We start from the raw sequence: 60,948 nt of genomic DNA, 5'->3' as shown, positions 1-60,948 counted from the left end.
ATCCTAAATTTAGCCCAGTTAGTTACTGTAGCAGTCTCATGAGGTGCTATGATTCAGTGACAACTCCAGATATTATTCCACTGCGAACTTTAATCCATCCAAGCACATGTACACATAATGGCCAATGCCAAAAACGTAACCCCCCACGTACTGGATTAGCCAACACAGGTACGGTAGCTCATATGAGACAAATGGTGCAGAGTGATCATTTAACCAAATAATCTACAGTTACCAAGTGCACTGAGCTACAGGGAAGATGCTGCAAAACTACCTACATTTCAGTTTGCATCAGAGAGGGCAGCCCCAGAGAGCTTTTGAGGCAGGGAAGGGTTACAACTGGGCAAGTCCTCTCATACGTCGGCTTAATCTAAGCTCTGCACTGTTTGCCGGCTAAAACCAATCAGAGATTTGGACTCTTTAAACAGACAGCCAATCCATGTTATACTGGGGTACTCAACACCACTTTCCTGTCTGTCTTGACTTCACTATCCAGTAAAGGCAAAAAAGAGAAATATAGCAGTAGTTGGATCCAAAACTTTGCAGATATTTTGTGTGAGTGCAGAGATGATGCATTTGTGGAGACTTTCATGTCAACTATCAACTATGTCAAGATGACTTTTTTTGTAAGGTTTTGTTTATTAAAATAACCTTGTTGAATGTGAGTAGAAATGTCCTTTAATTTCTCTGGAATCATGCAGCATTTTGTGATGAAGGTTGACACGCATGCAGAAAAGGTAACGAAGAGGAGTTGTTTTGAAGGGAGGAAGGTTCAGGGCTGAAGCAATCAGCTTCATGGGCTCATCTGGTTAGAATGAGAAAAGCAGCCATCTAATGCAGAATTATTTTCAGGGTACTCCTTTTATTCTCAAATAAATAAGGCAAAAAAGGAAGGAAACAAAGACACACATGGACTGCCAATGCTGAAAGAAAACAGAGATTCAAGTTACTCATTACCTTAACATTACATAAAATAAAAACCCAAACAGAACCTCACCTCAGCTGCCGCCCCGTGTGGAAGTGAGGAAAGAGTGAGCCAAAAGTGAATGCAGTCCTTATGTACTGTGTGACATATAATGTGTGACAGGTGAGTGCAATCAAGGACAAGCACCACACCCAATCAAAGGTGAGAGAACTAAACAAGGTGCATCTGGTGAAGTGAGTGGGTGTGCTGGGATGTGCTAAAAGGTGGGTCTCTACAACAGCCGCCCCCATATGTCTAGTGAGAAATATGTTGATATGATCAGGATCAGTCTTCTTCAGGAAGCGAGGGCAGGGGGATCAGACAGGAGACAGGGCGGATATAGGTTTTATCCTGTACTAAGACCTCCACAGTTCTGATGTGGTCATCTGGGCTTTTCAGCAAGCGCGTCACTCTTCCTACAGGCCAAAGGGCTCGTGGAAGGTGTGAATCCATAATCATGACGACAGAGTTCAATGTGAGATCTGGTTTTTCCTTCTGCCATTTGGGTCTTCTTTGGAGGGATGGTAGATAGTCTCTTATGAAGTGTCGCCAGAAGTGATCTGCCAATATTTGTGCATGTCGCCATCGTCGTCGGCCTAGGAGGTCAGAATCAGAATAGGATACCAGGGGGAGTGATGAATCATGTCGGCCCATAAGGAGAAGGTTTGGGGTTACGGGGTCAATGTCCGCAATGTCTGAGGATACATAGCCTAGGGGTTTTGAGTTAAGAATGCCTTCAATCTCAATTAGGACTGTTCTTAAGACCTCTTCAGTGACCATCTGTGCACCAATGGTTCTCTTCAGAGCATTCTTCACAGAACGTATCTCCCTCTCCCAGGCTCCACCGAAATGGGGTGCATGCGGGGGATTGAATTTGAAATGGATTCTTTTAGTCATCAGGACCGGCTGTAGAGTCGGAGCAAGGTTGTTAAAAGCTGCCCGTAGTTCCTTATCTCCTCCTTTGAAGTTAGTTCCTTGATCACATATAATTTCCAGGGGTGTTCCTCGTCGAGAAATGAATCGTTGGAGGGCCATGAGGAAGGAGTCTGTATCCATACTGTTTAGGAGGTCAAGATGTATACACCAAGTGGTGAGACATTTGAATATTATTCCCCACCTTTTCTCCGATCTGCGGCCTGTCTTGACCTTGTATGGTCCAAAGCAGTCTATTCCTGTGGAGTAGAAAGGTGGTTTGAATAACCTAAGACGAGCAGCAGGCAAGTCTGACATTTTTGGAATGATGGGCTGTGCTCTCCATTTCTGACATGCGACGCAGCTATACCGATGCCTGCGTACGGCTTCCCTTCCTCTGAGAATCCAGAATTTCCGACGTAGTTCAGCAAAAAGTCTTTCTGAACCAGCATGATGCAGTTTGTCATCATAATTTTGTATGATCAGTTTGGTCACTGGATGAGCAGGATCAAGTACTATTGGGTGAATGACATTCAATTCCAAGTCTGGGCTTTGCCGTAGTCGGCCTCCTACATGGATAAGTCCAGAATTCCTGCACAACACTGGTGACAAACACAATAGACGGCTGTCAGATGAGAGGGGTTTGTCTGACTGTAAACGGGCTAAATCTTCACCGAAACTGTCCAGTTGTGCCTGACGAAGGATTTCTTGTTCTGCTGTTTGATAATCAGCTGCAGAAGGAATGTTACCCTTTTGGTTGGAGAGTGAATGAGCCGTGAAATCCAATAGCTCTTGATACGTTCTGAAGCTGGGTGTGTATGTATGGGAGGGTATACTGACAACACCAAAAAAGTAGGATTTCTTTAACTCAGTCTGATCATCATCAGGATGGAGATCTGTAACTGTGGGCCAGTTATTTGGAGGTTCATGCAGAAACGAGGGACCCTCAGTCCACCTGTTTGGGCTAAGGAACTCTTTCAGGGATTTACCTCTCGTAACATCATCAGCAGGATTTGTGGCTGAATTGATGTATCTCCAGTCTTGACTGTTTGTGAGGTTTTGAATTTCTGAGACTCTGGCTCCTACGAATACCTTGAAACGGCAGGAATCTGACTGAAGCCAGTGAAGTACAGTTGTCGAGTCAGACCAAAGGGTGGTAGTCCTGACTGGTAAGGTGAGTTCTGTTTGTATGAGCTCACAGAGGCGTGCGCCTAGTAGGGCTGCGCATAGCTCCAGTCTGGGTATTGTTAAATGCCGTTTAGGAGCAACACGTGAGCGAGCTAACAAGAAACTCAGTTCTACATGGCCTTCAAGATCATCTGATCTCAAATATGCGACAGCACCATATGCTCGCTCTGAAGCGTCACAGAAGATATGAATGTCTCGAACTGTGGTAGAAACATCCATTTCCTTAGAAGTATAGCAACGTGGGATGGCAATTTGTGGGAGATAACAAAGTTCTTCTTCCCAGGACTTCCATGCCTCTAAGAGGTCGTGTGGAAGAGAAGGGTCGTCCCAATCTCTCTCTTTTCTCCATAGATCTTGCACCAAGGTTTTGGCGCGTGTTGTGAATGGGAGTAAGTAGCCTAATGGGTCATACAGACGAGCAAGTACTGCATAGATACGACGCATTGTGGTGGGGTGTGAGGCTAGAGTTCTGTATTTATAGGCAAACAAATCAGTCTCACAATTCCACAATAATCCTAATGTGCGTTCATGTGGGCCAGATGGCTTGTCTTCAGTCAGGCAAAGTTCATTACTTGCCGTTCTTACCTCAGATGGTAGATGGCTAATCACAACAGGATTATTGCTGGCCCACTGGCGAAGGTCGAAGCCTCCTTCTGATAGATGGTTTCTTAATTTGTCTAGGAGTGTTCGAGCTAACTCTGCTGATGGAAAACTCTGCAAGCAGTTATCAACATAGAAACACTGCATTACTGAAGACTGCACATCTTTGTCAGATTGATATTCCTTCACATGTTTCTGCAGTGCATAGATTGCACAACAAGGGCTGCAGGTCGTACCAAAGGGGAGTACCTGCCACTCATACACTGAAGGGGGAGCTGCTTTGTTCATGTCACGCCACAGGAATCGGAGGAGTGGTTTATCAGGAGGCAGAAGACGGACTTGGTGAAACATGCCTTTGATGTCGCCACTTATTGCTACTGAATGTTGCCTAAAACGCAACAAAACACCGAGAAGTGTTGGGCCTAGGATTGGTCCTGGCAATAGGTACTTATTGAGACACTGACCTTGAAATGTGAAAGAGCAGTCAAAGACTATGCGATCTTTATTGTTGTGACTTGTCATATGATGAGGGATATACCAGGTTTCTTTGCTATTGTGCATCTCCTCTGGGCTAAGTTTGACTATATAGCCTGCTTGCTCCAATTTCAAAATCTGATCCTTGTAAGACATGGCTTTGCCAGGATCTTTAGCTAACCGAGCCTCAGTGTTGCGGAGTCTAGACATGACTACATTTGGAGGGACATTCAAAGGAGGAAAGTTTGCCATCCGAAGAAGAGGAGTGGCGTAGCGATTAACACCATTGATCTCAACCCTTTTTGTGGCCTGTTCAAGGAGTTCCAGTGCCAGTTGATCTTGCTTTGATCGGATCACAGATTTCTCACTGTATTCAGGTAAAGTGTCTAGTTGCCATAGCTTCTCAACATGATAACGCAGTACATCTGCAGATGAACTGAGAGATGTGAACAAACACTGCACGTGCTCTGTACTGCTCTGGGGATGAAAATCTGTGATCGGGCCTTGAAGTGTCCATCCTAATTGGGTTTTAACTCCTGCAGGAGACCCATATGGTCCCTGTCTCAATGGAGCAGTAGGCGTGATGAGGTGAGTATGATCTGAGCCTATGAGCAGGAGTGGCGCTGCTTTATTAATAATGGGTAATGGGATACCTTGAAGATGCTTGTATCTCCGTTGGAGAGATGATACAGGGTAGGTGTGGTCTGAAAGTGCTAGGTGATTTGCAGTGAAGGCATTAGTAATTGTGTAGGTTTTCTCTGGGTGTGCGATGGGTGAGATTTTGAAACTTACGGAAGAACCATGAATAGTTTCAACTTCTTGACGGACCGTTCTAAGTGATAATCTCTCTGCTTCCCCAGTTAGGTTGAGATGCTGTGCAGCTGATGTCAGAAGAATGGTACGCTGGGAGCCATCGTCAAGTACTGCATATGTTTCAAGGGTTCTTTTGCCATTTCGCAGGAGCACTTTCACGACCTTTAAAAGGACACTAGGACAATCACTAGGTCTATCAAAGTATAGCGTCCTCACTACAGGATGAGTGTCAGTTTTAGATCTCTTATTTACATCGCATAGGATCTGGAGATGTAGTCCCATACAGGTGGCACATGCTTTCTTCAGGTCACACTTTGCGGCCTGATGATTCCTAGCACAACGCCAACACCGTTTGTTTACTTTTATCCAGTTTGTTTTCTCATCCTTTGTCTTCTGAATAAACCCAGGACACTTACTAATGTGATGTTCTGGTGAGCAGCAATATGCACATGTAGCCTTAGTTGTCATGATCGGCTGTGTTGCATGTACAGAATCAGATGTATTTGCTTCATGTAATATTGTTGTAAGTGGAGAAGCGTACTTACGGGCAGGTCGTGTCTGGTTGAAGGATGGAACAGGACTGGCCTTTGGTTGACACCTGCATTCCATTCGCAACCAGGATGAGAACAAAGGCAAGGTATACGTCATTTCTCCCTGTTCCCTGTAAACATGCCGTTTGAAGTGACTGAAATGCTCTGCAGGCAACTTCACTAACAAGCGATCGACATGGGAGCCACAGTCTAGTTCTGCACGTCCTTGTTCTCCCATAGTGCTAAGCAACCCAACTAAAGCCTGTACTCGAAGAGCAAAATTATCAAGGCTCTGACCATCACCTGCTCTGATAGGAGGCAGTTCCAGTATATTCTTTAGCTCTTTCAATGCCAGCTGTCTTGGTTGCCCATAACGCTCATCAAGGGCTTTGATGGCTTGAGTGTATGGGTCAGGAGCGTAGGAAAAGGCAAGAGCTAATCGTTTAGCTTGGTCTACTTTGAGGTGATCAAGAAGGACATGATATTTGAAGTGCTCTGTCTCATGAGGATCAAGAAGGTTTGTAAGGGCCATCCGTAACATCCTGTATTGCATTTCGTCTTCTCTACTAAGGTCTGGAAATGAAGGACCTTCAAGCTTATATACATGTGTTCTCGTGCTAGAGGAGTGACCCGAGCTAGCAGTACCAGATATCAAAGGTTTCTGTTCATATGAGGTATTGGATGTAGCTGGTTGCTGCTCTAGAGGAGGGCAATGCTTGTGGTCAGATATGCGAATGAGAGGTTGAACAGGGTCTTCAGCTAAAGGAACAGCAGGTTGAACACATGAGATCTGGTCGGGATCCTGCCGTGATAAGGCCAGGAAATCAAAGGGAGTCTCATCTTCTGTAGCAAGGACTGGTCTAGGCAAACCAGTTGAAGGGATAGCAGCATCTAGTATTGTTGAATTAGGTAAAGGAGGGCTGGCAGCTGTAACTAAGCCAGACTGACGGCTAATCTGCGGGGGCTGGAAGGGTGATTGACAGGTTACTGTATCAATCACTGGGAGCTGCTCATGTTGTTGATGTGTTTGAGGACTGGCTCGTAAACTGCATACAGAAGCTTTGATTCCATCAGATGAGACTGTGCGAATTGAAGATCTGGAGCTACGAGAATGGGAAGGAGATGATTGAACCATAAATTGCTTAATCTCCCTCATGGTCGTTAGGAGTTCCCTCATGACCTCATCTTGGGTGGTGGGTAAAGGAACAAGGGATGTCTCTGGTGGTCTTTCTGACTCTCCGACAGGATCCTGCAGCCCATGTGTGTCTTTATCACTGTGCTGGCATTCAGTTTGGCTCTCTGTCTCACATGTAGCTCTTCTAGCTCCAGGGTACTGAACTTCATACTGTTGCAGGTAGGCAGGAGGTCTACTATCACGACTGGATCTTCTAAATGGCTGCTGTGTATCCATGATGCTAATACCTCTCCGGCTCGGAGGACCATGTTTTGAAGGGAGGAAGGTTCAGGGCTGAAGCAATCAGCTTCATGGGCTCATCCGGTTAGAATAAGAAAAGCAGCCATCTAATGCAGAATTATTTTCAGGGTACTCCTTTTATTCTCAAATAAATAAGGCAAAAAGGAAGGAAACAAAGACACACATGGACTGCCAATGCTGAAAGAAAACAGAGATTCAAGTTACTCATTACCTTAACATTACATAAAATAAAAACCCAAACAGAACCTCACCTCAGCTGCCGCCCCGTGTGGAAGTGAGGAAAGAGTGAGCCAAAAGTGAATGCAGTCCTTATGTACTGTGTGACATATAATGTGTGACAGGTGAGTGCAATCAAGGACAAGCACCACACCCAATCAAAGGTGAGAGAACTAAACAAGGTGCATCTGGTGAAGTGAGTGGGTGTGCTGGGATGTGCTAAAAGGTGGGTCTCTACAACAGGAGTCAAATGACATTTTCATGTCAACAATCACAGAGGATTTTTTTGTTATTATTCTTTATGTGATATAATCGATTGAGCATGTTGAATTTGACCATAAAAGACCTTTAATTTCCCCAGAATTATGCAGTGGATTGAGATGAAACTGTGCGTGAAAAACTGATGAAACTAGTGTGGGTGTCCAAGAAAAGGAATCTGTGAGGAATTCAGCTATCACAGATGATTTTTAATAGATTTCTCACAGGACATCATCACATTCCTCTGAAGCTTTTGAATTTGAGGAGACTTGTCCTTTGATTTCTTGGGAGCATGAAAGCAGTTTGGGACGAAGCTTGGCCCAGATAAGAGAAAAAATCTGTTAAAAGTTTAATGTCAACTATCAAGGGTGATTTGTAATGAATTTGTGAATATGATGCAACCAGGCTGTCCCAGTGCAACGCGTGCGCTGGAGTGTGAGCGTGCATTTGTGCGCGCGCGCGATCAGGAACGAACGAGAGCATGCGCTGACATAAAGGCTGGTGTTGAAGCGCAAGATAATTTATAGGGTGGATCAGAAGCGGCTGGCTTCATCGCGGCGCACAAATGACGGCTCACTTGACCGCGGTAGTAAAAAAACAAAACGCCATCACTAACATCACTTCAAGCGGGCCTTGGGGCAAGTGTCCTGCTTTGACAATGATGGTTCGTACGGAGTATCTGAACTGTGGAAGAACACAAAGTAAAACAGATAAATACTCCTCTGTGGGCAGGTTTCTGGGCGAGTATCTCCATCTGTGGGATTTCTGTGAGGCGTGTCTACGGACTGCTGGTCCCGTCGCTACGATACTTCCGTATCACTTCCGTGTGCTTCTGTTGAAAGGCGGGTTTCCACAGACTAGGTAACCGTGACTTTCTTGGTTGTACGAGGTCAAGTTAGCGTTGAACATTCAAATATCTCAAATCTCGTCCATCTCCGCGCGGACACGAGGTTTGGCTCCATGGCTGACGGCCGAGGGGGGCAGAATCCGGAGCAGGAGCCGAGGGGCGCCGCGGGTGGAGACGGTAGGTGGAGACATTTTTGGTTCAGCCGCTGAAGTTAAAAGCTAAACGGAGGCAAAAGTATAACGAGTCCGAACCGGAATAAAAAGTTAGGATGAAAGAATTGCTTCGAACTACTTTTAGTAGTTAGAGGGGCTGGTGTGTTGGAGATCACCTTGGTTGCTGTCACTAAACCCGAGTCTGGTTCAGCTCAGCCCGGAGAACAGCGGCTGTACCGACTCCATGCGGGACTTGCCCCGACACAGTGTGTGCTTTACAGCCTCAACAGGCCGCTGTCGGCCTGCTAGTTTTCACCAGGAAGCCTGTGTGGACTATGCTACACCTCTGATAATTATGGCCACTCATGACGTCGTCGTGACGTCACACGAAGACAAAGTTTAACAGCCCAACTTTAATGTAGTTAACTGATAATGCGACTATTAGAGACTGTGGGCTGGTGGAGTGAACGTGAATAATGTTTTCTTTATATCTGCTTTAACCAGAATTCTGCGATTCTTCACTGCTTTGTCGCAAACAGCTGTTCCACAGGACACATTACAGCTGGAAACAGGGATCTTGGCGAAAGTGAAAGCAAGCTCAAAGTACCTCTTAAGAAACAAACCACCATGTTCTTTGATTCAGTCTTTGTCAAGTAATGATGACATAAGTTGGTTGGCAGTTTTTAAAAACTTCATTGTGTTTTGTACTGTTGGCATTGCTTTGCTACTGATTGTAAAGGTTTTGTTTTATGCCCCTCCCCCACCTTGAATAAAAATATGAGTAAATAGTCTATTAATTATCTGCTTGCTCTTCCAGATGTCGTTGATGATTCCATCCTCGAAGAAGGTGCGGTTGTCTTTAGAGGGTGAGTCTCAGCATTGCTGTTGGGTACGGTCATACCCATGTGTTTGACCATAAAAATCTTACATTTTAAACTGAGGATGGATACAGAAAGTTGATTCTGTTCATCTGGATGTAGTGTTTTCAGTGCGAGAAGCATTTCATCACTCTTCCAAGTGAAATGTTCACTCTCAGCTGACTGCAGGTTTGCCCAACGTGATAAACAGTGCATTTGAACAATGGCTGAAACTAGCACGACTGACTAACAGTGGGCCATGAGCTCAGTTTCAGGATAGCTATTAAGCAAACTGACATCTCCATTGATCAGTATCCATGAGTACTATTCACAGGCAGAAGGGGAATGGCTGCAATCACAGAGCTGTAGATGGTGAAAGATGTAGTCTTAAGTCTCCATCCATTAACTCTCTTGCAATTCAATTTAATTCAATTCAATGTCTTTATACAGCGCCAAATCACAACAACAGTTGCCTCAAGGTGCTTTATATTGTAAGGTAAAGACTCTACAATAACACAGAGATAACCACCTGTGAACTAGTGGTTTGGTGACAGTGGGAAGGTAAAACGGCCTTTTTAACCACGAAGAAACCTCTGGCAGATTAAGGCTCAGGGAGGGGCAGCCTTCTCCGGCAAACAGTTGGGGGTGATGGGAGAGGAAGACAGGTCAGGCACTGTGGAAGAGTGCCAGAGATTGCCTATTGTTGTCAGGGTTGCAGGGGGCTGGAGCCTAGAGCAGGGCGATATGACCAAAAATATTTATCACGATATACATTTGAAAAGTTGTGATAACGATATAACTGACGATATAATTGACACTAGACAAAATACTTTACAACTCCACAACTTTATTAGTGCAAAAAAAAATCAATGTATTTTCACTTAAACAAGCAGCTGTTTTTTATGTGCATTAAAGTTTATATAAACATGTAACAGTGCAAATGCAAATTCCTTGCTGACAGTTTAACCAAAAGGTATTTCCAGTGGAAACTGGCCGACATATCCTCAGCATAACCAAGTATAACATCCACAAAACTTAAAAAGAGGTTATACACACAATACGGTAATATCATGTTGAAGCACAGTACGTATCACTCCGCAAGGCTCCGCCTACGATAGCCGTAATGCTCCAACAATCCATCAAGCGGTGCGGCTTCGTAGCTTAGCAGAGTCGTAGTAAAACATTTGACGGATTTTCGAGCGCCGTGCACATAAAATCGTTTCGAGGTCAGTAAACACAACCAGAGTTCATACATAAGGCACACGGGGTTATAAGGGGCTCTGTCGACTTTAAGAAAAATCAAAGGATTGATTTTAAGTGCGCCGTATTTTCCAAACAACACGGTAATAACAACGGCCCGCTAGCATGCGCTACCAAAAATTGTGCTTTGTTGTGTATCTGACGGACGAAAGCTAAACCAGTTCCACACCAGTGAAGTTGCAGCATTTTTACAAACCAGTTCTGGTTCATCTGTTTCATTCAACGATCCGCTTTCGCTCTTCTCATTCTGCGTCGCCGCCGTGCTTTTTCCGCCATGTGCATATGAAAACAAAGGCACTGCACATGCGCGTTTTACCCATATTCTATCGCAATATTTGATTTTCTTATCGTTGCCCAACATTATACCGGTATTGCCGTGAACGATGTGATATGGCCGAGCCCTACTGGAGCCTATCCCAGCTACCATAAGATGAGAGGCAGGGTACACACTGGACAGGTTGCCAGTCTGTCTAACACCAATGCATAGAGAGAGACAACCATTTACACTCACATTTACATCTATGGGCAATTTAGAATTACCAATTAACCCAGGGGTACACCTGAATAAAATGATTAGTTCATTACCAGACCTCTGGAGAACTTTAAGATAGTTTGAGGAGGTCATTTATCCATTTAAATCAGCTGTGTTGGATCAAGGACCCACCTAAAACCTGCAGGACACCGGCTTTCGAGGCCTGGAGTTCCCTACCCCTGAATTAACCCAATCCCATTAACTGCATGTCTTTGGACTGTGGGAGGAAGCCGGAGTACCTGGAGAGAACCCATGTAAAACAAATTTTGCATGAATAGAAGAAAGCAGTTCTTCGTACTTCTTAAAATATGTGCATTGAAGGACATGTGCTGGTCAAAAACAACTCCAAGATTCCTTACAGTGTTATTGGAGCCCAGAATAAGCATTTGGTTAGATACCATATTTCTATGATTTTTAGGGTCGAGTACAATAGCTTCAGTTTTATCTGAATTTAGAATCAGGAAATTACAGGTCATCCAGGTCTTTATGTCTTTAAGACATTCCTGCAGTTTAACTCATTGGTGTGTGTTATCTGGCTTCATGCACAGATAGAGCTGGGTGTCATCTGCATAGCAGTGTAAATGTATGCTATGTCTTCTAATGATGCTGCCTAAGGGAAGCATGTATAATGTAAACAGAATTGGTCCTAGCACTGAACCCTGTGGAACTCCATAATTAACCTCAGTGTGTGAAGAGGACTCTCCATTTACATGCACAAACTGGAGTCTATTAGGTTGCAAGACAGCTAGGGACCCAGTGGGCGAGCAGTCATTCCTGTTATACTCCTTTGAAGTCCGTGCGTCTTTGCCTGCTCAAATCAGCATTACCTTTTCAGGATGTGCACTGTACGTGTAAATAGACTGCAGAGTACTGGGTACTGGGCTGACAATGTAGCAGAGTTGTTTGGTCTGAACTAAAATCACAACACTGATCATAGGTAGGTTTTACATCGAGCTTGTAGTTTATTTTGCAGACAAAACTTTAAAAAAAAAATGATCATGGTACTTTCTCTATATAAATCTGCATGTCCAGCTGGTCACAGCAGATGCTAGATGACAAACGAATTGGCTTTTCTTTTCCACCTGAGCACTCAGTGATTCATACAAGCACTTTTTATAATGCTGACGTGCTTTCTAACAACAACTTGGGGTTAGGTGTCTTGCCCAAGGATATTTGTACGCAGAGTGGAACAGCCAAGGATTGAACCACCAACCATCTGATTAGTAAATGACTGAGGTCACATGATTTGGACTCGAGTCATTAATTTTATGACTTTAGACTTGACTTGAAAAAATGTTCTAAGACTTGTGACTTGACTTGGACTTTTACACCAATGACCTGGGACTTGAATTGGACTTGAACCGGTTTACTTGAAAAGACTTGATATCCATCCATCCATCCATTCGTGTCCGCTTATCCTTTTCAGGGTCGTGGGGGCGCTGGAGCCTATCCCAGCTGTCATAGGGCGAGAGGCGGGGTACACCCTGGACAGGTCGCCAGTCTGTCGCAGGGCCAACACACAGACAACCATTCGCACTCACATTCACTCACACATTCACACCTATGGGCAATTTGGATTAACCAATTAACCTATCCCCACTAACTGCATGTCTTTGGACAGTGGGAGGAAGCCGGAGTACCCGGAGAGAACCCACGCAAACACGGGGAGAACATGCAAACTCCCAAAAGACTTGATATTTCACCACAAATAGGGCTGCTCAATTAATCGAATTTTAATCACGATTACGATCTGGGCTTTCAACGATCATTAAAAATGACTGAGCTGATTATTAGCCCCTCCCTCGTGCTTTACTCTCGCGCTGCTCCGTGTGGCAAATCGAGCGCACCTCTCTGCATTTCGAACATACGTCACAACAATTAAGAGCAGCGATCTCCAACCTTTTTTGCGCCACGGACGGTTTATGCCCGACAATATTTTCACGGACCGGCCTTTAAGGTGTCGCGGATAAATACAACAAAATAAAACCAGTACCGGTACCGAAAAAAAGAAAATTTATTCATGACACACGTGAAAAGACCCAGGAAAACCGAGTAAACGATAACAAAATAACGCTGAAAACCGATAAAAACCCTGAAAACCATACATTTCACACCTGAGCCTCAACGCTCGCGGCCCGGTACCAAACGACTCACGGACCGATACCGGTCCGAGGCCCGGGGGTTGGGGACCGCTGATTAGAGGACCCGAGGGAAGCTCGGAAAGCTCAGCAGAAGTTATATGGAGAGGAGAGTGACTGCTGTTGGTTGAAAAGAGAGGTAAAAAACCTTCAGTGGTGTGGAAACATTATGGGTTCAGTCAGACGTGGATCAAGTAGACACAGTGGGTAAACTTTGCTACAGTGTAGCTGCACCACAGAGCAACACTGCAAAGTTCACTAAACACAGATGTTTACATTTTTCATTTATTTTTTATATTGCAAACATTTGCACTGTTATCAGTATTTGCACACTATTTTATATTATTTTTTGACAACCTTTAAAGTCATTATTCAACACATTGTTATTGTTAAATAAATATCGTCAAATAATCGAGATCTCAACTTCAGTGAAAATAATCGTGATTATCATTTTTGCCATAATCGAGCAGCCCTAACCCCAAATATAAAATTTAACACTCATATTATATAGAAAGTGTGCACCGTTAATTCAATTCATTTATTCAAACCACACTCCGTACGTATGTGTGCGTGAGCTGTAGCACAGCCAATCAAATTAACCAGATTTTTTTTTTAAAAAGAAAAGAAAAAAAAATGCTGTAAGGAGTTATTTTTTTTCAGGTACATAAACTATGAAGTAGTCAACAAAAAAACGAAATGCAATATGCAAAACATGCAAGAAGAGAATCCCAGACAGAGATGGAACAACTTCCAACTTTGTCCGACAGTTGAAGTTGCATAAAGAACGGTAGGTTCTCTCTTGCTACGATGAGATCATGACTTCATCTAACTTTGTGATGTCAACTAACTTTAATGTGTATGATATTTTTGTCATGTGATTTTAAAGCCGGCCCTACAAGGGCATCCAAGAATAACATGCAGCTTATCTCAGAACTGTCGGTGAAAATTATTCTTGGAGCTAGGTTTAATTGAGCTGCATTTTAAAGAGGTGCAATTTCACAATTTGTGTATATTTTCTAAGTTCACTATTTCGACATGTGTTGAGAAAAACACAGAATTAAAAATCACATGGTCTAATATTTACATTTAGCATAACTGCAACATGCTTTTTTCTTTTTTTTTTTGTTTAAAGACTCGAAAGGACTTGAAATTCAAAGTTTCAGACTTGTGACTTGACTCGGACTTTTACACCAGTGACTTGAGACTTGACTTGTGACTTGAGGATAAAGACTTGAGACTTACTTGAGACTTGCAAAACAATGACTTGGTCACACCTCTGGTAAATGACCTGCTCTACTTCCTGTGATGCAGTCCCCCTAATAGATAGCTGCCCCTCCCTGAGCCTGGTTCTGCTGGAGGGTTCTCCATGTTAAAAGGGATTTTTTTTTTTTTTTTGCTTGCTCATAGTGGATCTTCTGATTGTTGGGGTTTTCTGTTTTTTCTGTATTATTGCAGGGTCCTACAATATAAAGCGCCTTGAGGTGACCGCTGCTGTGATTTGGTGTTGTTTGAAGTTTACTGAGGAGAATCTTTGTATAATAAAATTGTGGGTGTTGTTTTTTGTCTGCTACAGGTATGTGATTGCACATATAAACACAGAGGAGCCCAGTCGACACGTGACTTCTGAGGATTTGGGAGGAAGGCCAGATGAACAACAGGATCCACAAGTCAAAGAAGTGGTAGAACAGCTGCGCAAGATAGCCGACAGTTTAAACCGCAATGCTGAGCTTCAGAGGTGACTGCATCAGCTGTTTCAGCAGATTCTTTGAATACCAATTACCAATATGCTCTTTCCACATCATGCTGACACTACTATTGGCAGATTTACAATGCAAAACCTCACTTTCTTTTCATCTTTTCAAAGTTCAATGTGTTTAAAGCAATTGTTTACATATTATGTAAATATAAGGCAAACTTTTGAATGTGACTGGTGACATTAAAATGCAGGATTTCATCACCCATCTCCTAATATCCCGGTGCGATGTCCTAACTCATGTCAGTTAAAGTTCACTCTATACTTCCAGTGTAACGATGAAAATCTGGGAAAAACACAAACTGGAACGTGTCATTTCTTGAGCTTGACCATGGCTCTTTCCATGATGCTATCTCGTAGCACAGTGGTACTGACTGGAGAATTGGCTCCACCTACTGCTGCTCTCTAGCAGTGAATTAAAATATTGAGTCACTTTCTTTAACCCAGGGGTGGGGAACTCCAGGCCTCGAGGGCTGGTGTCCTGCAGGTTTTAGATGTGTCCTTGATCCATCACAGCTGATTTAAATATCTTGAAGTTCTCCAGAGGCCTGGTAATGAACTAATCATGTGATTCAGGTGTGCTGACCCAGGGTGACATCTAAAACCTGCAGGACACCGGCCCTCGAGGCCTGGAGTTCCCCACCCCTGCTTTAACTCCTCAGCTGTAAAAGGCCGATGTGGCATTGTGGTCACCGTGCTGGGTGAACGGACAGCATGGGTGCTCAAGTTTGTGAATGCGATAACTTAAGAATTTTGCCATTAATCTAATGGGTGCAGCTACTAAAAACCTCTGTCGAGTTCGGATCTCAGTGACCTCAACCTCGGGGTCAGAGGTCATGTCTTCTGAAAATCTTGTGGACACATTAAAGACAAAGATGTCACCTGAGGTTTTCAAAATGATACCAGGAGGCTGAGGGGTAGCGCTTTTGTGGAAACTCAGATTGTTTGTGTTGCACTTGCATGACAAGTCGGTATACGATTAAACTGCTGAGCGAGCAGATCTGAACTATGAACAGTACTAGCAAGAAGAATTTGGGTCAGTAAATCAGTTCAGCCAAATCATTCTCATATTTGAATGTGTCCATTTCCTCCCATCAGACTGATAAACCAGGTTCAGGGGAACTGCGTTCAAGATGTCTTCATGGCAGTTGCAAGAAACATCTTTGCTGATGGCATCAACTGGGGTCGAGTAGTGGCTCTCTTCCATCTGGCCTGTAAACTTATACACAAGGTACACCATCTGCCACAGCTGGTATTCTGTGATCCCTGCCTGTCAGAATCTTTCTCCTCATGCTGGATATAGGAAAGGAATTCCCCAGCGTGGCTTTTTCTCACACCCACCAAACGTACAAACATAATGGGTGTGAGAAAAAGCCCCCACAAAAGGGCCGCAATTGCTGTGGCACAAACGTGTTGCAGCCACTGGGCTTAACAGCTCTTCTGGTGGAATCTCTGCACTGTAAGTAATGTTTCCTCACTGAGGTTCCAGTACGTTCAGCATTCTGTCAAAATTCCTCACATTAATTAAAGAAATACAGACTTGTAGTAAGTGTGCATACAGGGCTAACAATGCCTGCAGGAGGGTCTCATGCACATTTGACAGCAGGGTTCCTACGACTTATGTTAATGGCTTTGTTCCATATCTGTTTCTCCTTTAAAGGCTATTACCGCCAATCACTTAGAGAACATCCAAATGATCATCAGCTGGGTCCTCCAGGTCATCAGGGAGCAGGTCTACAGCTGGCTTGTGGCACAAGGGGGCTGGGTAAGTGAGTAAACGTTCATAAAGCTCATTGCGGTCTTCTGTTTGGACGCCTCAGGTACATCCACAGCTCCTAATATTGATCTGTTGATCTTGCAGGAGGGGGTGATCCGTGGTTTCTCTCGATGGAGGACAGCAGCCATGGTAGCATCAGTAGTATTGGTGGTAGCCTTTGTTTACTACCGGAAAGTACGATAAAAACATCGGACCTCACAACCAAGACTGCAGTGCCTTCATCTGGATACAGACGGCTTGTTAGGAAATCAGTCACTCCTCAGCCTCCATCTCATTAACAAGAGGAGGTAAAGTACTGTGCTTACAGGGACGGATCTTCTCTTTTCTCAGGTTTCAAAGAACAAAAGCGCTTTTGCTGCCAGATGTCCAGTGAGCATCTCAGCCTTTCTTCACTAGCAGGTGATCAGTGGCTGCCGTGGATTTCTGAGCTGCTGTATCTAACACTGGAGGCTCTCAGCTGTCAGCCGATGCTGCTGTTGCACCCGATCTTACCTGAACCACACCTGAGGGAGTTTACAACAACATAATTATCTTAATTAAGCCAACTGAATGTGCCATAGTTTCACCGTAGCTGGTGTCTGAAATTTGAATTATGTTGTATTCTGTCTCAGACAGTCTTGTCTCTTTAAAGTCTTTTTATATACTTGTTTAGGTTTCTAGTATCAAAGGACGTCAAATCACACTGTAAAAAAATGCAAATGTTCCTTTTATGGATTTTAAAAACTGGACAAGAATCCTCAAAGTGAGTTTTTCTGAAAGACTTCTTCACTGAACTGTTTCAACAAATAATTTGAAATTACAAAGGGGAAATGTGTTGGTTAAATAAGCTTTTATCAAGAAAACAATGTTTTAACAAAGTGCAATGGTTTGGAATAAATGTAAACCCTATTTAATTAAAACTGTAAAAAGAAATCATAAATATTTAGTGTTTGTTTGTTTTCTATGCAAATTTAAATAAAAAAGAAGGGCAACGAAAGACCTGAAATGTTGTTTACAAACATGTTGGGGGAAACGCAGAAATGCTGCTGCTCCTGAATTCACTAATAATGAAAAACCATCATCTCTAGTTGGACCAAAGAAAAAGTGAAACACAGACGTTCCATCCTCCAGGGCACAAAGAGGAGGCGAGACCGTGTAGCTTTATATCATCTCTGTCATGAGTATTTTACACACCTGTACAGCACCATTAATGATCAAAGATCTACAGGCACCAGCCACTAACACAGCTAATTATGTGGTAGCAGCTCCACGTAGACATGGTCAAGTTCAAAATGAGCATCACAAAAGACAAAGTATCCGGGTCGATTCTGTATCAGGGAGACTCAAGGACTCATCTTCTCGAGTTCCTGAAGTTTTTCTCAGACTGTTGTTTTTGAAAAAAATAATAAATAAAGACAGCATCTTTTGAAATGCATTTCCAGCATTAAATCCAAAATGAACAATTAGTAATAACTCAGTCTGTGTGTGTTCTGTCATGTCTTGTTCATTCGACCCACTTAACAATTGGCAGCTCTATTTGAAAGTAAATAGGAAGAGGTTATCTTAAGTTTGGGGTCTGCAAATCTCATAAACCCATATTTAATTCACAAACGAACATAGAAAACGTTTAAACTGGGAACTATTTCAAGAAAAATATGAGCTCATTTTGAATTCGATGGCAGCAACATCTCTCAAAAGATTTGGGCCATGGATAAGTTTCCCACTGTGTAGCATCCTATTCTTTAATATCGGCAGGTAAGGTCTGGGAACTGAGGATGTTCTCCAGATGTTCTCAGCTGGGGAAAGGTCGAGTCGACTGCAGGCAGCCCAGTTCAGCACCCAAACTCTTCTGCTAAACACACATGCTGCTGGAATAGCTGCAGGTTATTATTATCCACTCCAGATGAGAAGAAAAGCTACATTTTCCAACATCTGTGGGATATTGCCCAAAAAAAATAGACTGTACGTGATGACCTCCAGCAAGATAATTTAGCCTCCCGAGAGACTGCAGATGCAAATTAGTTGTAAGCCATGTCTGGCAGCATTTCTATGAATCGTCTGAGCCGTTGTCTCTTTCTGGAGAAAATGACTCAAAATTCCTAAGACGACCTGGTGTGGACCTGTGTTCTGTGACAAAACATGCTTCTTCTAAGCTCAAAATAAAAATGAATTAACTGCTCCAATTACACTACACGTTGTCTCCATTTCAAACATTTTCTTTTTAAGCCTTTGGCAACGTTTGAGGGGAAAAACATAATATAAGAATTGTCTCAGAATTTTGTCACTAGGAATAAGTCATTGTACCATGAAACTTTGTGAATATGGGGTAAGATCTTTAAAAGTTCAATACAAGGACTGAAGCTGTGCACAGAAAGGGAACATTTAGCATCTGGAAACGCTTTGGCGAACAGTTTTCAGCATGTACACGGATTGTCGGTAACTTGTGATGTGCTAAGAGCCCAGTGTCTTCACAAGAATGGAAAGGAGCAATGACAACAGTTTTTCTGAAGGTTTCACAAAATACTGAAATAACAAACCTCTGCAGCTGGTTTCTTAATTTGAAACGGGGGGAAAGGGGCAGCAAAACACTAACTGAAGTAGATGGAGAAAGGTTTTGTTGGAAATAGTTGTACAGTGCCACTTTTACTTAGGAAATCCGAAGTGTCTGGGACATCTGGGAGTTCATTGTAAAGCAAACAAACTGTAGCAGTGGTAGATGGCTTACCTCATCAAGCTTTTATTTACACCGTTCCTTATCTTTGAATTATTTAGTTTTACAAAAGAAAGAAAATCAATGTAGTAAACATTTTACTGCTAATCTGAACTGTCGGGGGTTTCAAACTGAAATGAGCTGTGGGCCACTGCTGGGATGTCATCTCATTGGAGGGCCACGTCAGTGTTCAGGCAGTACAAAACAAACAAACAAATAAGAAAAGACCCACAAATTTATCAGAACATTTTGTGCCTTTTTCTTTTTCCCTTCGAATATTGTGTAAAAAGACCAAACTGCAAACGTGAGTGAAAACTATTTATTAAACAAATAAACATAACAATTTTTTTTACCCCAAATAATACATGTTCAAAGCAACACAACGGCGGCCCAATATCAGACAGAACTCCACTCTGCAGAGTCATAATGAAGCAGCTCGTTTTATTTTGTAGCTTCAAGCTGCTCTTCATATTTTGGCCACCAGATGTCAGCAGAGAGGACTGTGTTGAAATGCTTCGAGTAATGAACCGTATTTCAACACAAGCTTCAAAGCTTCATTTGGCCATCAGCACCTGTAATCCAGGCAAGGCAGGCTTAGAGTGCTGGAGCTGTGCTGGGCTTTATACAGCAATCTATCGCACACACATACTGTCACACTGATGAAAGTGTCTGTGACAAACTGGTGTACAGTGTCGAGCTTAAGGTGCAAACCGCTGGATGAGCCACTCCTACATCCTTACATGTAACAGGAATATTAAGTAAATATGAAGGTACAACGATTAAACAGGAATGACACTGATATTTAACAACTAAAGCACTTGCTGTAGTTTTACAGTACAAACTACACTTTATACTGTAGTCGTGAAGTTCTTCAGACATTACCGGACAGAGCTCAGTGTGGAAACATGATGTCCAAACAGGTACTGCCTCCTCCTTTGTGCTGATCTTATTCCACACATCATCTTCAGTTCAGACAGATAGTCTACCCTCAGTCACCACTTGCCTTCTTTCCTACAGAGGCCAGTTCAACATATCCATATTATCCCCATCTGTACATCTGTATGGGGTAAGTTCAGTCTGTATCTGTGACTGAACTTACCCCACTACTAACATCAGGCTAAGCAATATTAAAAAGGTTGTATTAAGAAGTGTTTAGTTTATAGGGTGGCTGTAGCTCAGGTGGCAGAGCAGGTCAGCCACTAATCAGAAGGTCGGTGGTTCGATCCCAGGCTGCCTCCTGGCTGCACGCCAAAGATACTAACCCCATGTTTGCCTACTGGTGGTGGTCAGAGGGCCCGGTGGCGCCGGCAGCCTCTGTCAGTGCGCCCCAGGGCAGCTGTGGCTACAATGTAGCTGCCATCACCTGTGTGTGAATGACTGAATGTAGTGTGAAGCGCTTTGGGGACCTTAGGGACTAGAAAAGCGCTATACAAATACAGGCCATTTACCATATAGCGTTAAGCATTCTGAGTGGTCTGTAAAAAGCTGGGAAAAATTAAATTAGGATGAAATTAAATAATTAAATAAAAAAATCCAGTTGTGTGTCAACTTATCAGCATCACTGCTACATCCTGTATACATAAGAGGGTAAAAAAAAATCCATTGATGGTTTTCAGGAAAAGTCTTTAAAAGTGTTCACAAACCAGAAACCCTCTCATTGCCTGCACCAAGGTTTTGTATCTGTTGATTGCTTATGTTGAACACTATCTGCTCCAGAGCATAATTTACTGTGGCGATGTGAAAAGAGCACCTCGTTGACAGTAAAACCCAAGGCTAAAGCAGAGGTTACCTCACTACGCCTAAATCCTGCTTCATATTTCAGGAATACGTCGGACTCTTTCTTTAGTGTTACAGCATTTACGGCGCTCCTTCTCAGTCAGCCTGACTAATTCCTTTTCCTGCATGTGTTTGTGTTGCTTTTTGTTTGCCTGTGGTCAGTGAGCACCCTCACCTTGTCGTACCAGTGTCCTGGAGAGCACACTACACCTGTCCTCCACTCCGTTGGATCTGCTCTTGTAGTCTTTTGGGTCACTTGGAGTCTTTTGGACTTAACAGTGTGGGCAGGTACTTTCCCCGGTACAGGAATGCTGCACCGAGTCGCTGGTTTTACAACACTCGGAGAATAATGCACAGACACGCCTTGGCACATGCATTAGCAGGTGTCTTAGAGCTGCAGGCTCATCTCTTATGGAAGCTGGGGCTGTCAATGATCTGAGAGAACTTTCCAAATGAATCTATTGTGTCCACAGGTTCTTCTGTTTTTGCTTCTTTCATGTGGTCACCGATTTTTGCCCCAGGGGAAGGGATTTGATTCAGAGTGCTGATCCTGGGGAGGAACTGGGCCAGGGCTGGATCTCCTCGGTCTAAGCCCTGCAGTCTTTGCCGGTGGTTTCCCAGACTGAGCAGGACTCCATGTCTGTCAGAGATATAGATGTTGTACCCATCTGGCAAGATCTGCTCTCTGAAGATGCAGTCCTCTCTGCTGCAGGCATGCTGGAAAAGTTCACATTACATTCACATGCATCACTCTCCACATTCTACAATATACTTTATTGTATCCTTTATTTGAAATAAGTAAAAACAATATGGCTTTTTGGCATTTGTTTCCACTCAAAATGCATTTGTTTGCTGATCCTATATACATGTTGTACAAAGAGGGGTAAGGGTTAACAGGGACTATTAACAAAAACACACACACACACACAAAACATACGTAAATGGCACTGCAAGTTCTTCGATGGCTGTTTGCTTTGACCAAAGATACCCAGCCAGAGGCCAAGGTTGTTGTTGGTGCTGCTGGGTCTTTTCATTCAGCTTTTTCCACTTTGCAAACACATCCTGCCCTGCACCACACTGAACAAAGGTTGATGAACTGGTCGACTATTTGAATGAATGACTCTGCTGCTTGCAGTGAATATGGAGACGATTAACAACATATCACAAGCACGGCAGACCTTGCGTCACTTGTGTCTACAGAAACCTTTCTAGAATAGCCGCTGAAGAAGTTTGCAGTTAAAACGTACTTCTACTTTCTTTATGGAATAACAGTTCCCCACTTAGAGTTCAAATGTCAGCTTGACACCAAGTGAAACTAAAGTATTTATTGAAGTAAAAGTGCTGTATCAGAATATAAAGTTTAAACCAGTAATAATCGCATTTCAGTCGAACTGTGCAGATTATGAAATAGAGAAAGATTAATTATTAATCAATCAGATTAATCAGTTAAAACTTTTTTCCAACAGGTTTTTGCTATTTTACAAAGAGCACAAAGATGAAGAAGAAGCTTATTTCGCCTCTATTTTACTTGTCATGTGTGTCTCCTCATATGAAGAGAAGAAAACACGACACTGCGGAGAAAAGCTCCTTTTTAGACGACCTGAGGTCATCATGGTTTCACTGTGATTGTCTGTGTGAGGTAAAGCGTATTAGCAATTGCTGGATGAGATGCAACTGCAGTTGGTATTGTAACTATTATAGCTGCTGCAGTACATAAATATAACATAGTTGCGTCACAGGCAGAAAGGATCTGGAATATTCACATGGCTGTGCAATCCTGTGAAAGCTTAAATGCACCTGTACTGCTTCCATAGGAATTAAGAGGAGAAGCAGCAGCCAGGTGCTCCACAAACGCAGGACTTTAGGCACTTTGCAGGTCTGTGTTAACGTGTCTCAGTCTTCCCAGGTGTGGATGATCCAGTAAATTAGCCCCAAGGTCAGACTGTGCAATGCTCAGATAAACTGCCAAAAGACCCGAGACCTGCATCTCTAACTCGATAGGCCTCAGTTTGTATGTTAGACGTTAAAATTCATCACAGCAAATTTAGAAAAAGACTGAACAAGTTGCTTCTTCTCTCTGAAAAGAACATGACGGCAACAACAAACAAACCACAAAACATCTGGAACACAGTCCATGTAGAGATGTCTGGCCATGATGTACAGCACGAGTTTGGAGAAAACCGAGCACAGTATATGAACACAAATATCTCAAAGCAACTGTGAGCACTGTGCTGGAGCGCTGATCATTGGGCACCTTACAGTCACTGAGTCAACCGTGTATTCTTCTGTACACCAAAGTAAGCTGAGCCGAACGATTGGCTGAAAATGGGTCATTCAGCAGAACAATGATCCCCATCATAGCAATACATTTACAACAGAATGGCTGAAAAAAACGAATTAAGATGTTGCAGTGGCCCAGCCAAAGTGCAGAACTCCACCCAACCAACCTGCTGTGGTGTAGGTTTAAGAGAGCTGTGCATAAACAAATGAACCAAAGCGACTTGCACATCATTGTGGTCCAAAATTCCTCCACAGTAATGTGAGGGAATAAAGTCCTCCTGATGAACATTGCTGCTGAAGGTGGCTCTACAATCAGGGCATGCACTTAAAGTCGTACAGGACTGCACAGAGTGAAAATGTTATGTTTCACAGGAAAGTACACAAGCAGCATGAATATAAACTTGGTCTATGTGTGGGGTCACATATTCTTACTTTCATGTTGGGTAGTTTGCTTGGTAATACAGAACAAACTCTCCAGTGCTGGGATTTCACAGACATTTCCAAAACGAGCATTTACTTTTGCTTGGAGCTGCTTTCTGAATCTGTTTGGGCTCTAGGACTCGCTGAAAGGTGAGGAAGAAGCTGCTCATGACTCCATCGTGAGATGTAACATTTAGAAAAAATGTTAGCTACCACGAAAACACCCCCCTCCCTCACAACTTTTATCATTTGGAACTGAAACAATGACTGAATTAATTGATAACATTTTTTAAAAATTGTATTCTTAACTGTAAAAACATGTAATAACTGACAGATATTAGTAATAATATTCAGTAATAATTAGTTTTTTCATTTGTTTATGTTGCCATTTTTCTATTTTGTTTGTTCTATTTACACTCTGAGCTTAAACATTGCATGTGTCACTTTTACTACACATGTATGCTTTACTGTTTGATATCAGCATCACTCAATCTGCACACAACACAAGTGTGTGACATTTGTCGTGTTTTTAATGAACTGCATGTGTCACTTAATTAGATATGCTAAAGTTATTTCTTGTCCTTCTACATTGTATTTTAGTCTTTTTTGTGTGATTTTGGAAAGAATTTTGTATCTCTCGTTTTGATAAGTGATATAAATAAAAACATGTATTCTTCTCCTTTTGTTAGTATTATTATTATGCTCACCGATGAGTACAGTGTGCCGTCGTCTTCTATGCAGAGAAACCTTGCGGTTGCCACCCCTCTGATGGCAACACGGCCTGGACCCACTGGACGAATCTCCATTAGGCCTAAAATGGAAATGTTCCCCACGGCGAAGCACACTGCAGTTAGTAACAAACACTGCAGTTTGCAGCCTTTTGACTCTGCGCTTCAAAGTGTTCCACTTACTGTGCAGAGTCTGGACGGCAGAACCACGGATCTGTCCACCCTCACTGATCAGCAGGTGCATTCCTGGCCTGGTGGCGTAAAGGTGCCTGAGCCGCACCACCTGGGCCCAGCCGTGGGCGATGTGGGGCCCGTTGTCTGACAGGGGCATGCAAACCATTCCAACACCAAACAGCACATTGACCGTGGATACGATGAGGAGCAGCAGCATGATTCGCGTGTTGTGGCTCCCTCCAGCTGGTAGTGAAGTAAGTGGACCTCTTCCTGCGCAGCCTTTTAAACGTGGCTCTTATCAGCTGCAGATAACCCCTTTTCCCAGAAACAAACCACAACACACCCCTGCACAACATCCAACTGAATCATGGCTCGCCGCTGGCCCCAGCCGAGCCCAAGTCATGTTAGAGTCAAAGATCAGCTGAATGTGCCGTCATATACGGACTGTCGTGCAGACTGTAAATACAGTCATATAGGTTTTTCTTTATGAACAATATATGATGTTAAGAACAGCACGTAAAAGGAGATCACTGTAGTAAGAGAAAAACACTGTAGGAGACTTCAGGTTTAGCTGTTGCATGTTGTAAATTAATCGCCAATATTGTCGTTCACAGTCGCTGCTGAATGAATACGAAGTATTTCACACTCAAAATGTGAAGGACATATACAAATGCAACACAGCACTGTGGATTAAGACTGCATTTCATTTTTTAAACAAAAAAATCAGGAAAAAAAACCTTCTTTTCTTACTTTTACTATAAAAACCTCCGCAGTAATATACACAATATCATAAATACCATAAGCCATCATAATCCAAGGAAATCTCGGCTCACACCTATAGCCTCGGTATCTATTATATTAATGATGTGTTGCATAATTACATTACATAAACTGTCATATTGCACATTATTTGAGGATAGGGTAAAGTCTACACATTGGTCAGAATCCATGCAAAGTTGTGAGACTGGGTCACTCTACACTAAAATAACAGACTTCTTTCCGCTCTTATCACATTCTGGCCGGTGCTTCCGCTGTTCTGTGTTGCATTTACATACAAGTTAAACTGTAATCAGAGTAAATATCACCATTCACTAAAATGAAACCCGAGGCCCAGATCTGACAAACCTCCATAACCTTTGCAAATTAATTCCTTCTGACTGCAGATTGTGTTAATGTCCGTTTGGGCTATGGCAGTTTTTCCAGCTGATCAAAAATGTAAAATTCATTTAAAATGTAAAGGTATGCAAAAGTTTCAGCCTCTGTTAGTGTTCAGTGACCTCCTTGGCCTGCAGAGTCTCAGTCTTGCACCATTTTTAAGATCCCTGCAGATTTCCAGTAACTCTAAAGATTTTAATTTGTGTTTGTAGGAATAGTTGCTGCATTTTAAGGTTTTACTGGGATCATTGTCCTGTAGAAGCTCTTCTCTCCTTCATATTCTTAACTTGCTGTTTGACATTTGCAACAAGAATTTATTTTTTCATGGAATCTCTTCTTACTTCTGATTATGCAGTATTTCCACTTGCTCTGGTTGCCATATAAAAAACAGGAAAGGTAAACACTTTGATGATTGTGGATAAAGAAATCATTTTTAACATCAACATTTTTCAGAAGCTTTGAGCATTACTGAAGACAGGCCTGAAGAGTCTGAAATGTTATCAAGCTTACTTCATGAGCCAATGATTGCTGAATTTTAAATATCATTACAATAACAATATTACATCCTCATTTATCCAAATACCATCTATTTCCTGTCTATTTGTTGCCTAGTTAATAAGATAACATAACATGAACTGCACGTCTATGCAGGCAGGCTCTATCTCTATCACTGAATCTGTCTACACAGCTTCTGTCACTAGATGGCAGACTAGAATATGAACTCTTCTCTTTAAAGCATGCAGGGGACACTGGGATTTATGCACTCAGGAAGTCACAAAAACGTTTGCATTGTTTTTCCTAATTAGACTTTGGCTCCACCTTATCATTCCAATTTTAACATTATGGAGTGTCTGAGTACAGACCTTGTGATTGTGTGGGTGGTGCGAGGCCTTTAAATTTTGTCAACAAACGTGTGATTTATGCTGCTGTTTTTCAAGATGTGCCTTCATTATGGTCAATTGAGTTATGAAATAAATAAACTGTGCTAAGTGAAATGAAAACAACAACAAAAGTCTAAATAGAAAAACTGTTTATAAGAAAGCATCTATCAAAGCAAAGTGCCAAAATGCACCAAAGTATAACGATATGCTCGACAGTATCAGTACCTTTCTCTCTCAGTGCATTTATATGCCATTGCTGCATGTAAATGAGTGTCTTCCCTCTCCTTCAGTTTCTACTTTTTGTGTGCATTTGTCGTCTCTTTATACTTTTCTTTTGTCTTTTCCACCTCAGCCCTGATCATTCCTGTCAAACAGTTGGTAACCCGATCTGGTTCTTAGGGAATCATCTTCCTTTTTCTTTAAATAAACGTCTTTTGCTATATAAATCTTCTTCTGATGAGTATTTCTGTGAGTTAAATAAATTAAACTGGTTTAAAGTGAACTAATTCGAACAGATTTGCAGTGCTCCCAGGCCTGAAAAGGTTCTCAGCAGTATTCTGATTACTGTCCTGGCATAAATCTGTGTGTATTTCTGTGGCATAAAAAAGAAAAGAAAAGAAAAACCCATTCAACGGATCCACTAAGTTCCCTAAATGTTCCCTAGAATGTTAGCTTTTAAAGGAAAAAATTGTTGGTGAATATTGGTTTGCTTGTTAACAGGCAATGGAAAGCGGCTTTACATTACAGAGTAATGTAGTGGGTTGACTGGGGGACATTGGAGAAGTATGGCTACTGATGGTGCTGCTTGTTTTGCTGAAAGAAACCTCAGGACGATAAGCCATGTCTGCACCCCAAGGAGCTCTGGCCAAACACATCCACACTTTCAAAATAGAAAGGGACAGAAAATCCTCTTCAGAGAGAAAATGCATAATAGACAATTCTACTCATCTCATTCAAAACTGGAAGTGAAGTTGATTAGATTATGACTTTGAATACATGCACAAGCAACATGTGCAGTCATAATCTTGTATCTTCTCATACATGTATTCAAAGTAGCGCTGAGTCAGTAAAAATGTTTTAGTGCCTTTTCACTTACACTGCTACATGAGTGGAACAGGATTGGATCTTAATCTGCTTTACAAAAAGTACATTTTATTACCTGTAAGAAATGCATCGAACTCTTGAATCAAAGCTAAACCATCAACAGCTGTGTAAAGGACCCAACACACCGTGTTTCCGTTTTGCTTTTATTGCATGCACAGTTATATTTTTCTCCTGGCTCAACACACACAGCAGCCGACTTTCCAGTCAGACGGTTTTTTAAGATGTTTTTTTTAACAGTGTGGCTCAACTACAGCCAGCTTGAAGGCCTGTGGTAGATAGCTGATTATTAGAGAGAGGTTGATCATATTTAAGACTGAATGTTACTGTGACTGAAGTTAACTTAAAAGATCAATTGGAGAAAAAGACTAATATCCAGTCAGCTGTGCACTCTCCTTGTAACAACTGGAGACTAACAACTGTAACTGTAACTGATTAGCTGCATTATCCATTATCACCACATATGTAACACTGACACTGTAAGGCTTGACATATCGTATTTTTGGATGTTCCAAAAGAAAAAAAAAAGAAAAAAAAAGGGAGCTCAGCTGAAGACAACATTTTAATCCAGAGCAAAAGCTGCATGTAAGGCTTACTACTAAGCTTACTAGTGGATAATTAAAAGCTGTAATTAACCCTGTTAAGTGTCTTTATTTCCTTCATGTATCACAAATTTGGCAATCAGACCTGCCTAATATTGTGTTGGTCCTCCTCTTGCTGCCAAAACACCCCTAACCTGTCGAGACACGGCCTCCATTAGACCCTTGAAGATATGCTGTGGTATCCGGCACCAAGATGTTAGCAACAGATTCTACAAGTCAAGTAAGTTGCGATGTGGGGCCTCCATAGATCAGACTTGTTTGTCCAGCATATCGCACAGATGTTCAGTTGGATTGAGACCTTGGAGGCCTTTGGGCAGAGGCCTCACTCTTTGGGTGGCGTGTTGCCCTAAAACACGTAAAAAATCTCTCTAAACGCTTTTTCAGTTCAGAGTCAGAGTTAAACTAACTTCAAAACAAATACGGATGAAGACATATTGAAAACCCTAAAACTGGCTTTGGAAAGTCCAGTCTGCTCCTGAGTTTCACAAACGATACTTTCGACCCAGAGCAGTCTGCCACGATAGGTGTGGACTTGCAATCGATGGAAATAAAGCTAAGCTCGCCGTATGGGACACAGCTGGACAAGAATGGTTTTGCACTCCGAAAGAAGCCTCATGTTTGTGGTGGGTGTTTTAAATTAACCACATGGAGTATGAGTGTCAGGGCTCTGTGTGCGGGCAGGCAGAGATGAGGATCCAAATGCAGGACTCGAACACAGAATTGAAACTCAAAAACCTCAGCTTTATTGCTGGCAGGAAAACAAACATGAAGTGATGATGGAACACTGAGACCAAGGACACACAGGCACAATCTGATGGTACGACGCGACACTGAGCATGGGAAAACACAGGGCTTATATACACAGGGTAGTAACGGGGGAATCGGCAACAGGAGGGAGACACAGCTGGGAGAGATCAGGGCTAACGAGACAGGGGGAACAAAGCTGCACATACTAACATCAGACAGGAACAAGAACCTTCAAAGTAAAACAGGAAACAAAACACACTTTACTAAGACACAGACTAGACAGAGACAGACTTGACACTGACCAAAGGCTACTAAATGATAATCATAATCACAACAGTATCAGATCATAAATCATAATATAGAAAAACACCAAGATAACTGAAACACCAAGTACCAGAGAAACATAAAGGAAAATCCATGATGCAAAAGTACCAAAACATAATGAACTCAAAATACTGGGTCCAACGGACCCAGAACCGTGACAATGAGTCTGTCATCTGAGCATGTGTGGTTTGAATTTATCAGTAGTGGCTCAGCTGTACTTTAACACTTCAGGTTCAGCATGGACCACCTTGTTGGTAAGAATTGTAGCCTCTCAAGTTTGAATCTAATAAATTAATTGAAGGCTCCTTAATCTTTTCTTACAGGCTGTAAAACTCACCCTTTATATAGCTGCAGAGCACAAAATACGCTGCTATACATATATTAGGATGCCGTATTAAACACATACTATAGCACTGGGATTGAGGATTATGGTGGAATACATCCAGGCTAATGCAGGTTTTCATTTCAATGCACACGAGAACACTGAATTCTCCAAAATATGACATTATACAATGACACCCCAACCCTCATCAGTTACTGACATCAGTTTGTCTTTTCTGTTCATTCATGTGTTGTCTGTTTTTCTATGATGCTGATTCTCTGCTTCAGATCATTTAGAGGTCTTGAAGCCTATTTCCCGTGTGTATTTCTCTTGACGAGAAAATGCGATAGAAAAGTTGTAAACTTTGTCTTGCAGGATTTCCCACAACTGAACCCATCTCTGCCTTTGCATTTGGATGGTAGCTTCCAGAGTTACGAGTGTAAAGTTTACAGTACCAAGCACTCTTGCAATAAAATGTATCGTTTTATGCACTTGAGCGCATAGTTTGTGTTTTTACTATTAAACTTTGGCCTCGTGAAGTAGTCAGACTCGAACGTCAAGGAAGGTGGTAGGGAAGCAGACTACACAGACATTTCAGATTTCCAGAGGTGAGCAATTTATTTACAGTTAATTTAATGTGTAACTTAACAAACTTCCCCCCAAATCAACTCAATTAACAAACCTCAACAGACCATGGATCTGGTAACGCAGCTCACCTCTCCTCTCTGCTGCATCTGGTGTCGTGGTTTTAGGCAAGGATTCAAGCGACCCCTTGTAGAGCACTCAAACTCCGACCTTTATTGTCTACTTCCTGTTTCAGAACCCCCTTTCACAATAAAACAGGTTATGCTCAAACAGATTACACCACATCCTCCTTTCGCTGAAAACATCAAACTTACAAGAACATTTACCGCATATATGAAAACTGTACTTTTTTTTTCTTAGAACCTTTCATAGAAACTTTTCTTTCTCTTCAACCTTTTTTTCCTTTACTTTTAAACCCATGTTTTTCTTCTTTGTTTTTTTTATTTTCACAAGTCCAGTCTTTGTGGTTTTTTGACAACCCTGCCAGCCCTAGTTCTGACAGGACCTGGGTCTTCTGTCTTAGGAGTCAGAGTTGTAGTCGCCGATAGGTTTGAAGCAGGCAGGGCGTTCTCTGTTGGACTGACAGGCGTAATTGGGGTTTGTAACTTTGGTGTGGCATCTGGCAATGGCTGGAGGTGATGCCTATTTCTCCTGATGGCTCCTGAAGGGGTCTCAACAATGTATGAGCGGGGTGTGGAGTGAGAGGAGATGATAGTCCCTTCACGCCTAGCGTCTGTAATCCACACTGGTTGTCCCGGTGAGAGTGGAGGAAGTTCTGTCACACGATGTCTCCTGTTGTACGCAACACTGTCCTTCATCACTCTCTCTCTCGCTTTTGTCAACACTGTAGCCTTGCTGGGCAGGCTGGGATTGAGCAAAGAAGGAAGCTGGGGAACTGACGTGCGCAGTCTTCGTCCCATTAGTAGTTGCGCAGGGCTATATCCATTAGCCAATGGGGTTGCTCTGTAAGCTAGAAGTGCAAGATATGGGTCTTTTGCTTTCTTTAGCAGACTTTGCACAGTTTGGACATGACGCTCAGCCTCACCATTGCTTTGTGCAAATCTTGGACTGCTTGTTACATGTCTGAACCTATAAGCTGCTGCAAAGTCTTTGAACTGTTGGCTTGAAAACTGAGGTCCATTGTCACGGCAGAGAAACTCTGGAATCCCATGTCTGGAAAAGATTGATTTTAGATGCACTATAACATCCTCCGATCTTGTGGGAGTAAGTTTGGCTATTTCCACAAATTTAGAGTAGTAGTCCACCAGAAGCACATAGTTGCTGTTGTTAAACGTAAAAAGGTCTGCTCCAACTTTTTGCCATGGTCTCTCAGGCTTGGCATTAAAGGTTGCACTGGGTTGGTACGCTCTTTGATGCATATGGTGCAGCTTTTCACAAGTTCATTTATTTGCCCACTCAGACCAGGCCACCATACTGTCTCCCTGGCTCTCCCTCTGCATCTCGACATTCCCTGATGTCCCTCGTGTAGGGCAATGAGGACAGAGTGGCGCATAGCAGTAGGGATCACTAGTCTGGTGCCTTTCAGTAGCAGATTGTCGTGTACCGTTAAGGTGTGTCTGTGTGGCCAATATGCTTTAATTGGGCCTATGAGATGGCTGTATTCTGGCCAGCTGCTCTGACAAAAAGCCATGACATCTGAGCATATGCTGTCGGTTTTAAGCTGTTCCTTTAACTGTGTGACGTATGTCGAGGTAGCAGGCATGCATTTGACTATTTCATCCACATATATATTCGTGTCTTCCAGTAGTTCAGCTGTACCCTTAGAATCGGGGTCTTGGTTAACGGGTGCACGTGACAGCGCATCTGCTGTGAGGAGTGCTTTGCCTGGAGTGTGTGAGATGGTGTAACTGTACCTCATGAGCCTTAGGCGGAACCGTTGGATTCTGGGTGGAAGCTCGGTTAGAGCTTGCTGTCCTAGCAGGCTGACGAGTGGCTTGTGGTCAGTCTCTAAGGAGAAGTGTCTCCCGATGAGAAAATCTTTGAATCTTTCACAACCCCATGTTAGTCCAAGCGCCTCCTTCTCCACCTGTGCATACCTCTGTTCTGTTTCCGTTAAAGAACGAGATGCATATGCAACAGGTCTCCATTGCTCTCCTTCTTTTTGAAATAGGACTGCTCCCAGGCCATAGGAGGAAGCATCTGCAGACAGTTTTAATTCTTTGTTTGGGTCATAGAGTGACTGGGTCAGAGAGACTGGCTTTAAATAGGGCCATCAATTTCTCTCCAATTGCCCAGCTAGTACCACTCACTCAAACTGAGGAATCTAAAACTCTACACAGATGATCTAAAAACACAAAACCTCTACACCAGGGGTGTCAAACTCAAATACACAGTGGGCCAAAATTCAAAACTGGAACAAAGTCGCGGGCTAACATTAATATTTATTGAAATATATTTATTCCTCCAGATATAAGAATGAATCTTTTCTTATGGACTCAAACAAGTTTTGCTGAAAAACTGAATATGGAACAAACAAAGCTTAATACTAAACAATATATATATATATTAGCTGTATAATACCAGTAGGCCAGCTCTAATAGTAATTTGGTATGGCTGTAAGTAGGCTGCGGGCCAAATTTGGCCCGCGGGCCATAGTTTGACACCTATGCTCTACACACTTCTAATATGCACATTTACACAACTAAATGGCAGTATTAATGAAAGGAAAAACATTCAACAAATCTCTCTAAAACTTAACACAAACAAAAGGAAGCATCTCTATGGAAAAAGAAACCCCTCCACTTGGTTTGACCTGCTGATGTCATATGTGACATCAGCAGGACTTTAAAATGAGGAAATGCAGGGTGGGCGGTTCCCCACACCTGACCCTCATGAAGACTGAAAAGACAAACAAAGTAAGTATGAACAAATGACTTAATGTGTAACATAATAAAATATAAAGAAACATGTAACTGAGTATTTAGCTCAATTTGCAGAATGTTTGATTTGCTGGCAACAAAACGCTTCCACAAACAAACCCGGGACAGTGAGTGAAGCAATGTTACTTGACAAATAGCAAATCATAGCAAATACATAGAAACAGAATAATGTGTACAATGTGCAAAAAAAGGTAAACACATATGGGACAAATGGAGAGCATTGCAACTGCTCCTCTGCTTTGTCCCCCCCCCCCCCCCCCAAGGCACTCACTCCTCCATGGAACGCGACAGAAAATCGGCCACCACATTCTTGTGCCCTGGTCTATACTGGATCCTAAAGCGAAATGGCTGTAGGGACAGATACCATCTAGTGATTCTGGCATTAGAGTCTTTCATTCTGTTCATCATTGTAATGCACGATGGTCAGTTTCCAAAACAAACTCATCACCCATGAGATAGTACTTCAATGTATCCAGAGCCCATTTTATTGCCAGTGCCTCTTTCTCAATAGTGGAATATTTCATTTCCCTAGGAAAGAGCTTACGGCTTATATACACCACTGGTCGTTTATCCTCACCCTCACCCTGCAGCAACACTGCTCCAAGTCCTTCTCCGGAAGCATCCGTCTGCAAAGTGAATGGCTGGGTAAAATCCGGGCACTGCAAAACAGGTTCACTACACAAACAGTGTTTAAGATCAACAAAAGCAGCATCACACTTGGCAGTCCGTTTAACTTTTGTGGGGCTGGATTTACGAGTAAGGTCACTAAGGACCGCAGCTCTGGCAGAGAAGTTGGGAATGAAGCGGCGATACCACCCCGCCAGACCCAAAAACGATTTCACTTTCCGTTTGGTTGTAGGAGGTGAGTAGGCTCAATCAGTTCTTCTACTCTTGGCATCGGATAAGCATCAAAAGCAGAAACAGCATTGAGTTTAGAGAAATCCACACAAAATCTCTGTTTAGAGTCATTTTTCTTTGGCACTAGCACCACTGGACTACACCACTCACCTCTAGATGGCTCAATGACTCCCATGTCAAGCATGTCTTCCACCTCTTGTTTTAATGCTGGCATCAGCTTTGCAGGAACCCATGAGGTGGTGCCTCTAATAGGTTTTTGATTGGGACAGTGTCGTATCTCATGTTGGATGAGATTGGTGCAACCTGGTTTGGTGCTAAAAAGATCAGCAGGCATAATTGCTTTCAACTCTTTCTGTTTTTTTGAAATAAGATGACTCAAATCAGGAACTGGCTGTTGACCTGCTAAAGAAGGAAAGAACAGCTCCCGTGGTTCCTCCTCTTCGACCACGGCACGAGCCCAACACTCTAGCGAAGGCGCTGGCCAATCAAACCATTCTTTCAACAAATTTACATGAAATATTTGATGCTTCTTGCGACGCTCAGGCATGTACAGTTCATAGGTAACTGGACCCACTTTCCTACTGATCATATACGGTCCCTGCCACTTGGCAAGGAGACTGTTCTCAGATGATGGAAGAAGCAGCAAAACCTTTTGTCCCTCTTGAAAAATCCTCCTACGAGCTGCTTTGTCATAACTCTGCTTCTGATGTTGTTGGACACCAACCAGATGAGTATCCGGTTGTTCAGTGATGACATGACGAATCCTACTTCCGGGCCTAAAGTAGTCTGCGTTTAATATGGCTTTTGTGTTGTTAACATGTTTAATGTTTTGTATTTTCTTCTATTTGATCTCAAAAAGCTCCTAAAACAGTCAGTGATCACTGTTGACCTCCCTCGGCTTTTATTACCGCTAATCATTTATTTAAGCTCAGTTTTTAAAACCTTAGGATGTAACTACAGCCCAGCCCATGCAGCAGTATATGAATGACTAACCTCGTATTGTGGATGGATTATCTCAGTTGTTCTCCTGGCTGAAGTTTGGTCCTTTTACAGCATCCTGCCATGCGATTACATTTGTTCCTGACCACCCAGAACACTCACGTTAACTTTTATCGAGTGGAAAAAAAGTTAGCTTGTTTATATTATGCTAACATAGCTGTGTCGCTAGCGGTCACGTAGCACATCATTATATACCAGCTAGCCAAACTTCAGTAACCCTACAAACGTCCCTGCTGTTTAGTTTTCTGTCTTCATTTATGCTGGAAGTGATAACAGAGCTGTACGTTTTAATTTGTTTCCAAAACCCCGCAGTCAGGACATGCTATATAGTATTTAGATAGAAGCTAGCGAGCTAACTCCCTGCTAACTTCTAACTCCGTTAAATGTCATAAATTCCGTTTTCATGGATGCCTGGATGTTAAACTCAATTGTTACACCTGGTAGAGCAGAACGCTGATCATTTTATTAAAGATGAAAGACTTTAGACAGTTTTTCAACTCTCAGTAATGCCATAGTGATCGTTTGATATATGGACCTGCAGCGGAGTTTAGGTCCAGACACGGCTAGTGACGTCAGACTGAACAACCGGATTGGCCAGCTCTTGGAGCTCCTCAAGCTTATCTCTCATTTTCAGTACATATGAAAGAACATTGCATTGTTTTCTGGGATTTGGAGCCTCCCAAGCCTCTTTCAACACATCAATGGGACCCCGGACAGCGTGGCCATACAAGAGCTGGAAAGGAGAAAACCCTGTTGAAGCTTGAGGTACCTCTCTATAGGCAAAGAGCAAGAAAGGAAGACACTGGTCCCAATCCGCTCCTGTATCTTTCACAAACTTCCTCAACATAGCTTTAAGGGATTTTGTGAAACGTTCAACAAGGCCATCTGTTTGTGGGTGGTAGGGAGTTGTCTTGATACCTTTGATCCCCAGCAATCTATAGACTTCTCTCATGAAGTTAGATGTAAAGTTGGACCCTTGGTCAGTAATGATTTTTTTTGGGAGGCCTACCCTCAAGAACATTTGTATTAAGCAGTTGGCAATCTGACGAGCTTTAACCTTAAATAAGGGGAAAGCCTCAGGATATCTTGTAGCGTATTCACACACTACCAAAATACACCTGTGCCCTGCGCTGCTCCTCTCTAATGGGCCTATGATGTCCATCGCAACACGGGAGAATGGGATGTCTACAACTGGCATAGGGATCAGGGGAGCCCTCTCACCTTTCCTTCCTGGTGTTGTTAACTGACACTCGGGACAAGACTTGCACAGTGTCTGTAAACTGCTGTGGCCAGTAAAATCTAGTTGACATACGAGAGAAGGTTTTGGCTTGACCCAGGTGTCCTGCCCAAGGGACTGAGTGGGCCAACTGCACTACTGTGGATCTTAAACTCTTAGGCACAACCAACTGGTCTCCAACCCTACTGCGGCGATATAATAGCTCACCCTTTAGGAAAAATAGCTCTCTGCCTCTCTCAGTGACCTCTGTTGCGTTTGTGACACTTTTTGAAAACAGGGGAGCTAAAGATGGATCCTCTCTTTGAAGCTGAGCTATTTCACCAGGTACGACTGGTAATTCGTCACATTGTGTCACTGGAACTGGTTCAGTGAACTTTGTCCCCCTCACCTTACCCTGTCGCCTCTGGGCTCTGCTCTTTCTTATGCGACCCTGACTTGATCCTTCAAAATCAGGAACATCACTGTTAGCGAATGGAAATTCACCCCAACCTAAACCTTCTTCTGCGTGATGCTTATGTTTTGACCTGGTGACTTCTACCATGGACTCAGCTGCAACACTTGGGTTGATTTCCTCTCCCCTGGCTATCAGACCTCGCAAAATGGGAAGATCACGGCCCAACAAACCTGATATGGCAGTTTACTCATAACTCCCACTGAAACTAAATACAGCTTGCCGTCAATCTGAATATTAATGTTGGCAATTGGGTAATCCACATCATTACCGTGAACACACCAAACTTTTACCTTGCCGCAAAACGTAGCATCCCTGGGAAGACATTCCTGCCTAACCAAGGTACGGCTACTTCCTGAATCCAGAAGAGCCACACATGGCTTTTCCTCAATAAAAACGCATGTGGTGCGCTCATGCTGAGAAGAGGGCGCTAAAGACTCAACTTCATCTTCCTGACCTTCGACACCCCTTGAAGAAAAACACATATATGTTTTACTAACAGTCTGACTTGGACAATCTGCCCTAAAGTGACCTGTTTGACCACAAGAGTGACACACTAAAGGCCCACGTTGCTTGGTTTCCCTAGCCCGACTACTAGTGGAATTATGGGAGCCCTGCCTGAAATTCCTAGTTTTTTGACTGTTCCCACTCTCCGTCCTACCTACTATTACTGGGGCTAATTGTTTGGGACTTGCATAGCTCTTTAGTGGCCGACGGGCTGCAAGAAAAGCGTCAGCCAACTCTGCTGCTTGCTTAGACGTGGTTGGGTTATGCTCCTTTATCCACGTGCGCAGTTCAGGATTGAGAACTCTCAGGAACTGCTCTAAAACAATGACACCACCAATTTCATCTTTGGACTTGTCTTTTGGAACTATCCACTTATCATACAGTTCTTTCAAGCGTGTCCTTAACTCTTTAGGTGTCTCGCCATCGCCCAACGTAGTGGAGGGAAATCTGAGTCTGTAAGTCTCTGCACATATTTCAAACTTTTCAAGAACAGCTTTCTTCACCTTTACATTGTCCATAATCTCATCAATGTCCATGGCTACAAAAGCAGCTCGTGCCTTACCAGTGAGAAGTGGAGCAAGATGTAGTGCCCAATCCTCGTGTGGCCACTGGCACCCGCTTGCAATCCTCTCAAAAGTTGTTAGGTAATGCTCAATGTCTTTGTCCTCGTTATAAGGCTGCATTTTAGGCCCTTTCCAAGCTGGTGGTCTTGTTAAGGAGGCAGACTGAGTTGCTGTTGTGGCCTCCATGACGCTAGATTGTAGCTGAGGCATTGTTGGATGCTCCGCAGTAGGCCTCAAATGCGTCTCTGTGTCAGCTGTTGCACCTTCCAACAGCAGCTGGTGCTCTCGACGTTCTGATTGCACTTGGAGCTGAGTGAACTGGTGCTGAATTTTCCACCAGCGATCTTCCTGCCGCTGCTTCTCCAGTTCCCATCGGGCCTCTCTGTCACTTTGTTGCCTCATAAAACCACGCAGGAGGTTAGAAAGTTCAGCAAGGTTATGCGGTTCAATACCTTGCTCTACTTCCTCTAGCTGATTGAACACTGGAGGCTCCTCACTTGCAGAGTCCATTGGCACTTGGTGCTTTTTTGGTCTAGCTCCTTTCTGCATTGCTGCTACCTACTGGCCTGGAGCCACTGCTGCCACCATTTGTGAAGTAGTCAGACTCGAACGTCAAGGAAGGTGGTAGGGAAGCAGACTACACAGACATTTCAGATTTCCAGAGGTGAGCAATTTATTTACAGTGAACTTAATTTAATGTGTAACTTAACAGAACTTTCCCCCAAATCAACTCAATTAACAAAACTCAACAGACCATGGATCTGGTAACGCAGCTCACCTCTCCTCTCTGCTGCATCTGGTAGAGACTGGCTTTAAATAGGGCCATCAATTTCCCTCCAATTGCCCAGCTAGTACCACTCACACTGTATCACACTGCCCACACTATATTTTACCATAGTGTATCATGGTGCCAGGCACACACCCACCCTGGCCATCCATGTGATGTAAAAGAAAATGTGCTTTATCCGACAGGGCCACCTTGGATAGAGGTCTGACAGAGGTTAGCATGAACACCCTGACTGGTCTGCAGCTCTTTAGCCCCAATTGCAATAGACTGTGATACACTGTGTATTCTGACACCTTTCTGTCAGAACCGAAATGAACTGTTTTCAGCAATTTGAGCTACACTAGAAACACAGGAGCTAGCTATACTAGCTCATCTATTGGATCGGACCACAAGGGCCAGTCTTCATTGCCCACGTGCATTATCGAGCCTTGGCCATCCGTGACCCTGTTCCTGGTTGACCACCGTTCCATCCTTGGACCACTTTTGATAGATACTAACCACTGCAGACTGCAGTTGCGGGATCCAGTAGTCTAGACCAGCGGTCCCCAACCCCTGAGCCGCGAGAGTTGAGGCTCGGGTGTGAAATTTATGGTTTTCAGGGTTTTTATTATTAACTCGGTTTCCCTGGGTCTTTTCCCGTGTTACAGTTGTGTGTCTTATTTTGAAAGAAATATTTACATGTAGCGACCAGAGAGCATTGTGGGGCAGAGAGGAGGACGTTACGCTGAATGTTGTGGGTGCATTTCAGGAGGACGCTGCTAATAAAGTTACACAATTACACAGTGAATTCACGTTTATTATTATATTTACAAAATACCACAGTTTTTGTCTTGGTCGTATCATTTTATTTTGTTGTATTTATCTGTGACACGTTAAAGGCTGGTCTGTGAAAATATTGTCTGACATTAAACCGGTCTGTGGTGCAAAAAAGGTTGGGGACCGCTGGTCTAGACATCACAGTTTGGCCTTTTGTCAAACTTGCTCAAATCTTTACGCTTGCCCATTTTTTTTGTTTATAATACATCAACTTTGAGGACAAAATGCTCACTTGCTCCCTAATGAATCCCACCTACTAATATAGATGCTATGATGAAGCCTGTTAGAGGCCTTAATGCTATGCCTGATTGGTCTATATTAAATGTGTGTAAGGAGCGTGACTGAGACTGTCTCCATCACTTCTTAGATCTCAACTAGAGATGGCACGATACCACTTTTTTATGTCCGATACCGATATCATAAATTTGGATATCTGCCGATACCGATATGAATCCGATATAGTGTTTTTTAATCAACAAAACTGTTTTTTAAATATCTTTCTGCATTTTGTATAAGTTCATACTCAAGTTTAAAACAACAACTACACTAAAGCTATTCTGTTATACCTGTATGCAAAAAAAAAATTTCATAGTTCAGCAATACTGATCAATCTAATAAACTTAAACCTGCTCCATCCTCCCTATTCTGGTATTTTAAAGAGTAAATATTAAGCAACCTAACTAATAAGGTTCCAACTCCCAGTAACAAAAAAAAAAAAAAAAAAAATAGGGAACCACCCCTCACGCTCGACCTCATGATGCTTAATCGACGTAATCAACCTTAATTTGATGCAGTGTGAAAAAAAATGCATAGAAATCAATTATTTTTCAAGAAATATTAAATAGATTCAACATCTTTCTTCAACAGAGCTGCAGACTGCACAGATGGTATCTTCCCAAAGGAAAAAGTACTGTAGCTTACTAGGGTATATTAGACTTAACAGTTACTATATACAGTAATTGACTTCTATACATTTTGCATCAAATTAAAACTTTGGGTGTAAGATTCAGATAATTATTTATTAAAAGCAAGACATTTTAAATGAGAATAAGAAAGAAAAGTATGTCTTTGTGCCCCCTTCTCCCTGTTCATGCCCTATCGGCCCCCCTGGCTAAACTTTGCTAGATCCGCCCCTGCACAGTTACCAGCCGTCAGCTACGTAGAAAAAGATCCTCGAGTAGAAAGTAATATTAAATACATTCTAACAACAGCTGATCAAGCTTAAACGTGCTGCTGTTGTTCAGCCGCTGGTTTCCTCTTTCTGGTGCAAAGTGGGCCAAAAACAAACAAGAGAGCCGATCAGCTGATCACAGATCAGTTTCATGATTGAAGTAGCAGCAAGAGGAGGCAGTCGCTCCATATATCGCTTGTTAAGCTTAACATGGGAATGCTTTACAAACATTCAGAGATGGACTTACACACTTGCTTTACTTCTCTCGGGATAACTCTGTCAGAGATGAAATGCCGGGTTGGTAGCGAAGCTCCAAATGCTCAACCAGACCTGGCACGTCACAGCCGCTCTATCACGTGATGCATACTGCTTCGATGTGCTATGGTTATGAGGCGAATTACGCCGTGTCGCAAGTTTTGTGAGGTGCTTTCGTGATATTTAATGGATCGGATTACATTTTTTATTTCTCTCTGATATCCGATCCAGTAATTTAGGTCAGTATCGGACCGATACCGATACGTAATATCGGATCGGTCCATCTCTAATCTCAACTGGCCTTTTTTAGATGATCACTGGAAAAAGTGAGTTTCTATATTTCAGTAGGGCCATATAGTGTAGAGCATGGGTGTCAAACATCCGGGGTAGTTTCATATGTCAGTTGTTAATGGCCCATCGGTATGTGGGAGCCGAATCTTCAGCCCTTCTGAGAATCCATGCAGGCAGGTGTGGCACACCATGCAGCCAATCACAGTTTTATTTTTCAGCCATTTGCCATTGTGGAGGACAAAAGGTTTCAAAACTTGTCCAGGCCTTAAACCCGATGTATGTAAGTTCAGTATTGAATATTACATACAATAAACTATATCCAAAGTGTCTTTGACTGGCAGAGATACAGAAATGTCTACATGTAGCACAGAACCATGGCTCAGTGTGAGTGAGTCTCACAGGCCTGAATGTGCACTTGAACCCATTTATAGTTCTTAACTTGTTTGATCTGGTGCTCACCACAAACAGGCACAAGCAGAAATGTTGGACTTTTACCTGTATTTTCACAAGTTTTACAGTTTTTCCTACTCATAAAAACCTCACGGCAATAAACAGTTATCCTGTTGATCCCCAATGCCTGAAAGGGAGAACATGTGGTTTACGTAATGTACCGCCAGATCTGTTAGTAAAAACATAGAATTGTGTGGTATCCACAGAAACGTCCAAAACTCTTATAAGACCACAAAACAATTTCAAGAACCACTAACGGCTAAAACTACAAATGATTAAAGAGCAGGTAAAAAAAATTCCACGAAGCATGGATCGTTCACCTGAGGGCACGTACACGGACATACTGTCAAACGCTGAAAGCCGACATCTTACAGATTGTGAAACTGCAGGTTTCGTTACTCTTGGACCAAAACTCAACTTATTACACACCAGTCTACTGTTGTCGGCCTGTTTCTTTATTTTCATTTTTTAATTTTTTTCCCCAAAATGACCTCTGACAAGAAAGCCTAATTTCGGCTATGCAATACCGAAGAAATATCAACTGTCAAACATTTACCCCAAATTACAAAACGACCCTCTGTAACATTATGAAAAACCGAAACGTTTCTGTTTTTCACTTTCTGCTATAGAAATGTCTGTTTTTTATGACTAAGAAAAACAAACAAACTGGACAGTATGGATAATGAGCTACCAGGACTTTTTCTGTAATTTTACACATTTATTTCTTACAATTTACGTCCAAAGGGTCGTGCTGACAGATTTCTTCCTTTGTCACAGTTAAATATGTAACTTCTTTACACTGACAGAAAGGAGAGTTTCACTGCTCCCGCCTGCTTAAGATCAAAGTGGGCTGTGGGTCTGCGATTTAAAATCAGTTTGACACCCTGGTGTAGAGCTTTTAACACCTCTAGAAACAAATAGGATTTCGATAATATTAACAAAAAGGCAGAAATTGCCTGGAAAGTAGAAATTAATTCCTGTATTTTACCGAGGTCTGCAGTTTAATTCAGCGTTACCACCCAATCATATCTCCACTTCCTTTACATTGTGTGATAAAGGTACTGTGTTATTATTGATGGCGCTACAACGATCTGTTGATCATCCCTGACCTAGAACATGGCAGTGCGGGAGAAAATGAACTCCTTTTTAACAGGAAGACAATTTCAGGAGAACTGGGCTAGTGGTGGTTATCTGCTGTGAGCAGTTAGGGTGTGTGAGGGGAAAGAGAAACCAAAACAAATGAGCACAGAGGCCATGAAAATTAAACAAGATGAGCCACAAACTACTGCAGAGAGGAGACAAAATGTTATGTTTTATGTACTTGCCCCACAACATGGATACACGCGTGTAATGCCATGTCATATATACATACTGCATTTTTATATGTGAATGTCAGATTGATCAAAGCTTATTATACAGTACAGACAATCATAAACTTTACATTTAGGGGATCGGGTTTCCCCTTACGGTGGACTTTAACCATGTGTACAGCACATACTGTAGTATACTTTATTAAGTCCTGTATAAAACCACAGGACATCGGATAAAAGTAGGTTGACTCAGAATCAAACGTAGTACAGGATCATGTCATCATTTTTTTCTGAACAGTGGCCCAGAAGCAGCACACAATCACAGATCACCAGTTTTGTACTTCATGATAAACCAGTTTGAACAAAGAAATCCAGTCCCAAAAGCATAATTAGTTACATCTGAATGGACTGAGCCACATTGATAAAATAAGAATAAAAATAAAAGCTACTTTAACAGTAACGTGCAAAGAAATGTGGGGGTTCGGTTGCTTTCGACCATAAATAAAATCAATGCATCTTTCTGTAATGCCTCAGTCTGAGACAGGCCACATGTCCGCATTTATATTCAACCTGCTGTGAGCAATTTGCATACTTTAACCAGAGTTTACAGTGCTGTGAAAAAGTATTTGCTCACTTTGTACTAGCTGCAGGCTGCACTGCTGTTGCTTGGATAATCAAATGAGCAGGTGGGACAGAGGGATGGCCCTAGGTTAGAGACACAAGGCAGAAAGGTATTTTACTGTACATATAATGCCTGCCATGCAAATCAGTGATACTGGAGAATACTTAACCTAGCTGAGAGCAACAGGCACAGCAGTATACTTGTTTAAATCACTGCTGTCCAACTTTGACATCCAAATGGATGTCCAAACATCACACTGTAACATATGTTTGAGGACAAGCAGAGAGTGGCTTGGTAGTTTCTATACACTTCTTTTGAAGTGTAAATCACAGCGATGCTGCAGTGCTTCGGTCAGTCTTGGGATTAATGCCTGTTTCCAGAGATCAGGACATAAAGCCACAACAGACACAGTTTGCATAATATTTGCCTGAACTATTTGCAGTAGTTAGCGTGTGCATTCAGTGTGACTCTACCATGTGCTAATCAAGCGTAACTTCTACTGAAGGCTCCGTAACCCAGTGATGAAAATGGTTCAATCTGAAACAGCAATCAGTTGGCTACAGTATGCGCCATCGTATGTGGAATGTTGAAACTGAGATTTCAAAGCTCTCAACAAAGAGGCTGAATGAGAAAACAGGCAAGAGAAGAAAAACTAAAGCAAGTAAGAAGAGGTCGCCTTTCGCCTTTCTCCTCTGTGTTTGTTAAACTTGGTTAATGATGTTTGGTGACGTTGTTCAATGACTGCATAAAAGTGAACAAATTAAAAGCACCTTTTGGCTTCAGGCAGTATCCACCACACCACTCAGTTGCTCTAAATCTGACCCTCCCCCCTGAAAGGAATACCAGCACCTTCAGTTACTCAGAGGTTATATTTACAAAATATATAAAGAAAAATATAGGGTTACTGGCCCTAGCATATAGTACAGTCCAACAGCTGTCTGTAAATATTTCTTCCATGATTATCCTTTCTAAAAGTAAATCACAGGGTAAAGATAGCTGGAACGTGACAAGGAGCAACTAGGACAACATGACCAACAGTGCTGAGCTGCAGTCAACTACAGGGACATAGAGAGACAGAGACAAATGCAAGAAGGACAGGGTTTGGCAAAAATAGACACAAAACTGAGCCAGGCGGGACAGCTAATGCTACAGGAAATTAAATCAACACCTGAAAGTGGTCGTTGATACAGAGGAAAATAAAAGACAAATTCACTTAAAGGAAGTAGAGATTGTTCCAGAATAGCGACGGAGTTTTTCAGAGCATTTTCTCCAAAATGGATGGATGGAGAGAATTTTTTTCTTTTATTAGCACTGCATGTGGAAATAACAGCTGGTGAAATGCACCAGAAAACCAACCTCACTACCTCTTAATCTCACTTGTACTCTTGTATCTTTGTTTAGATTACTTTAATAAGCTAAGGTGTACAACATTGTTGGCCTATTTGTGGTTCACCTGATGCCATTATCCCAGGATAACATAAATTAAACCAACAGCACATATGTTGGTCAGGGAGCATCAGGCGTGCTGGTTGATGAAATTTGCTGACTTTAAGCTAAGCTGAACTAGCTAGTTCAATTGCTCCACTAAGCTAGCTAGCTAGCTGCAGTAAGCTGAACTAGCTAGCTTAGTGCAGCTAGTTCAGTTGTTGCACTAAGCTAGCTAGCTAGCTAGTAGGCCCGCGACTGACTGTCACTGACTAAGCTGAACTAGCTCACTTAGTGCAGCTAGTTTAGTTCTGCTTAAAAAAATGAAAGGAGCACTTTTTAATCCAAGTATAACATCAAGTTAATTAAACATCTGGGACGTTGATCTGGCCAGTCAAGTAGCAGAGGGAGGTGTTAATCAGATTCAGCTGCTTTGGTGTTAATAAAATTAACGACAGGTGCACTAGAGGGGCAACAATGAGACAACCCCCAAAACAAGAATGACTGGAAGGTTTATCCCATTAGCAGTACCGGTATCTGCTCCTTTGTGCAAGGAGGAACAGGATGAGCACTGCCAAGGCTACAAATTGACCTTTCAGCAGGCCACTGGTGTGAATGTCTTTGACACACAATGAGAAATCTACTGGTAGGCCCCATGCTCACTGTCCAGGACCATGGATGGTTTGGGGAGGCATATCCATGGAGCAAAGAACAGGCCTGACTGCCATTAGGTATCAGAAGGAAATCTTTGGACACATTGTCAGACCCTACACTGGTGCAGTGGGTCTGGGTTCCTCCTGGTGTATGACAGCACGGCTGTATGTGGTGAGAGTATGCAGGCAGTTCATGGAGGATGAAGGAATTGATGCCACCGACTGGTTCCCACGCTCGCCTGACCTAAATCCAATAGAACTCCTCTAGGACGTTTTGTTTCAGTCCATCCAATGTCACCAGGTTGCACCTCAGGCTGCCCATGAGCTCAGTGATGTCCTGATCCAGATCTCGGTGGAGATCTTTAATCTGTTATTAGTAGCACATTGTCAGGCATGCATACACGCACATGGGAGCCATGCAAACTACTGAGTACCGTTTTAGGTTGCTGCAATAACATTTCGTCAAAACGGACTAGCGTGCTGGATCTTTTGTTTTTCACTTTGATTTTTAGGGAATGCAGACCTCTGTATGTTCATAATTTTCATTTTTATCAAACAATCGGGCATCCTTTCATTCCTAACACATTACCCAGTCCATATCAGCATGCTTTTTTTTCCTATTGACAGCTGAAGTGTTCCTTTCATTTTTTAAGTGGTGTATTTACTAACAGTAGATTGGCATCAATATTACTATCAAACTTTAAAAAAGACTGTAAAGTTTTACATCATCATACATAAAATAAATGTGGAAGAAAAATGATTTTAAAGAAATACTTTTACACAGTAACTGTAAGTGACAATTACTGGAAAGTACTTTTTTTTTTTTTTACCTGAGTTATTTTTCATTTATAAAAGTAGGATAGTCTTGACATACAGTATTAGTGGAGACAAGAGACTGACACTGTCCTTCACTGTCCTAAACCTATCAGAGCCACTCCTTACTTCCCTTTTACATATCTATCAGACAACTACATCAGATAAACAATAGTCCTACTGTGACCTCTTCTCAGAGTTCCCAGAGTGGTGAAGAGACCTTAAAGTGTTCTTTTGCATTGGTGCTGTTACGCACCAGGGCAAGAGCAAACGCATGTGCTTAAAAGAAGATCGGCAAGTCTGCATAAAAATGCAGTAAAGGACCTTGGTGTTGAAAAGAGTTTATTCAGGCACTGCCCTTGCTTTTCAGGCAACTATGTGGTGAACTTCACTGCTGCTTCCTTTGCTGTTCAGGCACACTACTCAACCAGTTAGCTTTCAACCTATGCACAGTGTCATCCCCTTTGGTCTATGTGCATGCATGCTTTGGTTGCATACCCAAAATCCTTCACTCTGCGTAACCAGATGCCCAAACAGACACAAATGCAGTATCATGAATCCCACTTCAATTTCAGCTTTTTCACTTTGCCTTTAAACCTCCATATTATCTACTAACATGACATCAAAGAGGATCCCTCTCTCTCTTTGCGACTTATAGATCTCACTGAGACTGACAGCACAAAAGTTCAGAGTTCATCCCGCTGGCAGAGCTATAAACAGACCAGAAGTGGTTGATAGGGTCTTAGACTCTCCCCTCTTTCCATCCTCTCTCTTCCTTTAGTAATATGATACTGTTTCAATTAGGGTCCAGTGCCTCACACAAAGAGTTGGAGCATTAAGCAATCAGTGCTGTTTCTCACACCAAAGAAACTCGTTTGTTTTTTCAAGCTTAGACAGAAAAAAGAACATATTAAAGCTCTAAATGTTGTATTTTGCTGTTCCCTTTTCCTGTGTCAGAAAAATAAATAAATAAATAAATTAATTAAAAGCAAATCTTCCAATGACAAGAGCAGCATAAATAACACATTTTACATCTCCTACCAACAGTGAAAAAGACTTCCTAAATAGAAAATAGCTTTCAGGCACAGATATATAAAAAATGAATATATACATAGCAGAAAATCAAATATGATACACTTGCATAAAACTTGGAGTGAAAGTGCATCTCATGTTGGAGTTCTTCCCGAATCTCAAAATTGAGGTGAAGTCTATTTATGAGGCCAGTAGATTCTTGGCAAGAAATGTGTCACTGTCATGGCGGGTGACACTCTGTTTCCTCGTTTTGTTTTGCCGTTCTTACTCAGGCCGATGAACATCCTTGGGTAGGCAACTGACTCGTAAGCATTGTAGTTGTTGGCAAGGAGCGTCTCTCTGAACTTACACTCGTTGTTGTAATGTAACTGAAAAAGAAGAGAGATTATTGGAAATGCTGATTGTTTGAAGGCAGACACAAAACAAAGATGTGGGGACATTTCTGAGGGTGTTTCAGTTTGCATTGTTCATTCTGATCATTATCAAACAATTGATTTCTTTCTGACTGCAAGGCTGTTATTGTGCAGGAGCTATCTCAGGCAGATTTTAGACAAAAAAAAAGACATTGTGAAATGATGAATGATGTGAGTGCTACAGGACTCGGGACGCCAGGGTCTGATTGGTTCATTTTTGCTCACTGGATTGAGAATGATAAGGCGCTACATAACCTCTGCAGTGGAGAGTTAGTTTTAATCATGCCATTGAGTTTTTCAATTCTTATTTAAACTTATATGTTAAAAAACCACTTTGAAATGCTATAACACTTCATCTATTTAACTCAGGTGGAGGACTAGCTTTTATTTCACTGTATCTTACATTCCCCTCACAAACGTTATTGGGCTGGTCATTGTACAAACCCATCATTTTACTATCTAAATATTTTACCTGGAACAACAATGATAATAAAAAACAAAATAAGACGTTTTTTAACAACAGCTGGCTTGGTAAAGGAACCATCCTTAGTCCGGATGGTTTGTTACCTTTATACTCAAAATTTATGTCTCTTTCAAGTTCCTACAGTATCAAGACAAAACAATGACTTTTTTTTTTTTTTGATGAATTGGTGCATTTAAACATTTAGCTAGTCCCACAGGTAAACACACCATCCAAACACCGTTTATGCTGACCGTGAATGCACCTTCATCAGCTGCAAAGCATCCAACAAAATCATCAGAAATACTATCAGCTGACAGTCTGGTACCTCCTTTTGGAACAATATTGAAAACATTAACTGGAACTGGTCATGGCTTTTATTGAGAAAGCACCATCAGCAATAGAAGCCGGAGCTGGGTGAGCTGTGTGTGTTGGATAAAAGTCAGAATCAAACAGTTCATTGGACTTTTACACTAATACGATAAATGTTTTCATGAAAATGTATCTAGAATACAGTTTTTTAATATTTGGCATTAAAATGGGTTTTTAAGAGCAGCTATGCTGCACGTTGCTAATTATAAATGTTAACAAATAATTATAATTTATTTTTATTTAAAGCTATAAAAACCATCTCTGCACCCAAGGTGTATTTATTTGGTTACTGTAAACCTTGAGCATCACCCCTTTTATACTTATTCCCTGTTGTATGTGAACAGTCTGTAAACAGTGACTGTACCAGTAAACAGTAAGCCAGGTTTTATTTTAATCTTTTCTTTATCAACATATTTCATACTACTTCTGTCTCACCAAACTAAGCAAGTGATGTTGTAGGATAAATATGACAAATTAAAAGATAAAAAAAACCCACCTTAGCCTATGAATCCTACAGTTAAGGTACCCCGTGGCTCTGTCATGCATTGCATTGGCATAATCTGGGTCTACTTGTCCTGCATCTACTTAATAGATAGATGGATGGATGGATGGATGGATAGATCTTTTTGAAAATAACAATGCCTCCATCCCTCCAGTGTGTGTGTGTGTGTGTGTGTGTGTGTGTGTGTGTGTGTGTGTGTGTGTGTGATATAATCAGAGTTTTCGTTGTGCACTCACAGATCCGTACAGCTTTCCCCGTCGGTTCATGGCCACAAAAAGTCCGCTGCGAATGCCCAGCAAGGTCACCACTCCTCTCTCCACCGGAGAGATCTGCAGGAGACCTGAAGACAAAAAGCAGCACACTTACTACAACACGCCGGTGTGATACCCCGCGTGCTACCCCGCGCGCGCGCTCACACCGACATTACTGCTTGTGTAAGGAAGTGAGCTGGATGGTCAGACTGACATTTGAAATTTCGGTAAACACATGTTTGAATTCCAGAGAAAACACCTGGCACATTGTGGCTCCCCTGATCTTAATATAAGTTAAAACACTAACAAATACACTCCCTTTAAATATATGTGATGTCATGTCAGGCTGAATGAAATCCAGCTCTGACATTTTTGAACATAACTGAATATTTTCACCTTGAGAAATGACAGTGAGGCAAGAAGTGTTTGGAGCTTGGCTCACTACCCTGGAACACCCAGCGCTGAACAGCTCATATCTGAAAAGGTATCAGAAACACGCGAAGGCTAATCGGACGCCAGCTGATGCGTTTCCTCAGCAGGCCTTGACAGGCTGCTGACCGACTGCGTCTTTTAGTTCCATGTATCATTTTAAAGAGTGTGTCAGAGGTTTCCAGTCCTCGCTTGGGTTTTCTGTAAATATATGCAGTGTATATGTAATGTATATCCCTGAGGTTTTACGCCTCGTCTTAGAATAGTCACACACATAAAAACAAGCTTTCACTGTCTTGTCCCCGCGAGTAAACAGAAGTTAGTCATTCTTCGTGTCTGCAAATGATTTTAAGTTGCACGAGCAACGGCCCGCAGGCTGGACCTAACTTTAGTTCCAGCCTTTAGGTCACAGCAGCACAATCCTACGCTCCAGATGTTGGTACTGTGGCGTGGGTCAGACTATACACGTGCGCGGGTCTGACGGATCAGGTGTGTGGCCCCGTTTTATTCGCAGTTAGAGAAAATGCGATCAATCATAAGTCAGCTGAGGTGACTGCTTCCTGTTCTAAGAACTTCTTCAGTCGTTTCTCTGGAGTTGTCTTTGCTTTTCGTGTTCAACCACAGAGTCAGAGCAGTGAGGAAATAAAGTATCAATCGCAAACTTACTGTAACGATGTTCGTTGTGTACTCCCGTTATTCTGCCATCTGGTAACACCTGGATGTGAAAACCGATCCCCACGTTGCAATAGAGCCGCCTCAACCTCTTAATGCCCAGGAGGTAGTCGCTGTCCCGGCCGCTCTCCTCCCGCTTCTCCCCCTGGATTCGAGCGAGGGACCGGGAGTAAAGGGCTTCCCAGCGGTCCGCCGTGCCGTTCAGGCCGGGAGCGCATCCTGCCAGTCTGCCAACCAGGCCAAGCACCAGGACGGTCCGCAGGGCGGTCAGAGAGCCCATCCCGGCTCCGTCTGTGAGAGCAGCTTCCCAGTGTTCGACTCTCCAGTGAAGAGAGAAGAGCGAGAAGCAGAGCGAAGCAGGCAGCAGCGCCCGGGAGCGACATTGATCTGCATGGACTCGGCAAAGCCAGACCTCTATATTTATACCTGCATACACATTACATCACTGCTCCACACTTAGTAAAAATCCACAAAGTACTTCTTCACAGTCAGCCGCACCGAAAGCAGGGCTTTATTCACTTCCAATAATGGCCTCGTTATCTCCGCGCACAATCTTTGGAAAATAAAGCAATAAAAGCTCAATAATGACCAAAAAACCTCTTTGTGCGAGCCTTTCATTATCAGCAGCAGAATATCATAATTTATGTATGGGAGGATGTAAAATAGGAAACCGCCAAGTTAACACACAGGAGACAGTTCTATAAATGAACAATAACAGGAAAACAACACAGGTCCAGTTCAACCGAGTGGAAAAAAGAGCGCCAACTTAAGACTGCTACTAGGAAATCATGTCCCGGACCCTTATAGAAAACAATGGTACGAATAAATACAGTCTGTAGTATGATAAGTATGCTGTCATTGTTGACCAAGTCTTTATTTGACTGGAAGCGCCTGTGTGGTTCGTTATTAATCCATGCACCACAGCGTCTGTGTTCAGAATTAAATGGATATTATGAAAACGTCAGTGAAGTTGGACTGGATGGACTGTTCACGTGAGCATGAGCAGCCTTGTGATGGACTGTGTGGAGTGTTGTCCCTGAATTGGATAAGGAAAGGTCAGGAAATACTTCCAAGAAGTTTACAGTTTTCCTAAAAAGCCTTGAGGCTGTGTGTAAGGATTTTATTCAGCTCTGTTCGTTGAGTTCAAACCGCCAACCTTAAAGAGTCGATTTTTGCGTTTGTTTCACTTCTTTTTAGAACTCACCAGCTGACATCATGGCACAATTTCTCTGATCTGACATCCTTGACACTCTTTCAGTGCATTGCTCTTCTTTTGTTTCAGTATTTCATAAGTGTGATGATTCTTGTTACATTTATGCAGAGTGTTAACATTTCCACGCTCTGCTGTGTCCCATTACGGATCTCATTATGGTACTCTGTTGGAGTACTTGAAGATCTTCCACATCTTTCAGCCCAGAGCCCTTTGATCTCTGGACCAGCCTTGTTTCTTTGTGTGCAGCAAAATCGCTCCATGAATGCAGGCAGATCTTAGGCACTCGGTTGGGTATCGATCTCCAATGCAATTTTTCTTCCTCTTTTCATTTTTTACCGCTCCCTTCCGGGATCACCGCAGTGGATCATCTGCCTCCATCTCACCTCATTCCTGTGGACCCTCCTCTGTCACACCAACCCTCTGCATGTCTTCCTTCACTACATTCATAAACCTTCTGTGTGGTCTTCCCCTTTTCGCCCTGCCTGGCAGAAAAATTCACTTTCCACTGACCCAAAATTATGCAAGAATAGCAAGTAGTCCATAAAACCTTTGGTTAGTTGAAAAGCATGAAGGCCAGCATACACAACTGATGGAATGCTGGGATGAATCCTCAAGTATCAGCAGTCATGGGCTTATTTCAGTGCTTCAGGAAAGCAGGTCAAGGTTTAGACTGCTGGACCACCAAAGCTACCTTCAGAGCAACTGGTGGACTTGTCCTAAAGTCATTCAGCTGATTAGCTGGTGATGCACAAGTAGGCTGCTAAAAACATTGACTGATGAGCTGCAGAACCTATAGGAAAGCTTCCTGATCCTGTACCGACCTCCAACAAACTCATAAGAGTGTCTGTCCTTTAGGACATTGGAGGTTCATAGGCTGACAGGCTTATAGGACAACAGATGGAATTCCACAATATCAGTATGGATTTTGGACCTTTTTTATTCATTTTTTCTTTTTTTGAAAATATGGAAAATGAAAATATTACAAACCTTCTTTAAAGCTGCTGGACTGTAGAGAAATGCATGTAAGGCAATAAGATGAGACATTTGGCTATCGTTATAATTATTCAACAAACAAATTACACCAAGGCACTGAGCCTTTCAGGTAGCTGGTGCACCGATAGCACCTACGTGGGCTGAGATGTGATGGACCTCAGCATCGGCTTTTGAATGAAGACATTCATGTGAAGCGTTCACACAGCAGGTCTCTTGCTGTCGCTGTCCATGGTTCTGTAATGTCCTTTTATCAGACTAAAATAAAAGCAGGCTGACATGTTTCTTTTCAGCCATGTTGCAGTTTGTAAGTTATGCTTGACTTTATTTTCTGCTTATGCTGTACTGACATTATTGTGGTTTTTGGTTACATGTATGCAGTGAATTATACTACGTGAAACACGTTTTAGATTTCACTGGGTGACAGCTGCAGTTCAGAGCTTAAAATGTCTCAGCATCCAACATGATTCATTTGCTCTCTTGTTTATTTACCACGTAGCAGCCCGTGCATAGCATCTTTATGATCCAGAAAAAAAGTATGAAAGTATGTTTCTAGTGATCTGAGAGCACCCTCGATAACTTGGTAACAAATCATTTCTAAAACTGTACAAAGCGAGTTCATCTTCTAAATGTTGTTTTACCCTGAAAACCTGAATCCATGTGACCTATCTTGTTTCCTTCATCCTCAGTCTGCGTTCATAGTTATCATCTTGTATCGCCAAGTTTAAAACAGATGTAAAGAATCAAAAAACTAGTGTATAAAAACCATCCAGATATGAACCTGGAATCATGTCATATGTACAGCATGTGAAAAGGTGAAAAATGGTTGTGTATCCAGCGTCTTGTTGTGTGTATCCAGACTGGGAAGGAGGTATTTCTTCTGATGTTGTTGGAGCAGTACAGCTGGATGTTGGCCTGGATCTATTAAGTGGTGCGTTGTGAACTTTACATTCCTTTCATGAATGATAAATGAGGTAAATGAAGGAAAAATATTATTTTGTAAATCTTGTAGTTTTTAAGATAATAATCCTTTGACCAGCATGTGCTTTGTAAAAATTCCAAACTGACTGGACAGTGAGCTGCCTATAGAGGGCATCCAACTGCCTTTCCAAAGTAAGAGCATTGGATGCAAGCTCACATGTCTGAAGCTCGGCTTTTAGCAAATGTTCCTTTAATGGGCAGAGGGCCATGCTTAACATATAGTGCGGTTTTACCAATACACGCCTTTCTGGCCACCAGAATACTCTTTAAGACAAGATTCAGCACTTGTGTGAAGTAGCCATTGTCTTCTAGTTTTTACTTGACTCGGGGTTTCTTTTGTGTCCCTGGGTGTTTTGAAATGCTCCAAAATAAATACAAAAATAAACTAAAATGCCTACTGGTGATGGCCAGAGGGGCCGATGGCGCGATATGGCAGCCTGGCTTCTGTCAGTCTGCCCCAGGGCAGCTGTGGCTACAACTGTAGCTGCCTCCACCAGTGTGTGAATGTGAGAGTGAATGAATAGTGGAATTGTAAAGCGCTTTGGGTGCCTTGAAAAGCGCTATATAAATCCACTCCATCATTATTATTATTATTATTATTATAAAATGTGTTGTTATTAATAAAAAGGGACTGATTGCTCAAAGCCATTATCTGACTTAAAGGCAAAATCAGAATCACATCTTAGTGAGCGGATCATTATGATGATGGGATAACAATTTTCCATCATTCTCATAAAAAGTGTGTGCATTGGCAGTGGGCAGAGTAATCATCTTAAACAGTGTTTATTTTTGTTGTTTTTACTGTAATAACTAATCATATATCATTTCTGAACGAAACACATTATTTACACCTAGAAGGAGGAACTGTGTCCCATAATTTCCAGATTTAGTGAACATGCCCATCTAAAAAGATGGGCTTAAAATCATCTAGCTATTGTGTAAATACTTATCCATTCCCCCCATCATGCCCGTAGACGTTGCAAATAAACACAACTGCTGTAGGCTGTCTGATAAAGTTTAGTAGGAGAACACAGATTTACATGGATGGAAAGGACACATCAGAGGAGGCTGAGGAGATAACGTTTGTTAAAAGTATTCAGGGAGGGGCAGGGGCCACAATAGGCCCTGACCTCACTGAAGCCCAACATTCCTGATGAGTAATGTTAGAGTTTATGACAAACCACAGCAAGGTGTTGCACTTTCTATGACACAGTTTCTGCTCTGAGAAGGGCCAGCCTTGCTTATCAGCTATGCAGCTTTTGGTCTTAAAAAAGGCCAAATGTCTCAGGCGGCATTGCTTCCAAGCCCCCCTGGGAGGAGGTATTGTCCTGGCCAGGAAACCTTCCGTGCCTACAGGTATAGAATGACAAGGCTTTATAGGTAGCTACCGACAGATGTGAGTCAAGTGTGATAAAACCTGAAAATCTGAAAAAATCCTTGAAATAAAAGTTTGCTGTACTTGTTCCTGTTATGGTAGCGTGCGGATACTGCAGCGGGGAGAGAGGGACGGACAGACTGCCGTGTGTACAGCTAAAAATGAAATACAAATCTGAGCTTTAATTTCAAAGAGAATCCTCCAAAACAACGTTAGCTTGGGTCTGGGCTAATATCCTGCTGTTTTACACCACCTGTCAGAAGTTCCTACTGTGCATTTCAGACATTGCTGCCTTCAAAGATCTGTGGCCAATAAAACCAAACATTTTGCTTTTTAGGTTTTCCACATATAAAAATAGGACATCTTATATAAATAAAATTTTTGAAGCAATAAAAAACTAAAATAAATCCCAAAACATTTGCATGGTGTCCACAGCTGCATCAGCTGCATCAGATTCAGGCACAAACACATTTCTGATGAACAGATGATAGAACTGCTGGATCGGTACCTTGTGTTTTATGTTGGAATCAGTGGACACTAAGAAACAACAGCACAATGGCTATAATGCAGAAATAGTTATATCAATAACTTACAACACAGGAACCAAATAAATATCCATAGATTTAGTAAAATATTTCACTTTCTAAACAGTAGACCATCACATTGTAAGAACGTCATACAGCTAGTGAGCACAGTTAGTCTGATTTGATCTTTGCGTCATACTGTGAAAAGTGCCCCTCTCTGTGATGTCTGCTCTTCAGTGTCCTTTTTGTTTGGTAGCGCTTCAGCAAAATACGACTTTGTCTTTGTTATCTCAGCTTTTGATAAATGAAAGCTCTAAAGCTGCTGTACATGCCAATAGTATTTACAAAAACACAACCACGTTTCAAAGGTTTTTCTTCTGTGTGAAGTTGATGGTGAACTTACGAACACCTTTGCTTACAAGTTTGAAGACGCATGGAGTCAGTAAACAGCTAATTCTAAGGCTGGCGGTGTGCGAGTCTCCTCAAGCTGGCGCATTTAGTCTGAGCCACAGCACTTCAAGTCTTCTGTGAACAAAAACTTCCACTGATCCAGAGGAAGAACCCAAATCATTCATCCACATCCTCCATTGCTGTCAAGCTACAGTATGTGGCAGGATTAAGGTCCGTGTTTGGGCAAATCACAGACTGTCCTCCAACTGTCTGCCGACACGTGTGGCTGTCAGGCCCAGCCTTTCCCAGCGCGATGCCGGCGTCTCCGGCGCTCAGCGCGGCGGCTGTGGTGATGGGCATGGTGATGCGGCCCCGGACTCTCCCTCAGCCGCTTCACCATTTCATGGTCTTTGTTACCAAGCACCCTAGGCAGAAAGAGCGAGGCTTTGTCCGTGCTTCGGGTTTTAAAGCCTCGCCGTGGCCGCCCTTTGCCGTTGATGGAAACGTACCACTGTCTCTTGGCGCTGGCCCGGCGCTTGCTGCTGCCGCCGCCTCCCGGTGCAGCAGGGTGCTCCGTGGAGTGGTGGCGGGAGGCGTAGGTGTTGTACCCCAGCTCGTGGATTCGCTCCACAAACTCACACTCTTTGTTGAACACTTCCTAGAGAGGAGAATGGATGTGAGAACGAAGCACGTTAGTCTTTCTGGAAACAGGAGCGGTGAAATTCACTCCTCTTTGGTGGCGCAGACTAAGTTTACGGTCACTTACTTTTCAGTAGCTAAACATGACAATGTGACACTAAAGCAGGGCAAAGGACAGAGGCTGCTCATGTGTCAGGCCCTGTGCTGTCTGCCTGATTGTTGCAGTGATTTAGTGCTATAGAAATAAAAATGAATTGAGCTGAATTAATGGCATAATTAAGGCATGTTTTGTTGTGTTATGTGTTCTCCACTAGCTGTGACCCATTCCCAACATGTCAGATGCGTGCGTGCGTGAGTGCGTGTGTGTGTGCTGAACACACCGATGCATACAGCCGTCCTTTATCATTCATGGCCAGATATCTCCCAGAGAAGAGCCCCTTTATGGCCACAACACCAACGTCCACTGCTGTGATTTCCATGATGCCTGTGATACACACAACAGTAACATTTTTGTATTTCTGTGTTGGACATGTTTAATAGAACATTTCTCTCTCTTAAATGTCACCATATTTCTGTATAAATGTGTGTAAATGTATTCATTTATATTCTCCGTTATTTAGAAAAAAACGAATTAAAATGAAAAAAGTTTCATTTTACTCTCAAACATGTGAACAAACTAGTTTTTTCTTGCTTAACTTGCTCATTCAGTTCACCGCTCCTCACGCACACGCACACACATATATATATGTGTGTGTGTGTGCGCGCGCGCGCGTGTGCAGTTTTAGGGTCCGGCTCAGTTTCTTAGCTGTTCCCGGGACTGCGCTCTTCTGAACAGAGATCTCGGACGCTGTTCCTGGAATCACTGCACCGATTGCGTGTATATATTACACGCAATCGGTGCATATATATACATTATATATACATTATACACACACATGGCTGGCTGTAATGGCATGGGTTCTTTCTTTCTCTCACGCACACACAAAGTGTCACAGCTCTCCGCTTACACCTCTCTTCCTTTCAAACTTCAGTACTCACTGAGCGGGTTGTTTTCATCCAGCGAGCCATCTATTTTGCCGTTAGGATGGATCTGCAGATGATATTTGGTAGCGCAGTAAAGTTTCCTGTGTCTCGGCGCTCCTCCGAGGTGTTCATACACTCCTCCGCGCCCCCCGGCGTCTCTCCGATGCCGGGGGTCGCAAGCCGGACCCGAAGCGCAGCGGGGCCGTGGACTAACCGGGTCCCACAGGCTCAGCAACAGCAGCAGAGCTATCACCAGCATTGTGGCATGGCCGGGAAGCGACAACTGTAGCAAAAAACAGCAGAATTCCTGCCCAACACTCGGGGTCCCATTAAAGTGATTTAAGGGGTCTTAACACAGCCGAAGAGCTTCAGCCCTGCGCGCATCCGAGCACCACAGGCAGCTCTGACAGCACACCCGCCTCCGAGGTGGAATCCTCGCCTCTGCAGCTGAAAAGCCCTCCCGTGGACCCGACTGAGCGCCTCTGCTCAGAGTGAGCGCAGATATAAAAGAAGCTTGTGGCGACAATAGGCTGAACTCCAACCAATTGATACAAAGGAAAAGGGCAGACAAAAAGGTATCGGCCCTGTGTGAAGTGAGAGACAGCGGCGTGGATAAAATTACACAGTGGCAAGAGCATAAACGTCCTAAAAGAGCAATTAGACATCCCAAATTATATAGATATGCTCGGCCAGCCACCGCAACAGGTGAGGAATAAGACTGCCGCTAAACCCGGTCCTCACCTTAAAAACAAAAGCGGAAAGCATTCAGCTTTTGAATTCTGACATCCTGAACAACCACAGGCTTCATCTAATTTCTCACGCTGTAAGATTCAGTTGGGTCCCCCCAGAAACGACTTTATCAGCCGCATTCTGAAGCAAAATAAATGTTAGCCTTTTCAGCTTTTGGGTGGTCCACATCTGCGTGTCCTTGTTCTTCCCGGTTTAACAGGTGCTTGCCAAGCATGCATCATGGCAAGCTGAGGTGAATCTCAAGCGTGTTCAGCTTGAACCAGCACCTTCAGACATCCCACAAAGACACTCCCGAGTAGGATGACGGGGAATTAAACATTTCCAGTCGACTATGCGCTCAGCATTTATACACTCCTCTTGACCTGGAAGCATAGATTAAGAAAGACAAATGGACATTGTGTCACGGGCCTCTCTCCATTTGCTCTTTACACCACAGAAGCTCTCTGCTGTGCGTTAGTTTTTCATTGTTTACCCAGGCAGTGGATTGGCCCAGACTTTTCCCATCCTAATGCCCCAGCCCTGGCTAGGCAGCAGCCGGTGGGCGGAAGAGCAGCAGGCTAAATGACTACTGCCTAAATTGCTTCCATCTTGGTCACATTATGGTTTTCATTCTGGTAATTAGCACCATCATCTACAAATCTCTCTGCCCTTTGGCACTGCTCCACTGCTGCTATGAAGGCCTCTGCTGAGAATCCCCCAGAGAGCAGACGTTAATTTGTCTTCCCCTCCCATACATCACCCAGCTAGCTGCCCGTGTCACTTTATTTACTCTGATGATCAGAAAAGCTAACTCTTTTAATTACAAATGTGTGCAATTTATGCCTCCAAAGACCCCTCAGGAGTCAGACAACACACCAAAACATCAGCCAGGCCGTGTGTATCAGAGGTTGTTCTGGTGGCCGTTTCTAAGTGAGACGCTCTTGATGTGGTTAAATGCTGGAAGAGGGTGGAACCTTAGATGTGGTGTGCTGTTTCTCTCAGAAACTATTTTAATTATGCTCCCCTGCACACCGCCCACAAAGCATCTCAGCAATAAGCAGGGCAAATGCTTGCAATTTGTGAGCCACATACACAATTTCTTCTTCACATTTAAAGAAGTGTGTGTTGTTGTTTTTAGGTTAAAGTGTCAGTTATGATTCAGCTAAATCTGAGCTGTATTCTTCAGTTAGATTTTGTGTACACATGCATTCGAGCAGAGTTAGTACCTGGGACATCGGTGCTCTAGTTTGAATACCATCATTTTGTCAAATAGCAGGCCAAAACTTGTATATGTCCATCAGCAAGTTGATTCACAAAGTTACTCAAAACCTATTTCAGTAAATCAAATATACATATGAAGCCCTCATATTGAGCTCAAAGTGAAACACATCAGTGCAAAATAAATAAAAGGAGGTCATACGTTTTGCCCATTCTTACAAAGACAGGAGTCCGCTGACTACAGGGCCAAATCTTTTTGCTGTGAGATGTTGGTGTGCTGCCTGTCACAGCAAAACCCATACAGAGGTGCTTTACATCCCAAAAGAACTCCAGTAAATCCTCCACAGTGACAGTGGGGAAGAGAAACAGAAAGGCCCAGAGTCCAGCAGCTGGGATGACAAGAAAGAAGTGAAAAAAAGAAGCAAACAATAGAGCAGTAAATGCCTGGCAGGCTGATGGAGCCAGCAGCAGCTGATGAATCCGTACATACCTGCAGAAAGGTATGGGAGAGAAAGGAAAACGAGGATGAAGCATAAACTACAGATCCAACTTTAAACTTTAGGAAACAAATGTTTTCGATCTTAAATCCAAACTGGGAGCTGATTCCACAGGGGAGGAGCTTTGTCTCCCATTCTACCTTTGGGAGCCCGAGGAACCACAGGTAAGTCTGTGCTCTGAAACCAAAGTGAGATCTCGCAGGAAAGTTACACAACAGGAGACAAATATAACTGCAGGGCAGACTGTGTGCATGTTCTACTGAGTGTTACGTAAATGTTCCTTCAGCTCGGTAAGACTGTGATATGACTTTTACAGAAAAACAAGTCAGCTGTTACATTTAAAGATGTTTAGGTGTGAGTGCCTTACCAGCAAACCTGAGGTGGACACTAACTCTCAGTTCATGGTCAGGCAGCTCGCTGTATGATATTTTAATTGGAAAATTCAACCAAGAGTAGATGAACAAAGTATTGAATCAAGTAGTTTTATTCACAGTCTTTAATTTTTGACGATATGCTGCTAAAGTCATTATAGCTTGTGGCTTCCAAGTGGCTCACATTTTCCACAATTTCCATAGCATGGGCAGCAAAATATGGTGCCAACTTGTACTTAACCTGTACCGATCTTTCTTCAAACACGGGAAAC

General features: G+C 42.7%; 4 protein-coding genes across 4 annotated transcripts; 1 reads left to right on the top strand and 3 right to left on the bottom strand.

Moving 5' to 3' along the window:
* The first annotated feature begins 7,946 nt into the window (after positions 1 to 7,946).
* Positions 7,947 to 17,699, top strand: LOC308398180 (apoptosis regulator BAX). The gene is made up of 6 exons (XM_080884653.1): positions 7,947 to 8,411; positions 9,204 to 9,252; positions 14,747 to 14,908; positions 16,025 to 16,157; positions 16,587 to 16,691; positions 16,788 to 17,699. The coding sequence occupies exons 1-6, from the start codon at positions 8,348 to 8,350 to the stop codon at positions 16,884 to 16,886; spliced, it is 612 nt and encodes a 203-aa protein (XP_080740779.1). The 5' UTR covers positions 7,947 to 8,347; the 3' UTR covers positions 16,887 to 17,699.
* Positions 17,700 to 21,570: 3,871 nt separating this feature from the next.
* On the bottom strand, positions 21,571 to 24,987 carry fgf19 (fibroblast growth factor 19; the record flags this gene model as incomplete). The annotated part of the gene is made up of 3 exons (XM_080885663.1): positions 21,571 to 21,885; positions 24,576 to 24,679; positions 24,780 to 24,987. The coding sequence occupies 3 exons, from the start codon at positions 24,985 to 24,987 to the stop codon at positions 21,571 to 21,573; spliced, it is 627 nt and encodes a 208-aa protein (XP_080741789.1).
* An 18,185-nt stretch (positions 24,988 to 43,172) lies between these two features.
* On the bottom strand, positions 43,173 to 51,125 carry fgf4 (fibroblast growth factor 4). The gene is made up of 3 exons (XM_080885173.1): positions 50,721 to 51,125; positions 49,611 to 49,714; positions 43,173 to 47,995 (listed from the first exon to the last, which is right to left on the bottom strand). The coding sequence occupies exons 1-3, from the start codon at positions 51,004 to 51,006 to the stop codon at positions 47,804 to 47,806; spliced, it is 582 nt and encodes a 193-aa protein (XP_080741299.1). The 5' UTR covers positions 51,007 to 51,125; the 3' UTR covers positions 43,173 to 47,803.
* A 3,552-nt stretch (positions 51,126 to 54,677) lies between these two features.
* Positions 54,678 to 59,063, bottom strand: fgf3 (fibroblast growth factor 3). Its single transcript, XM_080885360.1, has 3 exons — positions 57,877 to 59,063; positions 57,219 to 57,322; positions 54,678 to 56,857 (listed from the first exon to the last, which is right to left on the bottom strand). Exons 1-3 carry the CDS (start codon positions 58,118 to 58,120, stop codon positions 56,489 to 56,491), a joined length of 717 nt encoding a protein of 238 aa, XP_080741486.1. The 5' UTR covers positions 58,121 to 59,063; the 3' UTR covers positions 54,678 to 56,488.
* Positions 59,064 to 60,948: the final 1,885 nt, after the last annotated feature.

This window comes from Rhamphochromis sp. 'chilingali' (assembly GCF_963969265.1).
Source record: "Rhamphochromis sp. 'chilingali' genome assembly, chromosome: 6".
NCBI classification, from domain to species: domain Eukaryota; kingdom Metazoa; phylum Chordata; class Actinopteri; order Cichliformes; family Cichlidae; genus Rhamphochromis; species Rhamphochromis sp. 'chilingali'.
Note: the sequence above shows the minus strand (reverse complement) of the source record. Positions and strands in the feature narration are given on the sequence as shown.

Excerpts from the sequence above, each read along its gene's own strand:
- LOC308398180 (XM_080884653.1), top strand. The coding sequence starts at position 8,348 with ATGGCTGACGGCCGAGGGGGGCAGAATCCGGAGCAGGAGCCGAGGGGC. Across the intron at positions 9,253-14,746 it reads GGTGCGGTTGTCTTTAGAGG|GTATGTGATTGCACATATAA; the intron begins GTGAGTCTCAGC and ends TGTCTGCTACAG. Across the intron at positions 16,158-16,586 it reads CCTGTAAACTTATACACAAG|GCTATTACCGCCAATCACTT; the intron begins GTACACCATCTG and ends TCTCCTTTAAAG.
- fgf4 (XM_080885173.1), bottom strand. The coding sequence starts at position 51,006 with ATGGGCTCTCTGACCGCCCTGCGGACCGTCCTGGTGCTTGGCCTGGTT. Across the intron at positions 49,715-50,720 it reads ACACAACGAACATCGTTACA|GTCTCCTGCAGATCTCTCCG; the intron begins GTAAGTTTGCGA and ends TTTTGTCTTCAG. Across the intron at positions 47,996-49,610 it reads GGGGAAAGCTGTACGGATCT|TTACATTACAACAACGAGTG; the intron begins GTGAGTGCACAA and ends CTTCTTTTTCAG.
- fgf3 (XM_080885360.1), bottom strand. The coding sequence starts at position 58,120 with ATGCTGGTGATAGCTCTGCTGCTGTTGCTGAGCCTGTGGGACCCGGTT. Across the intron at positions 57,323-57,876 it reads GGATGAAAACAACCCGCTCA|GCATCATGGAAATCACAGCA; the intron begins GTGAGTACTGAA and ends TGTGTATCACAG. Across the intron at positions 56,858-57,218 it reads AAGGACGGCTGTATGCATCG|GAAGTGTTCAACAAAGAGTG; the intron begins GTGTGTTCAGCA and ends TCTCCTCTCTAG.